Genomic DNA, 72,089 nt, shown 5'->3' with positions numbered 1-72,089 from the left:
TCTAAAAGTCAATAAAGGACTACAAGAAATCAAAAGTTTTCTTAGAAGTAAACTGAGTCTGATTCTTCTACATACCTTTGAATGTTAGCCCTAGTGGAAGGCACTGTGTGTGGTTAAGGGGCCACTAACACGGCCAGATATCAGTAAGACATGAAGGCAATTTAGCTGCAATGATTCTCACCTTAAACCACCAGTACTGATTTGAGTTCTGTTCCAATACCACTTCCTCTCTCACCAACATATCATTCCTTCAATAGTTGCAGCATTAAGGAATAGCCTTTGCCTTTCTTTCCTTGAGGATAAAATGGGAAAAGATTAACTGGGTAAAACTTGGGTGATTTACTCTTCTACTAGCAGCCACCATTTATGGACTGTCCACTATGCACCAATCCATTTTCAAAAATTTTACCCCAACTTAGAAGGCCAATTTATCACCCATTTGTTAGCTCAAATTCTTCTGTTCACAAATGACAAATCAGATTTAAATGGAAGAAGAAAACTTAATTATAAAGGTGTTGGGTTTCTTATAGAATCTGAAAGTCAAGTTTTGTCATCTTAAATACCATGTCCTAATGGCTTCTCCAAAGTTTCATGTATTTTTTACTACAGTGCTTTCATAGATTCACTATAAATTAAGCACAGTTTTAAAAATCAGTCATTACTTCTGAGTATTAAACTACATTGAGTTTTGGTATTGTTAACTTCTTACCCCATTTTTATTTTCTTTAAAACATAACATCCTTTTTGCTGACTTTTTTCCCTCAATTTTTGCATGTATTCAGTGAAAATAAATGTCAGATCAGTTTATAATCTAGCTAAAGAATTTACATAAACTTGCTACCTAGCTTGTTTTCATCCTAAAGGAGCATACAATAGTCAACTATAGCAAGTGCTATAGAGTTTCACAATTCATTTTTATTTCTGTCACTTTTCTGCAGTTCCTCAGCAAAACCCTGACATTGGTCCCTGGCATCCCTAACCCCTTTCCCACGTGGCTAAGGGCTAGTTTGTGCAGAGACTAGGGAAATGGCCACATTAGCAGGCTTGGCGGGACTGTAGCAACAGAGGCTACTATGCCTGTCCTCATAGTTTAAACTTATCTCTTTCTTGTTGATTGAGCAACTGTGACTATTCCTAACTGTTTCATTTTGCTTCCATCTCTGGAAGAGGTTTTTCACTCTTGCTTTGAAATTCGGCTCTAGTCTTCAACTCATACAGAGTTGCAAAACTTGATGGACAACATACATATGTAAACATATACCAATGGGATTAGAATAGTAGGTGATGGGTGTGGGAACAAAATGAGATAAGATGATTCAGGATATCTGGTTTCTCTTTACTCCTGAGGATGTCTTTATGGGTAGAAGGTCCATAATGGTGTGGTTAGATTGAAGTGGCTGTACATTTCTGTTTTGAAAGGCAGACCAGGAGAGAGAGAGAGGGAGAGAGAGAAGAGAAGAGAAGAGAGAAGAGAGAAGAGAGAAGAGAGAAAAGAGAGAAGAGAGAAGAGAGAAGAGAGAAGAGAGAAAGAGAGAGAGAGAGAAATCTTCCATCCACTGGGTCACTCCCCCAAATGGATACAACAGCCAGGGCTAGGCTAGTCTGAAGCTAAGAGCCAGGAACTCCATCTGAGTCTCACACATAGGTGGTAGGAGCCCAAACACTTGGGGAATCTTCTACTGCCTTCCCAGTTACATTAGCAGGAAGCTATACCAGGAGTGGGGTGGCTGGTATTCAAGCCAGCATGCTGATATGGTATGCTAGCATTGCAAGTGGCAGCTTACCCTGCTGCACCACAGTAGAATTTCCAGTTGTGTGTTTCATGCATAGCAAAGGCATACTTCAGATTATGCTCCTATGATCAGATAAACACAAGATCTTGGTGTATGATCCCATTGAGGAGTGTGCAACATTGACACGGACTCTGCATATAGCTTCTCTTTGGACACACTCCAAACATCCTTTATGTGCAAGGTACCTCTCTGACCTGTGCGCTGTCTCAGAACTGCTACTCCTTGAGTTTGCCTGACACTGGAGATGGATCATGCAAATCTTGTGTTCTGTTCAATGATCAGAAATGGATACATAAAATTTGGGCACAGTTATAAAATTTGTACAGGCAGAGGGAATTTAATCAAGCCTGAAAAAGAAATGATTATATGTTACTTTTTGGAAGGAATCATTTAGCATGCTACATTTCCAATGAGTTAATTTAGCTGTCTGGGGGGAAAATCCATAGTATATTCTGCTCATGTACACTCACCAAAGGACCAGTATTATTTTAATTTAGAATCTGCTACCTTCTTCATATTTAACCAGATGAACTGATTCTTTCACATTATGCTATTGCCTATTGAATGATAACATTATAACAGGCAGTTACCCTTTACATTTCCAATATTTTTTTTTCTTCTGATAGGGCTGAGTTCTAATGCCTTCTCTTTGTTCTTCGTTATGGTGTTGTTTTGGCCATTTTTGTCTATTTGTTTAATGCAAGAATCTCCAAGCACCAGAGCAAACTTCCCTGAAAGCAAATTGTCTCAGGGGATCATTGGAACTGAAAATATAGTTCTGGTTCAAGAGCACAGCTAGCACAGGGATGAAATGCCTTCTGCCCAGGAAAGGTCTGGCCTGAGCTATTTGGATGAACACATCCCAGCTCTAGTCACCTTCCCAGTCTAGGGGTGATAAGAACACACTTTATTCATGCAGCCAATTTAGTCTCACTGCGTTTTGCAGGGAAACGTAATGCATGGCTTCTGGAAACCTCTTAGACGTTTTATTGACTCTTGAAGCCGTATTTCATTTCCTGGACATTGTTTTTCTTAAAAACCTAATTCTTCTTGAAAGTTCAATGAAGTTGCTTTACGAGTAAATAAAGTAATGTTTAGAAATCTTGCAATTCAGGGCTTGGAATTTAGGAAGTACTGCATTAACAAGATAACAATTGTCATTATTTGCCTACATTTGTGTTTCATTGAAAATGTGTTAACTATTCCAGAATGACACACAGAGTTCACAGCATTGATGAACACATTTGACTACCGTGGTATCAGCATAGAGAATATTATAATCTTAAAATAGTACAGAAATTAAACATCCAATGTTGGCAATTCCTTTTGTTATCTGATGGAGAAATTAATAAATGACTGTGAACTTGATCATCTTTGTGACTCAAGTGTGTCAGGAGTTGGGTTCAGTGTTTGTGGAAACTAGGGTTCAGGGTTTCACCATCTGGAGACAGAAATTTAGACTCAATCCCAATTCTCCCATATAGTAGCCATATGCCTTGAAGTAAGTCACAGTTGCTACCCTGTCCAGATGCTCTAACTCTTCCTGGATCTCTTTTCTTTGACAAAAACCTGCAAAGCCATTTCAAAGCCAAAAGTAGAACAAAGGTTAGGAACATAAAATTTGGAATCAGGCAGAGCTGGTCAGGTCATTTTTTCAAGACTCACTTGTGACTTTAGACAAGCAATCCTCTAAAACTCAGTTCCTTTCTTTAGACACTAAAAATACAAATATTAATCCTAGAGTTGGTTGAGAAGATGAGTAATGGAAGAAATGTTCATAGTACAAGTTGAGTTTTCAAAAGTTATTAGTTCTAACCAATATTAAATTTATTATTTTGACTCAGCTTCATCATCTTTCAAATAAAAATATTTACATTATCTTTACCCATGCTGTAGGTTGTTCAAGTATCAAATCAGCAAATCTGTCCTATAAAACTATACACATAAAAAGAAAACATATAAATTATTTTGGGAGGCAGGAAAACAGTGTTAAATACTAAGGTTTAAAAATGTTTTTCCAGATGATGCATGAGTCTTAAGGTTCTGTTATGTTGATTACTATAGCAGTAAAAATGTAGAACAGGGCAATAGTTACTCTTACCAAACAATCACTATCAATGACAAGACTACATTGTCCTGTACCAATAGATTGATTTATTTTCATTGGTTAAATAGGTCATTACATATGAAGTTATCATTTCAGTTAAATTTTCCTTTTTCAGTTAGAAAAAGGGACATTATATTTTGCTGTGCTTCTTATTCTCCACATTGCAGAATATTATTACTCTCCACATTGTCTCTTTTGATATTCTCTCTTTATATATATATATATACACATACATAGATAGAGAGATAGATGTATATATCTATCTATATCTATATATACTATATACTATATATATATATATATATATGAATGACTATTAACCCAATGGTAAATGTTGCTGGAAATACATATATATCTGAATAGGCAGTTTTTGTATTCTTCATATTCCTCCAGGTAGAATCCCAGGTTTTCATTCTTGAGCTTGTCATCTTTCTTTTGTTTTTTTTTTTTTGTTTTTTTGTTTTTTATTTTATTTTATTTTTGACAGGCAGAGTGGGCAGTGAGAGAGAGAGACAGACAGAGAGAAAGGTCTTCCTTTGCCATTGGTTCACCCTCCAATGGCCGGCGCGGCCGGTGCACCGTGCTGACCGAAGGCAGGAGCCAGGTGCTTCTCCTGGTCTCCCATGGGGTGCAGGGCCCAAGCGCTTGGGCCATCCTCCACTGCACTCCCGGGCCACAGCAGAGAACTGGCCTGGAAGAGGGGCAACTGGGACAGAATCCGGCGCCCCGACCAGGACTAGAACCCAGTGTGCCGGCGCCGCTAGGTGGAGGATTAGCCTATTAGCCATGGCGCTGGCCAAGCTTGTCATCTTAACTTGTAAGTCCTGCGCAACTAAAGAACTGTGTGGTGCTGTATTAAATTTTTGAACAGTGTGTTGAGTTCTTTTGGATTTATTTTCACATAGTTACTATTCAGATGCTACTTTTACCTTCTCTTTTAAAAATGTAAAAACTCTTGATGCAAAATTAAGAATTGGTAATATTTTAATACATGTTCATGAAAATAACTTATTGAAATAGTCTTCCAGTTTAGGATTTTTTTCTATTAACTGTTCAATTGACTCCCATCAAGATTGGAAGAATCAAGCAAATAATAAAACACACTCAAAGAGAGATAAAAATAAATTAGATATAACCATCAGGATTAAATTTATAGTCCACTTGTCCCTTCCTTGCCCTCATCTGAGAATATTTTCTACGGATCTATTCCTAGCTCATTTCTCTTTTCAATAATACTGTCCGGCCGGCGCCACGGCTCACTAGGCTAATCCTCCGCCTTGCACCGCCGGCATGCCGGGTTCTAGTCTCGGTCGGGGCGCCGGATTCTGTCCCAGTTGCCCCTCTTCCAGGCCAGCTCCCTGCTGTGGCCCAGGAGGGCAGTGGAGGATGGCCCAAGTGCTTGGGCCCTGTACCCCATGGGAGACCAGGATAAGTACCTGGCTCCTGGCTTCGGATCAGCACGGTGCACCAGCCGCAGCGGCCATTGGAGGGTGAACCAATGGCAAAGGAAGACCTTTCTCTCTGTGTCTCTCTCACTGTCCACTCTGCCTGTCAAAAAAAAAAAAAATACTTTCCATAGGGGATTGCACCCAGTCATTGTGCTTTAAACTCCTACTCTTAGTGATTTTTTAACATTATTTGAGGTTCATATCTATATTTCCAAATGTCCACCAGAAAAGTTTACTGGTATGTCCTATATAACCATATTCAAACTATCCTCTGCACTATTTGACATATATCTTACCTTTAATTGTTTTCTAAATTATAATATGTCATATTAACTATCTAGTCATCAAAAAAAAGAAATCTAAGATACTTTATTAGCTTTCCTTTTTACCAGTTTCTAAGCAAGTTTTGATTCTATTTTGTCAACAAAATCACTGTCTTATTCCAGTTTCTTCCCGTCTCTATAGTAAATGCTCTACAGCATTTTGTTTGGTTTTACTCTCCCTCTCCTCCAATATAATGAACCTGTCAAAGTCAAGTTTCTAAAGCACATAGATGCTTATGCTACCTGCAGAAATTCCTTCTATGGGACCCTGTTGCCAATTAAAGTCAAACTCTGGTATGCGAAACAGAAATGTTAATTATCAAGCCTTGCTTATCTTTATAGACTTGAACTTACAATTGTCCCCATGTCCATTTATGTTCTATGAAATGTGTTTTATTATTCCCTTATCAATCTTTGTTTTAAAATGACAACTTCTTTTGGATTCTTTAAGATTCTGCCCTTATATTTTTGTGAACCTCACTTAGATATTTTTTGCCTCTGCTTCCCTCTAAGATTGTGCAATGCCATAGTCCTGTTTCTATGTATTTCTTCATTGCATGTATTTATAATTGTAATTGTTTCCTTATAGATTTGTGTCTGCTACTAAGCTGACTATAAGCTCTTTGCAGAATTTTGCCACTTATATCATTGAAGTCCTATACGTAAGTCAGCTACACATTGATTGGTCAGTATCTCTTTTGAGTGAATGAATTCGTTATAGAACAGGAGATGAATTAGGCCACACAATTGGACTAGAAGATGAATCCTCTTCCATGATTCAATATATTTACATGTTGCATGAAAACCTGGAAAACCTTTTGTTGTCCAGGTATGAAATCAAATCAAATCAAATTTTTTTTCTCAAATGAGTATTTCTCCACAAAGTGTTTCTCTATGTGGTCCTTGATTGTACTAAACACACTAGTCAAATGTGTTTTGATTCACACACTAGTCAAATGTGTTTTGATTCACACACCAGTCAAATGTGTTCAGATGTATTGTTTTTGTATTTAGCAAGAATGGAGTTTCAATCTACTTCTCAGGACAATGCTTTACTTTTCATCCAGAAATTATAATCTTTGGGAATAAAGTTTCTTACATCATTCAGGGGTGATTTTTGTAACATAACAAATGGGTGGGATTTATTTCCAAAGAATTCATGAAGAATGCTCAAAACTAGAGAGAACAAATGGTTCAGGTTATAAAATAAGTGAAGGATAAGGGATGATTGATGTGTGTGGTGTATGAGTTTGTATGTATTATGTATTGTTCATAGGTGAGGTGCATATAGTATGTGTGTTTATGTGAGTGGCATATGTGTGTATGTGTGAGGTGTATGCCCTTCTATATATATATATAATGTGCATTCATGTATGTTTGGAGTGTGTGTTCATGTGTAGGTTGTATGCACATGTTGGGAGTATGTGTTTCTGCATGTAGTATGTTTACATTCAGGTGCAGGGTGTGTGTGTAGTATTGTGTTCATATACGTATGCAATATTGTAGCTGTATGTATTATGCTGTGTTCATGCTAGGGTGTATATAATACGCTTGTGTTCATGTATATGTTTATATATAGTATCTTTATGCTGTGTATGGAAATACTACACGTGTGTGTAGCATCTGTGCGTATGTTGGTTTGCCTGTAGCATTGTGCACATGTCTGAGGTAAATTCATGTTATGTAGTGTTGTGTGTTAATGTTTGAAGTTGTATATGTAGGATGTATGTGTTCATGTATGAGTTGTGTGCATGTATGTAGCATTATGTGGTCTTGTCGGGGATTGTAGTATGTGTGTGTGTTTACGTGTGGACTGTCTGTGTAGTATGTGTGGTGTGTATTCTCGTGGTCTACTTCCCACATAATAGGGCACAAAGGAAGCATCTGGGAGAGGAACTCTTGTGTACTGAACAGTGTTTTATAACTTCTGCCTGAAAATTATAGAAAATTGTCTCTTTTGCTCATTAGTACAGGTTGTGATAAATTAGTTTTCATTGTTACAGTTACTTTTTGTCATTCTCGTCCCCCAAATTATTCAGTTCAGTCTCAGAATTATTGCTTCTGTTCTCAACTATAATATTTTGTACATATCACAAAGACAAAGAAATGTTACCCGCAAGGCTTTAAAAAATAGATTCTCAATTTTAACACTTGTCAGAAGTATTAGCACTTATCATATTGTACATCGCTATTTAAATAAGGCACTTATGTCTGTGTCCATATAATATAAATGTTACTTGACCCAGAAAACTGTTCTTCCTGGAATTATGTGCACTATCAGCCCACAAGTCACTTGCATCCTTATTTTCTCTTGGGCAAGATTTGAAACCAGAGCCATGAGCATTTATACTGGTCAATAATTTTCAGACACATTTTTGGATATTACAAAGGGAATGTACTAGCCCTCAGCTCAGCCCATTTCCATTTGGCTATTTTTCCTGTTCTTCCTGAAACTGCTCTGCATGCTGAGTGGCCTCTGGACTCCAGATATTTTGTCTCAGTCCACAGAATCATGGGTCTATGCATGATTAAAACAATGGTGCATCCTGCCAGAGTGCTTTGTTTTATTTTTCAATACATTCAATGCAGAAGCCATAAACTGGACTAACTAGTTAGAGGCAGAAGTTGTTATGCTGTAGGTGGGTCTAGTAAAATAGAACCCTGAATCTTTGGTATAATTCTATGCTATTCTTCTAATGGCTGTGATAACAGGAGTGGTTCAATTATAAATAACAGAAAATTTGTTTAGTGAATGAGAAAGAAGTGGGTTTATTTTTCTTGCATGATAAAATGTCCCAACAGACAGCACAGACTATCACAAAAGGGCTACACAATCTCTTTCCATTACATTATATGGCTTGAAAAGTATTTTAGCTTTTTTTTTTTTTTTTAATCTGAAATGGAGAGGGGGAGAGAGAGATCTTCTAATCACTAGTTCACTCCCCAAATGCCAGAAACAGCTGGGGCTGGGGCTGGGTCAAGCTGAAGCCTGGGGGTAGGAACGCAATCCAGATCTCCCACATGGGTGATAGGGACCCAACCACTTGAGTCATATCTGATGTTCCCCAGCAAAGAATGTGAATTAGATGGAAGCTGGAATCAGAAGCAGAGCTGTGACTGGAACCCAGGCACTCTGGTATAGAATGTGCATATCCCAAACAGCATCTGAATTGCTGCCGCCAAACAGCAACTATGCTACACTAAGGTTAACCACTATGTTAACCTTAATGCATCGTTTATTCTTGTGTTCTTTGGATCACAGTCATCTGATAACTGTTGCTTTTCCAGGCTTCCACTTCCCATGTTCCAGGAATGAACAAGAGGTAAGGGAAGATAAAACGTCTCTTGCATAACATTGTGCTCTTAATTAGAAAGAGACAATCCCAATCCCCACCCCCCACCCCAAGACCTCCACCCAATCTCCTTAGCCCATACTGTGGCACCCAGCCATCCCTAGCCCAAGGAAAGTGGAGAAATTCAGTGGCTTTTGTTGCCTACCCAAGATCTGTTCATGAGTAAAACTGTGAAATGTCCTTTGAATGGCACCAAGCAGTGCCTCCCACAGTTATATGTGCCGGAATCTTCTGTGTGCCCTTTCCAGTTGCTCTTCTTCCTTCTTCACTCTGCTGTCCCTTCCAGAGGCTGGTCTCTGTTTCTTTATTCACTCAGTTCCCAGGCTTTCTTAGGTCAGCTGTCTTAGAAACAGAGCCTAATGTGGGACTTCAATGGGTATGATGCACAAGAGGCCTTCAGACAATCCAAGAAAATGTGTGTTATGAAAATTCTAGGCATGATTTGAAGTTTTCCTTTTTACACTAAAGCAACTTCTGTTTTTTGAATTTCCATTTTCCCATGAATTTTGAGAAATATCCTTGTATTGAAAAGGAAGCTGATAAGACAAATGAGAGCATTAGGTAAGAAATGACAAGCAGATACAGAACTGGTTTCAGACAAAATCTACATTTGGCAGGATCCCAGGGGAAACTCTGGGTTGTGAATTGTGGCACCAGTTCTGTGCCAACTTTAGACAAGGCAGCAGGCTTTTTTAAGTATCTTCCTAGTAAATCTATGGCTAGTGGTCCCTGGCTGGGAAGAAGATGTGCAATTCTAAGGAACCTCAGGGTAAGGTGGCCTCAGTTACTCCAGGGTAAGTCTCTTGAGAAGGGTGCAGGTATAAACCTTTAGCAGAAGCACCTGCACCAACCAGGGAATGCACATACCAACCAAACCATTGAGAGGGATTGCAGGGTTCTGGTTTGTATGCCAGCAGCTTTCTTGTCTGCCTTTTGGATTCCATTGGCGTTGACCAATGGGGAGTTAGAGCAAGCAATCAGGAGGAAAGGAGAGAGTGAGGTCAGGGTATTTCCCCTGGCCGTCCTCCTGCTGATTTGACTCCTACAGACTCTCAGACCCAGAGAGAAATATCAGCTCAAATACCGTGATCTTCTCAGAGTTGTATCTGAAGTACATGAAATCTGTTCTCCTTATAGTAGTAAATATTAAAAAAAAAAGGACTGTTAAGATGGTTAGACTTAATTTTTAAAAAGATATGAGGCACAATAGAAGAATGAAGCTAAACAAGAAAAGGTCATCAAATGAAGTTTGAATAATGGGCTTTCATGTAAAATAAAACTTATTTTGAGCTTTTTCTATTCACAGTTACTGGATAGAAAAAACGGAGGAGCTCTAAGTTTGGTAATTTCACTTTAAAAAGATTGAGCTTTTTAAAATAAAATCTAGAATTTTTTTAACCACTGGTGGTAAGGAACAAAATAAGCAACAAAATTGACATGCTGTTAAAATATGAAGAAGAAAGAAGGATGTAAAAGTACTTGTGTGCTTGTGAGAAGACTCAAATACAAACAACCCCAAATAATTTCTATAGACACTCTTTTCTGGATAGTTATATTCATTTTTTTTTTTTTTGACAGGCAGAGTGGACAGTGAGAGAGAGAGACAGAGAGAAAGGTCTTCCTTTGCCGTTGGTTCACCCTCCAATGGCTGCCGCGGCTGGCGCGCTGCAGCCGGTGCACCGCGCCTATCCGAAGGCAGGAGCCAGGTGCTTCTCCTGGTCTCCCATGGGGTGCAGGGCCCAAGTACTTGGGCCATCCTCCACTGCACTCCCTGGCCACAGCAGAGAGCTGGCCTGGAAGAGGGGCAACCGGGACAGAATCCGGTGCCCCGACCGGGACTAGAACCCGGTGTGCCAGTGCCGCAAGGCAGAGGATTAGCCTAGTGAGCCGCTGCGCCGGCAGTTATACTCATTTTTAAAATACTTATCTTCATTTATTTGAAATGCAAAATTACAGAGAGAGAATGACAAACAGCAAGAGACATCTTCCATCTGTTGACTCATCCCAAAATGGCCACAACTGCCAGGGCTGGGCCAGGCTGAAGCCAGGAGCCAGGAGTTTCATCTGGGTCTCCCACGTGGGTACAGGGTCCCAAGCACTTGGGATAGCTTCTCCTGCTTTCCCAAGCACATTAGTAGGGAGCTGGATCAGAAGTGGGAGCATCCGGGACTTGAACCAATACCCACCTGGGATGCTGGCACTGCAGGTGGTAGCTTAATCTGATGCACCACAATGCCAGACCCTACTGGATATTTTAGACCAAAAAAAAGGCTGAATTAAAGAGAAATTGGGAAAAATAACAGCAATTGCATTTATAATGTTCTTAATAAAACTCAAGTATCCACAAATTGTTAATTTTTTCAACAATTAAAAGAGGTAAAATAAATTTTTAATTTTCTTATTTTAATTGATTTAGTGAGTAATTGCTCAAATTATATTGGAAACAATGGATTTGGTGATTATAACTTGTGGAAAAGTGAAATCCATGACAGCACTGTTATAGGGGACAGAAGAGAAGATTTTATTCTCCCCCATACTCATATTCAACCCCTAATCCCCAGTGCTACACCTAATCCTACCTGGAAGTGGTGTCTTTGGGAGGTAATTAGGGTTAGATTAAGTCGTGAGGGTGGCCCCTCTCTCCTTCCCTCCCTTTCCCTCCTTTTGCATGCCTTCAGGTTAGCCTATGTAGGGGCAGAGCAGGAAGTTGACCATTTGCGACTCAAAAGAGAGAGAGCCCTAACCAGGAGCCTAAGTGACACCTTGAACTTAGACTCCCTAGCTTCCAGAACACTGAGAAAAGCATTTCTGTTGCTTTGGCGCCAGGTCTATGGTATTTTGTTGCAATAGCCTGACACTGTTAGAAGATCCATCACTATTCATGAAGCAGGGTAGCATTTTTAGAAACTGGACTAAGAATAAATGTAAATGTATCTTGCAAAGTCTCGAATTTTTGGACAAACACTAACATTTTTTAAAGTGAAGCATTATTATGTTCAGAGAGAAAAGAAAGTGGAATCATACATGATGCTCAACTCAAACCAAAAGAGTTAGAAAAAGAGGAAGCTGCAAAACGAATTCAACACTGACTGCAGAAAGAGAAAATAGTAATAAATGTGGCAGATGTTAGCCCAACTATACCTGTATCCACTTTAAATGTGGATAGTCTAATATAGTCTAATTTTTTAAATGTTTAGCCCCTACTATATGGGAGAACATGCAGTATTTTTCTTTCTGTGTATGGTTTATTTTGCTCAACATGATGTCCTCCAGATGCACGCATTTTGCTGTAATTGGTAGAATTTCATTCTTTTTCATAGCTAAATAATATTCCACTGTATTTATATACTACATCTTCATCCATTTTTCTGATGATGGACACCTTGGTTGATTTCAAATTTTGTTTATTGTGGATGGTGCTGCTACAAAGAGTGTGGTACAACTATTTCTTTGATAGAACATGTTCAAGTCTTTCAGGTATATACCCAGCAGTGGGATTACTGGATTGTATAGCAAGTCTATTTCTTTTAAAGGAAATCTCCCTATCATTTTCCTCAGTGACTACACTAGTTTACTCTCACCAACACTGTGTAACAGTTTGTTCCCTTTTCTCCACATGCTCACCAGCATTCATTACTCTCTGTGTTTTGGATTTTAGCCATTCTGACATGGGTAAGGTGGTACTTCCATGTGATTTAGCTTTGCATTTCTTGATGGCGAACGATGCTGGGCATTTTTTTTCATATATTTACTGAGCATTTGTATTTCATCTTTTTTTAAACTTTTATTTAGAAAATATAAATTTCCAAAGTACAGTTTATGGATTACAATGGCTCCCCCCCATAACTTCCTTCCCACCCGCAACCCTCCCATCTCCTGCTCCCTCTCCCATTCCATTCACATCAAGATTCATTTTCAATTATCTTTATATACAGAAGATCGATATAGTATATATTAAGTAAAGATTTCATCACTTCACACCCACACAGAACATAAAGTGTAAAATACTGTTTCAGTACAAGTTATAGCATTAATTCACATTGAACAACACATTAATGACAGAGATGCTACATGAGGAGTAAGTACACAGTGACTCCTGTTGTTGACTTAACAATTTGACATTCTTGTTTATGGCGTCAGTAATCTCCCTAGGCTCTAGTCATGAGTTGCCAAGGCTATGGAAGCCTTTTCAGTTCGCCAACTCTGATCTTATTTAGAAAAGGTCATAGTGGAGGTTCTTTCCTCCCTTCATAGAAAGGTACCTCCTTCTTTGATGGCCCGTTCTTTCTACTGGGATCTCACTTGCAGAGATCTTTCACTTAGGTTGTGTTTTTTTGTTTGTTTGTTCGTTCGGTTTTTTTTTTCCAGGTTGTCTTGGCTTTCCATGCCTAAAATACTCTCATGAGCTCTTCAGCCAGATCCGAATGCCTTAAGGGCTGATTCTGAGGCCAGAGTGCTGTTTAGGACATCAGCCCTTCTATGAGTTTTATTACTTTATTGTCTGAAAAGATTAATGCTATGATCTTTAAATTTTCCAAGGTTGATTTGTGGCCTACTATACGATCTATCCTAGAACATTATTTTATGTGCTGATGAGAAGAATGTGCATTCTGTTGCTGCTGGGTGAAATGTTCTGTAAATATATGTTAGGTCCATTTAGTCAATAGTGTGGTTTAAATCTGGTTATCTCTATGGATTTTCTGACTAGATGATATATCCATTGATAATATTGGGCTGTTGAAGTCACTCATTTGTTAGAGTCTTTCTCTTTAGGTCTAATACTATTTTCTGCATATATCTGGGTGGTCTAGTGTTGGGTGCATATGTATTTATGATTTTTATGTTCTCTTGCTGAATTGAACCTTTTATAAAAATATCTCTTTTTACAATTTTTGGTTTAAAGTCCATTTTCTCTGATAACAGTATAGCTACTTCTGCTCATTTTTGATTGCCATTTGCTTGGTATTTCCTCTTCCAGCCCTTCACTTTTGGTCTTTATGTATCTCTGTGAAGTGAATTTCTTGTAGGTAGCATGTACTGGGGTCTTGGGTTTTGTCCATTCAACCAACCTAAGTCTTTTGGCTACAGAATTTAATACATTTGCATTCAAGGTTTGTATTGATAGACAAGAACTAAGACCTGTCATTTTATTAATTGGATACTGATTTTACATGCTCCATCAGTGTATTTTCATGATGTTTACTTCTAATGAAGTACCCTCTTCCGAATTTACTGTAAGGCTGGTCTGGTGGTATTGAATTCTCTCAGTTTTTGCTTATCTGGAAAATATCTTATTTCTCATCCACTTTTTTTGAACTTTTATTTAATGAATATAAATTTCCAAAGTACAGCTTATGGATTACAATGGCTTCACCCCCAATAGCGTCCCTCCCACCCACAACCCTCCCCTTTCCCACTCCCTCTCCCCTTCCATTCACATCAAGATTCATTTTCGATTCTCTTTATATACAGAAGATCAGTTTAGCATACATTAAGTAAAGATTTCAACAGTTTGCTCCCACACAGAAACATAAAGTGAAAAATACTGTTTGAGTACTAGTTATAGCATTAAATCTCAATGTACAGAACACTAAGGACAAAGATCCTACATGAGGAGTAAGTGCACAGTGACTCCTGTTGTTGACCTAACAAACTGACACTCTTGTTTATGGCATCAGTAATCACCCTAGGCTCTTGTCATGAGCTGCCAAGGCTATGGAATCCCCCTGAGTTCACCGATTCTGATCATATTTAGAGAAGGCCATGGTCAGAGTGGAAGCTCTCTACTCCCTTCAGAGAAAGGTACCTCCTTCTTTGATGACCCGTTCTATCCACTGGGATCTCACTCGCAGAGATCTTTCATTTATGGTTTTTTTTACCCCCAGAGTGTCTTGGCTTTCCATGCCTGAAATAGTCTCATGGGCTTTTCAGCCGGATCCGCATGCCTTAAGGGCTGATTCTGAGGCGAGAGTGCTGTTTAGGACAACTGGCATTCTATGGGTCTGCTGTGTATCTCACTTCCCATGTTGGATCGTTCTCTCCCTTTTTGATTCTATCAGCTAGTATTTGCAGACACTATTCTTGTTTATGTGATCCCTTTGGTTCTTAGTCCTATCATTATGATCAATTGTGAACAGAAATTGATCATTGGGACTAGTGAGATGGCATTGGTACATGCCAGCTTGATGGGATTGAATTGGAATCCCCTGGTATGTTTCTAACTCTACCATTTGAGGTAAGTCAGCTTGAGCATGTCCCAAATTGCACATCTCTTCCCTCTCTTATTCCCACTCTTATATTTAACAGTGATCACTTTTCAGTTAAGTTTCAGCACTTAAGAATAATTGTGTATTGATTACAGTATTCAACCAAAAGTATTAAGTAGAACAAACAAAAAAAAATACTAAGAGGGATAACATATCAAGTTGCTCATCAACAGTCAGGGTGAGGGCTGATCAAGTCACCATTTCTCCCAGTGTTCATTTCACTTTAACAGGTTTCCTTTTTGGTGCTCAGTCAGTTGTCACCTATCGGGGAGAACAAGTGGTATTTGTCCCCTTGGAATTGGCTTATTTCACTCAGCATAATGTTTTCCAAATTCCTAACAGGGATCACTTTTCAGTTAAAATTTAAACACCTAAGAATAATTGTGTGTTAATTACAGAGTTCAACTAATGGTACTAGAACAAAAAAAAAATACTAAAATGGATAAAGTATTACATTGTACATCAACCGTCATCCACTTTTAAAGGATAGATTTGCTAGATATAATATTCCTGCTTGAAAGTTTTTTTTTTCTTTTTACTTTTAAAACCTTGAATAGATCATCCCACTCTCTTCTGGCCTATAGTGTTTCTGCTGAGAAGTCTGATGTTAATCTAATTGGCTTTCTTTATATGTAACTGATGATTTTTCTCTTACTGTCTCTAGGATTCTCTCTGTGTCCTTAATTTTTGACAATTTGACTATAATACGGAGAAGACCTTTTTGGGTTGAGTCTGTTTTGTGTTCTTTGAGCTTCTTCTATCTGGAAGCCCAAGTGTCCTTCAAAATCTGGGAAATTTTCAGCAATTATTTTAATTACCAGGTTTCCCATGTTTATTTTTCCTTTTTACCTCCTTCTAGAATACTTATATTATGAATATTTGGCCATTTAGTGGTATATCAGAGTTTTCATAGACTTTCTTCATTCTTTTTAATTCTTTTCTCTTCATTTTTGTTTGATTGCAGTATTTCAAAAGTCTTATCCTTGAGGTCATAAATTATTTCCTCCACTTGATTTATTCTACTATTAAAACTCTTATTGTTTTCTTTTTATTTCACCAAATGAAGGTTTCATCTCCAAAATTTCTATCTGGTCCTACTTAATGAGTTCCATCTCCTTCTTAACATTTTCATTCATGTAATTCATTGTTTACTTCATGTTATTAATCTACCTATTTTCTGCATCTGTCATTTAGAAGATTTCCTTCAGTTCAGGATCTAGTTCTTGAGGATATTGTGTTCTTTTGGAGATGCCATGCTACCTTGCTTCTTCACGTCTCCTGTGTCCCTGTGTTGACATCTGTTCATATGTTGTAATAATTCCTTCTTCTTTATGGAGTAGTTTTATAGTTTATACTATAGGAAAAGGATTTATAGTTTAGCTGGAATTCAGGATACCACTTGGTACAGAGTGATTTCTTTTCTCTTAATCAGTTATGTCTGTGAGTGCCACAGTGGTCGAGTCAGCTGAGGTTCATAGGAAGAGAAGTTTGGCTTTGACATTTCCTAGGATGTGTATCTTTCACTACAGAGAGTTCAACGTCAATCTCCCCAGTGATTGGGATAGTCAGAGACTTGTCCTTGGTGCTGAAGGAAACAAATATGGCTGACTCCTTGTCCCACTGGCAAGCCTGAGTGATGTTAGAGCTTGTGGAAACCAACTGCTATGACTAGCACTTTGTGCTGTGGATGGACCCTTCTTCAGGTTCAGCTGGGAAAGTCCAACTGGTGCTGTGGCTCATAACAGTAAAGTCATAGTTCTGAAACCAGGAGATGTGAACCAAACCTTGGCCCATTCCTACAGGGTTACTACAAGGTTTACAGGAGATTTTGCTCAGGATGTATGAGTCCAGAGAGGTGGAATGCAGGTAGATTCTCCCTTAGTTCCACCGGGTAGATTCCAGTAGTATTGAGAATTTTAGAACTAATCATTAGTCATGATATTTCAGGGTATAGTGGAGTCATTACCCAGATCTCCCAGGATTGGTGCAGTTTTTTTAGGGATCTTTTCTGATAATAGTCCCTAGAAGCTAGGTGAATCCTCTTGGCTCACAGAGTGTGTAAACACAGCTCTGAAGCTAATGCTCAAAATCTCCCACAGTTTCAGGGTGCAGGAGCTTTGTCTTTTGTTCCACACTTTGCCCTGACTCTGAATCTAATTCTGGTGGGAGTAAAAGAAAGGCAAACTGGGTGACTTTTTGCTGCCAAAGTTTGTTACTCTGAGGTAGTAGAAGAGAGGAGGGAAGCACTGTCACTTTCCTACTATGAGCCTGGCAGTTGCTCAGACCACAGTCAGCTCCCCAGGCTGAAGTAAAAGTCAGGGGTGGCTATGGAATTCCCTCTCACTTAAAGCTGTGAGCAGAGGGGGCAAGTGGAAATTTCTTCCAACCTTGACATGGTAAGATGGCGACTCACAACCAGCAGCTGCCTACACTGCATGGCTGCTTCTTTCTTCTTATCTCACAGAGCCTTCAAAGTTTTTTTCATTTTTTTATTTCATTGCTCAAGATTTGTTCCAGTCAGACCCCTAGAAATGTGGTCCTCCCTTTGTTCATTTCACATCTCAGAGTAGCTGAAGATAGTATGGTTATACCCTAGTCAGTCATCCTGGATCTCTCTCAGTTCAAAATTTTAAAATCAGACCTTACTCTATGGATCTAGTTATTGCATTAAGATGAGGTGAAATTGCTACATAAATAATTATAACATATGATACATTAACAATATTTTCCAATAAGTTCTTTGGTGATAATTGTGTATGGCCCTATTACAATGATTATACATGATTTGTAAAATTGATGGTTAATTTCCAAATATTAGAAATGCTTTTAAAATGTCATAAAAATTCATGGTGCCTCTTGTCAGCAAAATGAAGTTTTCTCTGGATGGAAATTAATTAAAAGGAACCATCAAAGAGTGACAAGAATCCCAAGAAAGAAGAGTTCACTTGTCATTGATGTAACTACAATTCAAATTACCTGAAAATATTGATTATAACAACATAATTTGTGACTTCATTGAAATGAGAGTGAAAATAATTTTTAAAAATAATATAATACACTGTCAATTATGTATCTCTTTGTTCTACTATTTGAGCATAAAAAGCCCAAAGGGAATATTGAGATGGGCAAAATAGTAATTAAATTAAGCTTTCTTGATACTTGGTTAATTTATAGTCATATAGGAAAATATAAATTTATGCATGCATATGCATTTGTATATATATTGTTTTTCTTATTTTATTGATATAAAGAGAACACTTTCATATATTTAATAGGTACGGTGCTTTTTTTAAAAAAAGATTTATTTATTTGTTTTGAAAGTCAGAGTTGCAGAGAGAGCTATCTTCCATCCTCTAGTTTACTCCAGAAATAACCACAAAAGCTGGCACTAGGCCAAGCTGAATCCAGGAGCCAGGAGCTTCATCTGGGTCTTCCACATGGGTGTCAGAGGCTCCAACTCTTGGAGCATCTTCCGCTATTTTCTCAGGTCATTAGCAGGGACCTGGGACATGGACCAGTGTATGTATGGGATGCCAGCATTGCAAGTGGTGGTTTTACCAATACACCACAATGCCAGGCCCTCATAAGTACAATTCTAAGAAAATAACCATAGTTCCCTCCATTCCTCACTCAATCTACTTCTTTTTTTCTTTCTTTTTTTCCTTCAATTTTTGCAAAAACATAATGTAAATACACCCCATAATCACAGGCTTAATGCACCACTAATTATAAACAACAAATTCAACAAATAAAAAGTAGAAAGACTATAACTCCACAGGAATATAAACAGGAGCCAAAAACAATAATAAAATCACAAGATGTCTGTTTTCTCCTTATATATTGTTTTTTGGATTCTATATTAGCCACCACATATCAGAGAAAACATGGGATATTTGTCCTTTTGGGACTGGCTTATTTCACTTGCATAATGGTTTCCAGTTGTATTCATTTTGTTTTAAAAAGACAGAATTTCATTCTCTTTCACAGCTGACTAGTCTTCCATAGTATATGTATAGCACATTTTCTTTATCAATCATCATTTGATTAAAATCTGGGTTGATCGTATATCTTTACTGTAGTGAATTGAGCTGCAATAAACAAAGGGATACAGATAACTCTTCCATATGCTGATTTTATTTCCTTTTGGTAAATTCCCAGGAGGGGGGTGGCTGGATCATAAGGCATATCTATATTAAGCCTTCTGAGGTATTTCCATACCATCTTCCACAGTGGCTGCACCAGTTAATATTCCCACCAACAATAGGTTAGGGTAGCTTTTCTCCCACATCCTCCCTAGCACTTACTGTTTATTGATTTCTATATGTCAGCCATTCTAACTGGAGTGAGGTGAAACCTTGTTGTGCTTTGGATTTGCATTTCTCTGACGTCTAGTAATCTTGAGCATTTTTTCATGTGTCTTTTGGCCATTTGAATTTCTTCTCTTGAAAAATGTCTGTTCAAGTCCTCTGCCCGTTTCTTAACTGGATTGTTTGGTGGTTGTTGAGTTTCTTGAGCTTTTTTATTCATTTTTCATTTGAATAGTTTGCAAATATTTTCTACCATTCTGTTGTTGCTTCTTCATTTTATTGAGTGTTTCCCTTGCAGTATAGAAGCTTCTTAACTTGATGTAATAACCCCTTTTGTCTATTTTTGATTTTAATGCCTGTGCTTCTGGGGTCTTTTCCAACAAATCTTTGCATGTGTCAATGTCTTACAGAGTTTCTCCAATGTTTTTCTCTAGTAACTTGATGGTATCAGGTCATGGATTTAGATCCTTGATCCACTTTGAGTTGATTTTTATAAGGTGTAAGGTAGGGTTATGAGTCATATTTCTGCATACATATATTTAGTTTTCTCAACACCATTTATTGAAGAGACTGTCCTTTCTCCAGGGATTGATTTTAGCTCATTTGTCAAAGATTAGTTTGTTGTAGCTCCCTGGATTAATTTCTGGAGTCTCTATTTTGTTCCATTGGTCTACGCCTATTTTTTGTGCCAATGCCAGGCTGTTTTGAATATAATTGTGTGATTGCTTTGAATCTGTAAATTGTTTTGGGTAGAATAGACATTTGATGATATTAATTCTTCCAATTACAAACTTGGATGATTTTTTCGCTTTTTGTATTGTTGCATTTTGGTCTTTAATACTTTGTAATTTTCATCAGATAGTTTTCACATCTTTGGTTAAATTTTTTTTCAGGGTATTCAGATTTTTTGGTAGCTATTATGGATTGTACTGATCTTTCAAGTTCTTTCTTAGCCATGGCATTGTTTGCTTATTCAAAACCTATTGATTTTTGTGTGTTGATTTTATATACCGCAAATTTATCAAACTCTCTTTTGAGTTCTAATAGTCTCTGTGTGGAGTCTTTTCATTCCCCTTATACATCATGTCATTTGCAAACAGGGATAATTTGACTTCTTCCTTTCCAATTTGTATCTTTTTTATTTCTTTTTCTAGCCTAATGACTCTCACTAAAACTTCCAGAAGTATATTGACTAGCAATGGTGAAAGTGAGCATCCTTTTCTGGTTCCAGGTCTTGTCCTAGTAAGGTAAGTTTATCAGTACAGAAAAAATAGGACATGCTGTATAATTAAATTACTTACTTTGGTTATGAGCTTTAACTATTAGGCTTGAGTTAGATCATGCTCCATTCATTCTTTTGCTCCAAGTTCACAAGATCTCTCTCTCTCTCTCTCTCTCCTCTCCAATACAGGTTTTAAATAACCTGACTTCTATTAGCACTCTTTTTGATTTCCACAATTTCAATAAACTATGTTCAGTCTGCAGTGATTTAAGAATCTTTGATTTAAGACTTAGTTAACAAAGTAGTTAAGTTCTCTGTATTTCCAAAGTTTGAATAATTGATGTAATACAACATAGATGCTGAGAAAACTTTAAAACAAAATCTGGCTTAAAATCTGATTTCATAGTTCATGATCTAAGTAGATGTGGGCAAGCCAATTAACCTCGTTTGTTTTAAATTTTCAATTCTAGAATCAAGATATTTCATTACTTCATTGGATTGTTGTGAAGGTTAATAACTTTATCCCAGTAAGCAGTTATCATTTGGAAGTGGTTGTTATTGCCATTCAAAAAAGGGCTAGTGGCTAGATAGCACATGCACAAGACTTTTCCAGAATAGCATTATAGGATGGGAACCCAAATATCCATGATGCTTAGAAGACACAGATTTGAACCATCCAGGCTTCAGTCTCTGGAAGGAAGACTCATCTCTCAGGGGGTGGGGATCTTAAGTAGCAAAATTACTGAAGCGCTCATTAACCTCCTGGCTTCCCCAGTACGATTGTGGAGGAATCTTGACTTCGGCCTCACTCTGAAAGTTTGGTGTAGAGAGTGTCAGCTTTAGAGCTAGTGCAATCAGAGAACTGCTGTCCCAGGAACACAGTGGAGCTGGATGGCAAGCTGAAGTGGCATGCTTCAGGGACTGCTGTTTCAGCATTAATGTTTTAGGGAAGCACTCTCCTCTCCTCTCCTTTTCTCTCCTGTCTGTTGTGATGAGGAAGGTGATGGTCTCAGGCTTGGCCTAACTAAGCTCTGTTGTCTTAAGAACAGGTAAGTAGCACTTTTTCTAGGAATCCTATATGAAGTCAGCTCTTTCTTGGGACACACACTTGCTGGGAACCAATCTTGAACAAGTGACTTTTATTCTTCAAATATTATTTAGCGCATTTATATATCTATGTTAATCTAATGAAATTGGTTTACATTTTTATTGGCTCCCATTTCTACCCTAGACTGTTTCTAAGCTTGAGTAGTAATTCTCAATAGTGGAGATATAATCCTCTATGTAAGTTATAGGGGAAAGAGAGTTTGCATGATTGGTAAATACATTTTACTTTTAATTTTGAAGTGGGCCTTAAAAGCAAGCTCCACTTTATAAGTTCACTTTTAATTGCAAGAAGAAAGAGGACTTAAAAAATCACAATACAAATATCAGAGTAGGGATATGGTGATGGCAATATGTTCAGTTATTAGAACTTATGGCAAAATAGAGATTTATTTTGAAATGTTGTATTTTCATATAAACAATTGTTTTCATATAAACAATTCATATAAACTGATTATGGCTTTTGCTTTATTATTCTCTATGTGAGAACTCTGAACAATAGAATCATTATACACACAAACCCATATGAAATCACTTAAGTAGCTGGTCTTTTATGTGTCAAAATTCCACCCAGAATTTCACATTTAAACCATTGCCAACAAGAGTGTATTTTTTAAGACTCGGAGAGCCTGCTCATTATGGCAATTCTAGCACTCACCATCCAACCACTAGTAACATGGAAGGGAAATGAGAAAGAATCCACTTGGAATAACTTAATGATAGCACATTGCAAACCAATGTCAGGCATGTGCTGATCTCTTAGAGATATTAATAAAGTTGATTAAAAAATAAAGTTGGTTGAAAAACCTATGAGATTCCAAAAGAGAATCAACTGTTCTTGTTTTTCTTAAGCATGTGAAATTGTTAGTGAGTGTGCTTTTGCAAAGAAAGAAGCTATAGTTTTGTTGTAGGATACTCAGGTTTCTTCCTAATCCTACCCTCCACAAGATACTAACTTAATTTTCATGCTTTGAGGAATGTAAACTTAACCTTCAGTATTTTATTCTTTATGAAAACTGGATACATGGTCTCAGGGACTCTATTAGATCAGGGAAATTCTCTTAACTTTGCTACAATCCAATGCAATTCCTGGAGCAATATTCATACATTCTATCCTTGACAAAGGCAGAACAGATATGACAGTGTCTTTGAGATTCGATGTTATAAACCCAAGATAATTTTTTTGCTCCAAGATGTTGCTTGGGGGATTCTGCCAGTCTTGGATAGGTGAACATAAGCAGATTTCCCAGGGGCTAGAAATTAACACTGGCTTTTAATAATTTGTTGTGACCCAACATGCTCCCTCCTCATCTTTTATGCATTATCTTCTCACTGGCTCCTGCTTACTTTATCCTACACTGGCTAAGGAATGTTGACTTTCAGAGTATCTGGTCCTGGCCACTCCCTCTCTCCGTTTCCACCTCATGAGCCAAATTTTGCCTTCAAGCCCTATCATCAAGTCTTGGACTGACTGATCTCTCTGCTTGCTGGTACTGTCTATGCCCAGCTGTGGCGTGCAGACTGAACACTTCAAACAAAGGCTCTTGTTGCTTAGCATCCTCGAGTCTCTCATTAGGAGCCAATGTTTTTGTTAAGTTATAAAATGCTGATGAGACTTAGGTATACACACAAGTAGGGCTGGAATGAAACCCAGGATTTTTTCTTTTATCTTCATAACCCTCCTTACACTATCAGAAAATGAATAGGGTTATGACTCATAAAGCTATCTTACACATTGTAAACAATGATTGGTAGAGAAACCAAAGTTAGGAATTTCCATTTGAGTTACTGTTGAGTAGAGTACACTTGCTCTAAATCATTAGAAAACTCTTGTGGATATGAAGCCAACATTCAACTGCAGGAATATACTAGATGGCAAGAAACAGACTATCACTGAAACATGATACTTTCTCAGTAATCTTAACACTAACCTTAAGAATAATTCTACTCCAAAACAAACAAGTTGCTGTTAGGAAAAGAGGTGCAGATTGGTGCCTCCTCACACAGGACATCAAAATGTTAGGAAATGAGGCACAGAACAGAGGAGACAGAATATGAACTTGCAGCCAGACCAAATTTATTCAGAGAAAATAAATCTGCATAGGTTGACCAGCTGCCAGCATGCTCACAGAGTGAACAGGTGGCAGAGACCCTGACCCCAGCAGGCTCGGCCCTTTTATATCTTAGGTGTGCTAGGGGTAGGGTTGGGGGGCAGTAGGTGGGGATGAGCTTCTCCTTGCCGGTTCTTCAGATTGGGCCCACCAGCTTCCAGACCTGGGGAAGATGCAGAGTGTGGGGTGAACAATACAGAGTGTGAGACTGAAGTAGTCTCTTGAAAGAAGGCAGGGATAACAAGAACTTAAAATGGCTGAGGCTGAGGCTTATGCAATTTTATATCTGGAATGGGATTGACTGGGGGACAGAATGTGCTGTTTTGAGGCAGCAAGATCCAGATTCAAATCTTGACTTCAATGTGTTGGTTCTTACTCAATTTCTATTTTCTTATCTAAAATGAATATGGTGCAGGCATTTAGTCTGTTGATTAAGATACTGGTTAGGAACACAGTCTCTTATGTGAGAGTGCCTGGGTTCAGTTCCTGGCTTCTGCTCTGCTCCCAGCTTCCTGTATTATAGATCTAGGAGTCAGTGGTGGTGGCTCTAATAGTTGGATCCCAGCTCTCTACATGGGAGACCTGGATTGGGTTCCCCACTCCTGATTGTGATCTGGCTCATCCCCAGGTGCTGTGGGCATTTAGAGAGTGAAACAGTAGATGACAGCATTTTTTTTCTCTCTTTCTTTCTGCCTCTTAAATAAATTTTAAACCACATTTTTAGGGGCCAGCACCGTGGTGCAGTAGGTTAATCCTGCAGCACTGGCATCCCATATGGGCATCGATTCTAGTCCCGGCTGCTCCTCTTCCAAACCAGCTCTCTGCTGTGGCCTGGGAAAGCAGTAGAAGATGGCCCAAGTGCTTGGGCCCCTGCAGCTATATGGGAGACAGGAAGAAGCCCCTGGGCATTGGTTTCAGATCGGTGCAGCTTCATCCCTTGTGGTCATTTGGGGAATGAAGCAATGGACGGAAGACCTTCCCTCTGTCTCTCCCTCTCACTGTCTGTAACTATACCTCTCAAATAAATAAATAAAAATCCTAAAAAAAATTTTAAGTAGAGTGAGTATAATAATACATATTTTCAGGACTATTGTGAACAATGATTAACTAGTATATGTGTGCATAGTCAACATTTGATGAAACTTAATGATTATTATTCACACTAAGGACTTTTACTTACAATAATGTTGTATACAATGACATGAATTTTTCAGTTAGGAACTATTGTTCTTGTAGCCAGCCTTTTGCTAAACCACCTTATAATCTCTTAGGATCTAGAAATTCTTTTTTATTTCTTGGGAAATTAAGAAAATACTTAACAATGAAATTATTAAAAGAAAGAATAAGTAGATGGATTTAAAGCTACAGATTTCCTTGGTATATGAAAGATATTTCACTTACCATGCACATGAAATAAGGTGTTTCAAACATTCTTATACTGGCACCAAGGAAAAGGAACATTTGAAATGCAGGAGAGCTGACTTTTACTCCAGGCTAATCTCTTTAATTTTGTTTTTCCTTCTTCATTCTAAGGCCTCATACGTGCCTATGAACAAACAAAATTGCCTGCAATTAGCAAATGTTGTATCCTTGAATTGTTTTAAATTCAGAATCTTGATCATTACATTTTGTGCATAGGAGGACATTTAAGCATTATAGTCATGCCACAATACTCCTTATTTGAGTTTATTTTGGTCTCTTAGGTCTCCTTTTTTCCCAAAATAATAAATCAACTTTACTTTATTTATTATCTCTGATTAAAATTCTATGTAAGCAAGGCAAGCCTATGAGGGGCTCACAATAAAAAAATGTTCATTTTGAGCAAAGAAATGAGCTCTAATTGCTACTACGTGTCCTGGTTTATGAGTGTCATTGACAACAGTACAGATCAACATTATATAATTTGTATGTTTGTGCGCCCTCATTAAAATCATGAAAAGCATTAATCTGTATAAATGGTGGAGATTTTCAAAACTAAAATTACCCTAAATATTGAAATGTGGTCAAAATTGAGCAGACTGGGGCTATGGAGTATTCTTTTATGACTCTGGAGGCATAATTTATGAACATTGTTACAAGGTTTTTAATGAGTGAAAATGAAGTCAGATTAAACTTCTCCTTGATAACATTAATGCCCCAATCAAAACACATCAACTAATAAATGTTACTTTTTAAGTAATGAATGCCCCATCGATGCCATTTTAACTCAAATGGAAGTGTAATTGGGAATGTTTTGGACACTGAAGGAAATCACAGTATCCCAAAACTATATAGAACACACATTTGGCTCAACATCCAAATTTTGACCTCCTATTTTATGTAAGGTTCTGTATTCATCATTGGGAAATTGCAGAGAGGAAAAAGGCAAATTTCTTAAAATCAAGGGACTCACAAATGACTGAGATGCCATTAATTGCGGGACATACCATTATTTCATGTAACAGAAAGAGCAAAAACAAAACAAACCCTGCCAATCAATTATGAGGTATCACTTCATTGAATGTAAGATGCATGCTGATTGGAGCCAGTGTTGTGGTGCTGTGGGTTAAGCCATTGCCTGTAATGCCAACATCCCATATAGGTGCTGGTTAAGGACATGGCCGCTCTACTTCCTATCCAACTCCTTGCTAATGGCCTGGGAAAGCAGTGAAAAATGACCCAAATGCTTGGGCCCCTGCCATCCAGTTGGGAGACCTGGAAAGAGCTCCAGGCTCCTAGCTTTAGCATAGCCCAGCTTCAGCTGTTGCAGCTATTTTGAGAGTAAACCAGCAGATGGAAGATCTCTGTTTTTCTTTCTGTCTCCCCCCACTCCCGGTAACCCTGCTTTTCAAAAAAAAATAAAAAATAAATCTTAAATAAGTAAATAAAAAGATGATTACTAATTTAAAAGATGTTTTAGTGTGAAAAACTACTTAGCCTAGAATCCATGAAATATAATGATTGGGAACACTAATATAATCTATGCTGGATTGAGCGATGTATAAAGGTGTGTCATGCCTAAAGAACATAGAGGGAAATATTAATTTTGGCTTGAAAATCAGAGAAATCTTTACAAAGAAGTAGATATGTGAACCTTTGAAAGAAGATAAGGTGTTAGCCTTGAGCAGAAAGGGTAGATGGGAGAGCAGCATTCTCAAAACAATGAAAAGATGCTTAGAAGTTTGGAGAACAAGCAGCATCACAAAGCAACACATTGCATGAGAAATAATGAGAAGTAAGTGAGGCAGGTGATACATTCAAAATTTGACAGATATATTCATTTACAGTAGAGGTGCTGGACCATCTGAAAACTCCAAAGGGTTTCGTTGAAAAACAATTGCCTGACACTTAAATATCTCAGCACATCAAATTGCAAAAAGGTTGAACCAGGTGGAAATGAGATGAATATAGAGGAAAATCTCTTTGGAGATACATGTACCAGAGGACCTCTCTCTCCTCCATGATATCCCTCCATACCAAGTTTAGTGAGGGTCCCCATGGGACAACTCAGGTAGCAATTTGTGTCCCCTATCGCAGGGACATGACTCTGGCCCAGTGATCTCTGCAACAAAGTATCAGGTTCATCCAGGATGTAATCTCTGAGTACAGCCAGTCAGATGCGTTTACATTTGAAGAGCCAGCCCTGGAAACCAAGATAGTTGCAGTAAAAGGGATCCTGGCCAAGATGGTGACTCAACAAAACAATTAGTGGACTTACAGCTGCACCAGGCTTTGGTGCATCTCTGGGAGCTGAAAGAAATCTGGAGTAGTCAGTTGAGGAAAAGGCTCTGCTTCCACCAAGGGATTTCAGTTGAGAGGACAAAGCAGCTTTAGACATTGGCCAGAGTTGAGTTTATTTCAAGGAGGAGGGGAAATAAAAACCAACATGATTTTCTCAGACACCATAGAGGACTGGTTTGTGTCCCTGCTGCTCTACTTCTGATCAAACTTCCTGTTTATATGCCTGGGAAAGTAGCAGAAGACGGCCAAAGTGCATGGGCCCTGTCATCATATGGGACACTCAGATGAAGCTAATAGCTCCTGACTTTGGCTTGGCACAGCCCCAGCCATTGCATTCATTTGAGGAATTAACCAGGGTGGAAGATGTATATCTGTCCCTCTCTCGCTCTCTTTCTCACTCTTATTCTCACTCTCGCTCTGCCTTGAAAATAAATAAAATAAATATTTAAAAATGCCTGGGATGGCTGGATCATATGATAGGTCTGTATTCAGATTTCTAAGGTATCTGCATGCTGTCTTCCACAGTAGCTGCACCTGTTTACATTCCCATCAATAGTGGATTAGGATACCCCCCCCCCACCCCATTCTCACCAGCATTTGTTGTTTGTTGATTTCTGTATGAGAGTCATTTTAATTAGGGTGAAGTGAAACCTCACTGTGGCTTTGATTTGCATTTCCCTGAAGGGTAGTGATCCTGAGCCCTTTTTTATGTGTCTGTTGGCCATTTGAATTTCCTCTCTTGAAAAATGCATATTCAAGTTCTTTGCCCATTTCTTAACTGGATTGTTTGATTGTTGTTGAATTTCTTGAGCTATCCCACTCCTGGGAATTTACCCAAACAAAAAGAAATCAGCATATGAAAATGTTATCAGTACCCCCATGTTTATAGCAGTTCAGTTTGTAGTAGATAAGATATGGAATCAACCCTGATGCCCATCAACAATTGACTGGATAAAGAAATTATGGTAATATACACTATGGAGTACTACTTAGCCATAAAATAATGAAATCCTATCTTTTGAAATAAAATAGATTTGCATGGAAACCATATTTAGTGAAATAAACCAGTCCCAATAAGACAGATACTGTCGCTCCCCCATTCGCGGAGGAACGACACAGGACCCTGCGCTGTTCTTTTGTCTGCTCGGCCCTTCCCGGGTTTGCTGCTGGTCCCTCCCGGGTTGGCTACCGACCCCTCCACCTCCGTGGAGGGGCGGCTCCCCCTGCCACTTTCCCCACTTTCCCCACTTCCGCGGAGGAGCGGCACACCGCCGGCCGGCTCTCTCGGGGGCTGCTCAGGTGTTCCTTCAGATGTTTTCCTGGTGCATGTTGTCTCTCTCCTCCTTTATAGTCCTCTTCCACCAATCCCAACTCTGCTACCCACACGCTGAGTACGCTGCTCTCCTCCAATCAGGAGCAGGATCAGCTCCTGCAGCTTGTCAAACTGATGAGGCAGCTGCGTAGAGGTTGTTTGGTCTCTTTCTCTCAGCGCCATATTGTGGGAGAGCAGATGCATAGAATAAGTCTTAATTCCAGTAACTTAGTCTACTCCGAGTTGCTCCCCACAGATACGATATGCTTTCCCTGGTCAGGGGTAACTAATAGAGTACCTAAAATGTGATGTATTGCAGTAAAATGGACATTGTGAGATTTGATGTTTATTTATAGCCCTTGCCTCTATTGTTGAGGAACAGTGTTTGTTTTTCTTTTTCTTCATACTATTCATTGAACTTTTTATTTAGTGTAGGGTTAGCCTAATGAGTATAAAGTAAACTTAAAATGGATCTTTGTAAAAATTAAGAGTGGGAATAGGAGAGGAGGGAGGAGGAAGGGCTGGAGCATGGGCAGGAGGGAAGTTAAGGTGGGAAGTATCACATGTTCCTGAATCTGTATATATGAAGTACATGAAACTTGTATACCTTAAATAAAATTAAAAAAAAATCCCTGGATGTGGGGTGTCCAGACATTTGGTCAAATATTATTCTGGGTTTTTCTGTGAGGATATTTCTAGATGAGATTAATAATAATAACACACATGGCAAAGCGCTAGAATACAGGGAAGGGTGAAGCATCAGGGTCATTAATGCAAACTTCCCAGGCAGTTACCTAAATAAGTGCCATTGAAAAAAAATAAAGTAGAGCAAAAAATACTAAAAGGAATAAACTAGCAAGTTGTTCCTTGACAGCCAGGACAAGGGCTGATCAAGTCATTGTTTCTCATAGTGTCCATTTCACTTCAACAGCTTTCTTTTTAGGTGCAGTTAGTTGTCACTGATCAGGGAGATCATATGATATTTGTCCCTTTTGGACTGGATTATTTCACTCAGCATGATGTTTCCCAGATTCCTCCATTTTGTTATAAAAGGCCAGATTTCTTTTTTTTTTTACTGCTGTATAGTATTCTATAGAGTTATCCATAAATAAGAGTGTTGATTGTTAAATCAGCAACAGGAGTCACTGTGCACTTTCTCCCCATGTTGGATCTCTGTCCTTAATGTGTTGTACTATGTGAATTAATGGCATAACTAGTACTCAAACTGTACTTTATACTTTGTGTGTCTGTGTGGGTGCAAACTGTTGAATTATTTATTTAGTATGTACTAAATTGATCTTCTGTGTATAAAGATAGTTGAAAATGAATCTTGATGAAGAATGGGAAGGGAGAGGGAGTGGGACATGGGATGGTTGCAGGTGGGAGGGAGGTTATGGGGGGAAAAGCCGCTACAATCCAAAAGTTGTACTTTGAAAATTTATATTTATTAAATAAAAGTTAAAAAAAGAAAACAACCTGGAAGTAAATTGTGGTAATAGTTGTAAAACATTCTGAATTTAGAGGCATGGGTTTCACAAGAAAAATAGGTCAAATGGCAAATTTTGGGATATATTTTACCACAATAAAAATTGTAACAATAAAAAAAGAAAAAAGAAAGAAAAATGTGCTCAAAATGCAATACACACACACACACACACACAACTATCGGGATTGCCAACATTATTATTGCTAAACTTTATCTCCTTGAGATTGGCCAGGTGGCCTAAAGCCTTCTCACTGAACAGCTAGAAGAGGGTTATGAAGGAAGCTCTGTGTTCTTCAACAGGATCAGAACTACAGCAAGTCGTAGGCAGGTGAACGTGAAGCCCGTGGAATTCCTGCTATTCTCCCCTAGTCACTGTACCCGAGGATGTGGGCCCACAGGAACTCTGTGTGAAGCTTAGACCTCCTTCAAAACATGGCTTCGATGTTGTATTTGGGTCCCAGGAGGGGAGCTGGTGTCTGGTGCCTCTACCTGAGACTTTCTCTGAGGGGGTCTCTCCAAGGATATAAGGCACTGACCAGGATGAAGTGAGGGGAGGCAGCAGGAGGGGATGACTGTAGAAAATATCTCCTGGTCCCTGTGCCCGCCTCCCTCACCGTGCGTCAGAGGCTGCTGTGCTGTGTTTCAGTTTAGTTTTGTCTAATAGTTTACTTCCTTCATACCATCTGCCAGTATATTGTTGATTTATTTTTGTTGTTTTTATTTTCTCATTTTCTTGATTTCTACAACTTTATAATCTATTTAATTTGAACAAATTATAAAATATCTACTTTTTTATACATTGTTCATTTTTTAAACTTCCTTTTATGAATGGCATCACAGAAGCTAACTGCATCTAACTGCGACAACTGTATGAATGGTGCCCAAGGCCCGTTCCTCATGTCAGGACTCAGAGCAACTCCTGGTCACCTGTGATCTCTCTAACAGATGCACTTTGGTGTGCAACACACACACATGAAAGCTACAAACTGCAAAGTAGGCTGAAATGCTAGGGGTTTTTCTTCCTCATTCTATAATCTCCCTCAACCAACCAGCAGAAGATCTGAGAGTTCCTTGTTTCTCATGAGGGAAGGTAGGGACAAGAGGCTGTGCCACATTAGAGCCATCATCAGGGTAACAATAAGACAGCTTGTTCTCTCCTGCCAGTGCTGTGTTCTCTGCCTAAGGAGACAAGATCGGTCTCTGGCATAGACCATCTGGCACTGACTGTGCCTGCCATGGCTTATCCCTGGGATTCCAAAAAAGGCACATTACTCCCAGCCTCCAATCAAAAGAAATCTTGAAAGAAGGTAGGGACTGACAATGCACCCCACTGGGGGCCCAATTCTAGGTGCTTATTTGGAACACTTGGGATTGGAAGCAGGTCTTCTTACATTTGAATCTTCCATAATGTAGCTTATAAATGCTACTCCACCACTAACATTTTTAAAAAGGAAAGCAATCAAATAATAGTATAATGATCATGTAAAGAAAGATTAACATCCCAAAATGAAATCCTGGTTCTCTGACACTCACTAGATGGTCTTGAGTAAAATAGCTTTGGTTTGCCTCGGCTTCCTAGTCTACTTCATGATAATAATATTATCAACCCAACCAAATTGCAGTGAGGAAGAACTCTTGATAAATGTTTGTTTACTAAGGATTCTTGATGAAGTGTTCCATTTCAGACTGCCAGTTACCGTCCAAGATCCTCGCCTCTCACCAACCTTCCACATTGAATTTATCTACTGCCCACTGAACGTTTCTCATCACCTCCTCCCATCCTTTCCCACTTCCCCTCACCCTGTCTTTACTACACTTCTATAGTCATCCTGATTAAGTCCATCCATTTCTGCCTAAAATGCCAGTGTGTTCTTTGCATGCTATTTGGACAGAACCCAAAGCACTGGTAATGAACACAACAAGCCCTCAAAGCCTGAGTGGCTGAGCCTGACTGTGGTGCTTTCCTGTGCTCTCAGGAACAAGTTCTAACTCTTCAAGACAGATTATGATGTCATCTTAAAACCTGACCTTTGCTTAATTTTCTCATTTCACCTTTCACCTTTTTGAATAACTTCCTGCCCCCTAAACTCCTATTTTTCTTTCTTACCTATGGCCTTCATATGCTAGACCCTCCTTCTGGACTCCTTTCTCAGCTTCTCATTTGCCAAATCCTATCTCTTTTTTCATGTCATTCTCTTCCTAGGTACTGCCAGCAGAAAAAATTCAAATTCCCCAAATTTGGGTCGAGGATCTCTCCTATGTGTTACTTAGTTATTTATGTATAAGTTAGAATTGTAGAAAGAGAGGGAAAGATAGAGAGAAGGAGAGCTCTTCCATCTACAAGTTTACTCCTCAGATGACTGTAACAGCCAGGGGTGGGCCTGGCAGAAACCAGGAGTGTCATCGGGGTCTCCCATACGTGTGACAAGGATCTGAACAATTTTGCCATCCTCTGCTGCTTTCCCCAGGCCATTAGCAGGGAGCTGGATTGTAAATGAAGCAGCTAGGACATGAACCCGCACCCATATGGGATTCCATTGTTGCAGGCAGCAACTGTACCCACTATGCCACAATGTCAGCACCTCCCATGGGTTTTCAGCACACCTTATCTTTTTCCATTTCAGATATCATAATTTCTTATTGACAAACTACTATTCTCCACTCAATCTATTTTAATGTTGATTAAATGGAGGGGGAGTGATACCAGTTTCATTAAAATGTTGAATACACATTTAAAATCCATGACAATACAAGATAGCAGGGTTCTAGCATTGAATGGAATGAGAAATGGAAAGCCATCAAAAAACCAAGCCAATGGCTTGTTAGACACTGTACCCCCTCCCCTCCTTTCCCCCATTTCTCTCTTCATTATTTTTTTATTCATGAAGGCTAGCTTCTTTGGCTTTTATATTACATAGTGGAAAAAAGAAAAAAGGTAAAAGGAAAAAAAGAAAGAAAAGAAAAAGAAGGAAAAGAAAAGAATATAGCCCTCCCTTTATGCCTCTAGCTATTTGACTTCATGTAGAAACAGACTGGGGAAGTAATGACGGTTTGCCCAGATTGAGCAGGTATGTACAATCATTCAAAAGTCTCTGACCAGGAAGGCAAAGTCATGTATCATGAATTTCTTCTTCGTCTTCAATTTTCAGGTTGAAAAGCATCATCCTTATTGTTGGCCCAAACCATAGCTTTGTGTATTTTTAACAATAGCTACCTCTATTCCTCATAAAAGCTTGCTGAGTGCTATACATTTATTTTAAAAATATATTTGTATATATAATAATCACAAATGTAAATAGTATCCCCTAAATTTTCTACCTGCGCAAATGTATATACAAATCTGAGTTGGATTTACCTCGAACTGACTGAGAAGACAACCTCCAGTAGTGGTTTTTAGTACTTAGAGCAAAACATTTTATTATTGGCAACCAAACTTCTATTTTGAAAATTACTGCAGTGTTCATATTGCACAAAGAAATCAAAGGTTACTTATGAGATTGTAGTGAGAAAAATCTCTGGTTTTATTTATTGAAACATATTTGTTAGAAGGATTTCATGGTAGCCTCTTCTAAATATTCCTACGCTTTACATAGTTACCAAATTAGAGGATAATTTTTTTAACTTAATTTTTCATTCACTACAATACAGGATATTTTGAATTAGAAATATGTTATATTTAAATTTTATGAAATCAGATACAAACTCCAAATCACTCAGTGACTCAGCATCATATCTAACTCCAGTATATTGCTACCCTCTTTCTCCAAATTCCTAAATTACGGAGCTTCATTTCAATAATCACAAATGTTATGACTACCATATGTCCTGCTATGGTTCAATCTGAAGACAACTCGTTCCCCTTTGTTGGTAGGGGATTAAGAGGTAAATAAGTAACAGGACAAGTGTTGATATGCAGAAAAAAATTATGGAGTTGAGAAGCTGAGATATTTTATTGTTGACCAAAAGGGAGAAAGTAGATTTGTAATATGTTGGAAAGAATGTTGAATGATGGCTAAGTGAATGATCTGCAAGGGCTTACAGGATATTCCATGAACACAACTCATGTGATTACACTTGCTTTAAAGAAAACAGGAGCATACAAAATGCTAAGATGACTCTCAAGTATGACACAAAGAGACCTTAACGCTGATATGAAGAAGCAGTTCATGAAAACAAAGAAAGAGGAAAAGTGAATAATCAAAATAGGCTGGTGTGGAGACTGGTCAATTCTGGCTTGTTCATTTCTTATGCAGCACTTATGGTATAGACTCCTCTGGCTTGTTCATTTCTTATGCAGCACTTATGGTATAGACCAAGTTGCTGTTTGCAATACAGTGGCGTACTTGGCAATCTTTACAACATGCTCCTTCCAAGGACTTTACTTACAATAAGTGCTGTGACGTGCCTGAAATTTCCTCAAGCACTTTTCTGGCTGAGCTTCCACAATCTGACAGCGAGAGGGTTAAGTGTTGTGATCATAAACCATACAGTAATTGCTCTCAGACCTATTAGTAAAATGTCTTGCATAGAGTGTCATCCTGCCATTCCCCATGGGTCCTGTTCACTAACCCCTTGCATTTTGACAGTTATTATCATCCAAGCACAAAACATCACTGCTACAATACAGAGCTATCTGCATAGTAATGTATCAACATCACTTGATCTCCAAGAATAATCATTAAAATCCTGTTATTAATTGGGATGCTGGAAAAGAGGGCCAAGCTTCTATATTTAGTTTTAAAATATGCTAACAAAAATAAATTTAACTGCGATCACAAGATCACACTGCCCTGTCTGAGGCAGTGTTACTCCATTTACAGAAATAAGGAGTCTTCGGTGTCCTTCCTGAACACGCACCTTGAAAATACTACCTGAGAAGTTCTGGGAGAGTCACTGTTTTAGCACAAAGCATGTTTTTCCTTCCCCACTCTCTCTTTCACTGTGATGTGGGCATTACACAATGTTCCACTTGTCAGCACCGCTCCTCTCTCCTCCATTCCCATATTTCTTCATTTGCAGTCCTTAGATTTGTCAGATTGTTTTTCCACTCTGTAATTTTAGAACAGTGAGCACCTCCAATACACAAAAAGCTTTCTGGTTACTACTGTTGAATAGGCATCCCTTCATTCATTAAATAAGCATAAACTTTTGGAATAATTGACCAGAATTGACTTGTGTTTTTATTCATTCACTTACTGATTGAGTCTCCACAACACTGAGAATACAGGGGCACTCTCTTGGTTGCTGAATACTCAAAGAAAAAAATTCACTGTCTTTTCTCTTGAAAAGCTCACTTCCCGGCACCGGATTGTAGTTTGCGGTCATGTCAGAGTCAGAAATGAGACCCTATTCATGGTGGCCTCACGCGTTTACGTCTGCCATGCCCCCAGACCTGATCATAGATTATTTTCCCATCTTCGAGGTAAACAATACCCATGGGATATTAATTACAGGAAGTTTAAATTTACTAAAGTGATTTAATTCAACAACTTACAGTAATGCTTCTAACACATGAGCCTAAAACTCAGTGGCTTAAAACAATAAGCAGATTATTGTTATTCCCAAGGCTACAGGTGAGAAGGAATGCATTTGCAATTTCAGTTGGGCTCCCTATGTGCTGACAAGTAGTTGTGGGTTGGAAGGGCCTTTCTGTAATTTTGGGCTGAACTCCTTATGTGTTTGGGGACCAGAGACCGATGTCATGTAGAATAGCCCCAGCTTTTAAAAATAATTTATTAGAAAGTCAAAGAGAGGGAGGGAGAGAGGGAGAGAGGGAGAGGGGGAGAGAGAGAGAAATAGCTGAGCTTGAGGCTTGGTCAAGCACAAACCAAATAGAATGGATTTCTGTCATGTCAAACCACCAAGTTTGTGAAAACTTTGTTGTCCAGAAAACACAGGTCTGGGCCACTATGAAGTTTGCAATCTTATAGTAAACATAGCCAAATACATGCAATTCATTATGATAATTGATACAGATGCACAGAGAGCACCAAGAGACTGCATTTAAATGTATTTAATTCATATTGTGAGAGGCAATGCAAAAAAAAGGGGGTGGGGGAGCCCTTTGAAGTAGATGCTCCGTTGACTGGAACTTGCAGCACAGATAAGAAAAAAGGTAAAAGAAAAAAAAAATTAAAAAAAAGAAAAAAGGTCAAAGAAGAAGATTACTTTAGGAATGTGGGGAGCAACTGGGAGCAACTCGGACTAGACTAAGTTACTGGAATTAAGACTTATTCTATGCATCTGCTCTCCCACAATATGGCGCTGGGAGAGGAGGAAACAGCTTCTACACAGCTGCCTCCAGTTAAACCGATAAATAGCAGGACCTGCTCCTGATTGGAGGAGAGCAGCGTACTCGGCGTGTGGGTAGCAGAGTTGGGATTGGTGGAAGAGGACTATAAAGGAGGAGAGAGACAACATGCACCAGGAACATCTATCTGAAGGAACACCTGTGCAGCCCCCAAGAGAGCCGGCCGGCGGTGTGCTGCTCCCCCGCGGAAGTGGGGAAAGTGGCAGGGGGAACCGCCCTTCCACGGAGGTGGAAGGGATGGTAGCCAACCCGGGAAGAACCAGCAGCAAACCCGGGGAGGGCCGAGCAGACAAAAGAACAGCGCAGGGTCCTGTGTCGTTCCTCCACGAAGACGGGGAGCAACAAGGAAGAGGGTGTAATGTTCACTAATAATGCACAGAAGAAAGATACCCCATCTCTTACACTTGGAACAGCAAGTAACTCAGCATGACTTCAGTTTAGAGATCAGAGTGCTGGGATTGAGAGAGAAGGTGAAAGAGCTAGGGTAGGGTCGCATCATGAAGAGCTTAATATGCTGTATTGAGTAACTTAGACTAAAACAGTAGAAGTCATCGAGGATTTTTAAGCAAAGGAGTGATACTGTGTGGAATGTTCCGCTTGTTCTCTTGGCCAAGTAGAGAATGGTTTGGAGGAGTAAAGGGGACAGGATAGTGACACTGGAGGCTGTTGTCATAGTTCAAACAAAAACTCACGAAGGCCAAGTGTTGGGGCTTAATGGATTAATCCACCGCCTGGGATCCTGGCATCCAATATCAGTTCAGGTTCCAGCAGCTCCACTTTCGATCCAGTTTCTCGCTAATGCATCTTAGGAGGCAGCAGACTGTGGCTCAAATTCTTGGATCCCTGCCATGCACATGGGAGACTCAGGTGGAGTTTCAGGCTTTGGCTTGGCCTAGCCGCAGCTGTTGTGGGCATTTGGGGACTGAGGCAGCAGATGGAAGACTCTCTATCTCCCTTTCAAGTAAATGAAAGCTACTATTAAAAAAAAAAAAAACAACAGAATTTTTGAGAGTTTAACCAAGATAGTAGCAGCAGGGAAGGAGGGAATGGAGTCAGATTTAATACATTTCAAGCACCTAGAATCTTTAAGTCTCAGTAGTGGATTTGATTTAAGGAATACTGGACAAAAATTAGTTATTTCCAGGTTCTTCACAATTTATTATATATATGATGCATTTGTTTTGTATGAAATGCTGGGGGTCGTGTCAAACAGAGGGTTATCCTACAGCTTTAGAGATCAGAAAAGAAGTTGGCTTGACTATCTCTTTCAATAACCTCATGCTCCACCCACCAGCAAAAGCCCAACCTTGTGTCAATCACCAATTTACCAAATGAAATAATTCTTATAGCAATGCTGGCACGCAGTGCTGAGAAAATTATGTGACTCAGTGACACAGTTAATCGAAGGTCTCAACCTCTGCTGGCTTCCAGTATCACATAACCAAGCCATTTGTTTGAAACTCCACTGCTCTTCCTCTCATCAAGCATTTTAAACATTCACCATTATACTTTAGTAGGCTGCCAGATGCCAATCCCCTGGTCTTAGCAGTTAAGCTCTCTTATTTTAGATGAAAACAAAATAAAGCAATCAAAACCCAAGAACACTGGGAGGGAGAAGTCCTTGGACTTTATTCTACTACTCTGCTCTCTTATGCTTGCTTGCTCACAGTAAAATCCATCTCTCCATTTTCCTTCTTGGGACTATTGTTTTCTCAGATCATAAGCATGCTCTAGTTTCTCCCAGTTTGAAAATATTTCCTTGATACTGAGTGTTCTTTTTTATTTCTCAAGGTTACAAAATTTATGAGTGAGAGAGGGAGAGAAAGAGAGAGAGCGAGCGAGCGCAAGCCCTGCAACTGGTTCACTTTTCAAATATCCACAAGGGCCGGGGGAACAGCTAGGAATTCAAACTAGCTGTTGCACATGAGCAGCAGGAACCCACTACTTGAGTCATCCTCGCTGCTTTCAAGGGGCAGATTAGCAGGACGATGAGAGTCAAACCCAGGCAACAGGATATGGGACACGGTAACTAAACCACTAGGTGAAGCAACCTCCCCCAAGTGTTCTTTTACTTCATACCATGATGCTGAGCTTCCCACCTGCTCCTTGAATTTCATCCATCTTGCCTTTTCATGAACTTCACACTGTTGCTTATCCCATCCTTATTATATATTCAGCTTTTCTCTCTTGCTCCTTTCTTTGAGTTTTTAGTTATGCTCAAGTTACACACCAATTTCAACTTGCAAATAATTCAGCAAAATGTAATATTCTTTGTACTTAATATACAACTTCACTGAAATTATTTCATTTTTTTAAAAAAAGCATTCTTTTCTCAAAACTCCACATAGATCTTAACAATCAGTATCCCTTAAGAGTGTCCTGAGTTCAAAGACAAATATACAAAGACAAATCTACATACAGTATGGTCACCGTATGGGATAGTTGAGAGATACTTCTTTTAATTTTAATCTTCAGAAACAAAATTCTCGTAACTATTGAGTGTTAACTTTGTGCTAGTCACTAGCCAGCTGTTACCTCTAATCCTTGGCTACTGGAATCACACCACGCAGTGCAGCTGGGATCGGAGGCCCTGGCTGGCTGGCTCCGGCACTCATCCCCTTCCTCTGCAGTCTTCTGCCTCTCTCTCCAGGAGCATGGCTTCCAGATGTCCCGGTCTCCTGTGGGTAATCCAAGTTGTTTTCATTTCCGCCAATGCTTCCCAGGTCAGTATAATACATAACAAAATTTCCCAGTGACACAGTACTATCTTTGAGTTGTTTTTTTTCTTCCAAGAATGCCTGAAGTGGGATGTATTTTGATAGAGAACTGAGGAAGAATACTAGCACTTTGTGTTTTTAGGAGAACTAAAGCCAAGGCACAGGTAGAGGGCTGGTAATTAGAAGAACTGGAGGAATATTGAGGAGAATCTTCACGAGAATAGGATCTTTCTACTTAAGACAGTATCTAGTACATAATAGGCACTTAATAAATGAATTTTGAATGCATAAGAGTAGATTGGAAACAAGAAGATTCTAAAGATAAAATTTGGCCTATTCTACCATTTTGCCTGAAGCTAATCTGAATTCTAGCCAATATGTGTAGGTAAGATTGGAAGATGCTGTAAGTGCTAATAATCCAGTTATGCTGGCTAACTACTCCTTAAGTAGTGCTGGTTTCAGCAGGAAGTATTAAAAATATTTTCCCCAGGATGTCTATTAATCCTAACGTAAATCTTTCTGATGCTGCATAATGAATGCTAATCATGGATAAAAGATGGATGATGACTGTTCATGTGCATTATAATTTGATTTGGCATATCCAAAATATTTTTGTCCCCTGATAAAGCTCTTACAATAAATGTCTAAGTGTTCCTGCCAGAAGATATCAACATGACAAATACAGCAAAACTGTCCAATGCAGGTCAAAAACAACTTCCAAATGTGGTACAATTCCCAAGTGTCTGTGGATAATACAGGAGTGAAAACAAGAAGGTGGCCCCAGTGATCAGTATTCTCATGTCCAGTTGTTGATGGCAAAAGAAAATAACACCACACAAACCAAGCCCCAGAATTCCCATCAGTCTTTATGGATGGAGCCCAGCTGTAAGTCTGCCCAGAATCGAGAGGGAATTAATTCTTTCTAGACACCATGTGTCAACCTAATTTGTGGATTCCTCCCCTTCTGAGTTATTGGCAGAGGAAAATATAGTGTCAGTTGCATTGTTTTCTTACCTGAGCCATGGTTAATTCATGCTAGAGTTAATACGAACAATGACAAACATAGATATGAACAAGTGGTGATTAAAGTAAATTCACAATTTCATAATTTCTGATATCCTTTATTTAAAGATTTTACTAATGTATAATATGTTATTTATTTGAGAAAACATAAATATCTTATTTATGAAATTCTATTGCTCTATCATTAACTATTTTATCTTTTTCTGGCACCTTGTAGGTCAATGTCGGAATGTCTGTCCTTATTTTAATCCTCTAATTAAAGTGGTTCCCATTCATTTTACATATGGTCACAGATAGATTGACTAACTCTAATGTGTTTTTTACTTTGATTAGGGACCACCACTCACTCAATAACCTAAACTGGAAACTTGGGAGTTGAGGTGGGCAGTTGGCACAGTGGTTCAGGAACCTCCTTGGGATGCCCTCATTCTATACCGAAGTGCTTGGGTTCAGCTATTGTGTCTACTCCAGAGGCCAGCTTCCTGCTCATGCACACTCTGGGAATCAGCAGGTGACTTCTTACACAGTTGGGTTCCTACTACCCACATTGGAGACCCAGGCTGAGTTTCCAGCTCCTGAGCCAGTGTCAGCTGTTGCAGACTTTCATGAGATTATCTCACCCTCTATCTCACTATCTCTCTCTCGGTCTCACCTATCTATCTCTATTTCTCTCTTCCCTTTCAAATAAGTTAATAAGAACTATGATTCATTCTTAGCCTTTTCCTTCCCTCACCTCTCCCCAACTCCACCCTTACTTCTTCCCAATTCCACCCCCTCTTATCTCAAATCCTATTAATTTAAATTTCTAAATCTATGTTTGAAGTAGAATTTTCTCTTGGTTTTTAATTTTTTTTTGTTTTATTTATTTGAAGGATACACACACTCAGAGAAAAGTGACAGAGAGATGGAAAGAGATCTTTTTTTTAATTTTTTTTATTTTTGACAGGCAGAGTAGACAGTGAGAGAGAGAGAGACAGACAGAGAGAAAGGTCTTCCTTTTCCGTTGGTTCACCCTCCAATGGCCGCTGGGGCAGGCGCACTGCAGCCGGCGCAACACACTGATCCGAAGCCGGAAGCCAGGTGCTTCTCCTGGTCTCCCATGTGGGTGCAGGGCCCAAGCACTTGCGCCATCCTCCACTGCACTCCCGGGCCACAGCAGAGAGCTGGCCTGGAAGAGGGGCAACCGGGACAGAATCTGGTGCCCTGACCGGGACTAGAACCTGGTGTGCCAGTGCCGCAAGGCGGAGGATTAGCCTAGTGAGCCGTGGCGCCGGCCGGAAAGAGATCTTCCATTCACTGATTCACTCCCAAAATGCCTGCAACAGCTTGGACTGGGATGGCTGAAGCTCAGAGCTAGGAAATCAGGATTTCCCATACAAATGACAAGGGCCCAAGTCCTTGAGCTACCATTAACAGGAAGTTGGAATTGAGAGCTGAATGTGGACTCAAACTCAGATACCCTGATACAGTATGTGAGTGTCCCAAGTAGTAGCTTAACTGTTGCATCAAATGCTCATCCCTGCAAAGTATTTTGAAAATTCATCACTTCTGCCCAGTGTCATTGCCATTATCCATCTTATACCATCTTAGATTTTCTCAGATTATTTTAAGCTTCCTAACAGTGGCAGGCAGTCGGCCGAGCATTTAAGACACCAACTGAGACAACTGCTTCCCATATTGGAGCACCTGAGATGGAGGCCCAGCTCTGCGTTGGTTTCCAGCTTCCTGCTAATGCAGAGTCTGAGAGGCAGCAGGTGATGACTCAGGTACCTGGATCCCTGACATCCATGTGGGAGACCTGAGCTGTGTTTCTGGCTCCCTGTTTTGGCCTAGTCTAGCCCAGGCTGTTGTGGGCATCTGAAGACTGAGTTGGAAGATGGAATCTGTGTCTGACTCTCTAATTCTCAGTGTTTTTCAAAAACCTCCAAAGTTTCTTTCTTTGTCTAGTTTTAGTACCATCAGATCTGTCTTTTGTATAATGGCAAGAAAGTCTTTAACTCCTATTAAAAAATCCCCAAATTATCTACCACCATTCCTGTATAAAGAGGTATAACTCAACTATCTCGTTCAATCTCCCCCTGCCCCCAGAACGTTGACTGATACAAAGTGAGTATTCAGCAATGATTTGTTGAAGGCATGAATGAGTGATGTGAACCAGAAGAGGACAATGAGCCCAGCTGGGGTGTTGTAGGCTGCACATACCAGTCCTCCAGAGTCACTTATGGCTTCCTGACCTGGAGAATGGATTCTGCTTCTCCTAGCGTTGCCTGCCAGGGCCCTCCTCACTTGGCTGCTGCCTTACAATCCCAGCACAAGCTCCTGAGATGCCTGAAATTCTGTACACCTGAATGATGATAATTACTTACAGCACTGACTCCCTGCTCAAATTTCATGCCCTGTTTCTGTGAAACATATTTTATCTCCTTTTTGTCTTTTGCTAGGAATTACTCCATGATGAGCCCCTTCCTGCTTAGTAACCACAAACACACACACTTTTCAGACTAGGAAACTCAGAATGCTCTATACATTAAACTATTGTTGCCTTTGTTACCTTGTTCTGTAACCATCTGTTACAGCATCCGTAGGGTGTGATGCTTGAGGATTGGACACCATGATTCACCCTTGTATTCCTAGTACAAGCACACAGCTTGGTGCACTCAATACCAGCTTGTTGAGTGAAAAAATGATGCTCACATTAGAGAAAAATTAGTAAAAGTAGGGATTATGCTGTACTTGTGCTTCTATTGTGTTTGTGTTTTAAAATACAGTTGTTCTTGGCAGGTGCCGCGGCTCACTAGGCTAATCCTCCGCCTTGCAGCGCCGGCACACCGGGTTCTAGTCCCGGTCGGGGCGCCGGATTCTGTCCCGGTTGCCCCTCTTCCAGGCCAGCTCTCTGCCGTGGCCCGGGAGTGCAGTGGAGGATGGCCCAAGTGCTTGGGCCCTGCACCCCATGGGAGACCAGGATAACTACCTGGCTCCTGCCATCGGATCAGCACGGTGCGCCAGCCGCAGCACACTGGCCGCGCCGGCCATTGGAGGGTGAACCAATGGCAAAGGAAGACCTTTCTCTCTGTCTCTCTCTCTCTCTCTCACTGTCCACTCTGCCTGTCAAAAAAAAAATACAGTTGTTCTTGGTTGAACATTTTGTTTTGGTGAGGAGTCATGAAAAGCATTTTACATTTCAGCAGTCAGATCACATTTTAGCATTGTATGTTTGAATTTCTCCAAAGAAACCTAGGCTTTTCTTTTTTTTTAAGATTTATTTATTTATTTGAAAGACAGAGTTACAGAGATGCAGAGGCAGAGGCAAAGAGAGGTCTTCTATCTGCTGGTTCACTCCCCAAATGGACATAATGGCCTGAGCTGTGCTTAGCTGAAGCCAGGAGCCAGGAGCTTCTTCTGGGTCTCCCATGTGGGTGCAGGGACCCAAGCACTTGGGCCATCTTCTACTGCTTTCCCAGGCCATAGCAGAGAGCTCGATTGGAAGAGAAGCAGCTGGAACTTGAACTGGCACCCACATGAGGTGTCGGCACTGTAGGCAGTGGCCTCACCCACTACGCCAAAGCACAGTCCCCAGGAACCCAGGGTTTTCTAACACTGCCTTGCTGGCATCCATAACCAGGATGATGACTCTCACCCATCACATATTACCAGCTATAATGGAAATGTAAGATCGTTGTTTAAGTAGGTGGCTTCACCTTTCTTTGCTAAGTGTTCTATCTGTAATGAACAAAGTCCACATTAGCTTGCTTGACTACGTTGCTGACACCACATGGAGATGAAATGAAAAGACTTTTGTGAAGAGCTGCTTTTTGTGTGGCTCTGAAGTTAGTCCTTTAATTAGCATTCATATCTGTTGTTTGCAAAGAATGGTGTTGAATCCAATTTCTATATTGGAGAAAGAAAAAAAAAGAGCATATTTCTTGCACAAAGAGACAGTGACAGTAAAATGTATGTTTGGATTTTTCAATCAAGGGAATATGAACCACTTAGGCGTGATAGCCATTGTCCCTATAGGGAGTTTGGATGGGTATAAGACCAGGGAAAGTAGAGCTTGGGAGACAAGCACTGGGACTGAGACCGAGTACCATGCTGGATGTGGGTTGTCTTTGTGAAACATGGATGCTGTTTTTGTTTGAGGTAATTGGTAGTCAGTAGGGACTGGTTTTGTCACTTCTGCTCTTTTGAACTGAGCCTGATGTGCCTCTAGTTATCCATGAGATGCCACCTCTAGCCCCACAACACTTTCCAGTTCATTATTCCATTTAGACAAGTGATTGAGTCCCCCTGTAATACCTTTAATGGAAGCTATGCTGTTAAACCCAGGAAGCTTGGGATGGAAGAGACAGGTATTTATTTTTAATGGGGTCACCCTCTATCAGGTGAAATTCTCTGCTTATGGGTCAAATGCAAGTGTCACACTGAGTAGATGTTTCTGTGAGATGAGCAGAGAGTGGAGCTGGTTCAGTCTACAGTTCCCTAGCCACCTGTCTTAGAAAGTATGCACTGCTAACCAGCTTTTAAGCATCCTTGTTGACAACTGGTATCATGGAGTAATAAGACTCAGACAGAGTTGGTCATTTTATTCAATTTACATGTAAATATTTTGCATTCTAAATACTTCTAACATTGAATATTCTAGTGACTTAAACTACTGACTTTGTCCACCAAGAGGGGAAGCCCTGGTAAAATTTAAGATTGCTCATTGCCGTTCTAAATAGGATTGGATTAGTTTCTAAGATAAAGAATCCTTGTATTGTAAAATTTATATCTTGGAATTACCTTATCCTTCCTTGAAATATCTTTGGTACTTTTATGAGATTATGAGCCTATGTTCTTTGGGAAGCCAGAATATTTGTTGCGTTATGTATAAAGTAACATAATATAATCTCTACAATGTGTCTATGTAGTATTGAATCTATTTATTTCTGTGAAATTTGAAACTGCTTTATCTGACTTCTTAGGAGTTTTTTTTTTTTTCAGTAAAAGTAAAACAAGGAAATGAGGAAGATCTTAGAAAGTAGCCAGGTGATAAGCATCAGTAAAAGACTATTACAAAACACTTTCCTTGGGTGTCAGAGTGTTGCCCATTCTAAGTATGCAACATATGAACCAAGTAAGATGTGTGGCTCTAAACATCTATTTAAGCCACACAAAACATATACCAACCACATTAATATCTAATAGTGAGAGAATTTGTTTTCCTTTTAAAAAGATTTTCTTTAAAACTGATTGGCTTGAGTGGCACAGCAAATTAAACTGCTGCCTAAAGTGCTGTCATCACATACAGCTGCCAGTTTGAGTCCTGGCTGCTCCACTTCTGATACAGCTCCCTACTAATGTGCCTGGGAAAGCAGTGGAGGATGGCCCAAGTCCTTGGGACCCTGTACATATGTGGGAGACCCATGTGAAGCTCCTAGCTTCCGCCTGGCCCAACCCTGGCTGAGGCAGCCATGCAGGGTGTGAATCAGTGGATGGACTATTTCTCTCTGTCTGTCTCTGCCTCTCTGTGTAACTCTAACTTTTGAATGAAATAAAATTAATCTTAAAAAATAAAAGATTGTCTTGAGGTGGACAGTGTGGCACAGAGACTTAAGTGGCCATTTAGGCCATACTCATTCCTTATTGGAGGGCAGGTACATGTCCCAGTTGCTCTACTTCCTATCCTGCATTCTGTTAATACCCCTGGGAAGACAGTGGAAAATGGCCCATGTCTTGTCACCCATGTGAGAAACCCAGATGGAATTCCTGACTCTTGTTCTGCCTGGTTGTAGCCGTTTGTAGAATGAACCAGCAGATGGAAGATGTATCTATGTGTGTGTGTGTGTGTGTGTGTGTGTGTGTGGTATTTTGCCCTTCAAATAAATCTTTCTTAAAAAAAACAAAGAAAGATTGGATTGATGACCAAAGATATGAATAGGATATCCCAAAAGTAGTAGGTTTATTCAGTTCAGATTGATCAATGACTTTTCAGCCCTTGTCCTGACTATCGAGGAACAGCTTACTACTTTATTCCTTTTAGTATTTTTTTGTTCTACTTAGTACCATTGGTTGAACTCTTTAATTAACACACAATTATTCTTAGGTGTTTAAATTTAACTGAAAAGTGATCCCTGTTAAATATAAGAGTGGGAATAAGAGAGGGAGGAGATGTACAGTTCAGCACATGCTCCATCGGACTTACCCCTAATCGTAGAGTTAGAAACGTGCCAGGGAATTCCAATTCAATCCCATCAAGGTGGCAGGGACAATCAAGCTGTTTTAAGTAATTACTTAATGCAAAGCTGTTGTCTCATTATTTGGGATATTAAAAGGTATTATTAGTTAATCTGCTATGAGGAGATTATAATCTATTTGATGAATAAAGTAACCTAAAAAAAGTGTATAAAATGCAGTATATATGATGTAGATATAATATATGAGTTTATTTTCCATATTATCTATACAATATGCTATATAGTAAGCTCCATGTGAACTTTACAAATAGAATGGTCACAGAATGTCATATAAATGAAACCATACATAGCTTCCTTCACCTAACACAAAGCATTTAAGTTGAGATTCATGTATGTGGTTGCACGGGTCCATGTATATTGGGTATTTTTGGATATTCCATTAAATAACTACACTACAGTTAGCCATTCATTTGTTTAAAGTACATTTGAATTTTTCCAGTTGTTGAAGAATATAACTAAAGTTGCTCTATACATGCACGTTTTGATTTTCTTGTGAATATATGTTTTCGTTTTTAAAAGTGGAATTGTTTGGCCATGTAGTAAGCATATGTTTACTTTTATAAGAAACCATTAAATCATTTCTAAAGGGATTGTACCATTTTGCATAACCACTAGAAATAGACAATTTTTCCAGTCCCTCTGAGTCTTCATCAATAAGTAGTATTATCACTTTTTTTTGCTTTTTCAACTATTCTAATATATATTTCATAGATTTAACAGTATTTTCTTGATAATCATGTTGCAAATCTTTTCTTATGTGTATTTTCCATCAAGATATCTTATTTGAAAAAATATGGATTCAAATCTTCTATTCAATTTTTAAATTGTGTTTGTTTTCTTGTAGTCCAGTTTAAAAGTGGTTTTTATACAAGTCCTTTGTTGGATAACTGATTCACAAATATTTTATCTTAGGCTGACTCTTTCTTTTCATTCCCCTTATAGTGTCTTGGGCAAAGCATATATTTTAATTTTTGTGAGTTTTTAAAAACTATTTTCTTATAATGATAATTTTTTTGCTTTTTTTCATTTAAAATGCTTTTTAAAATATTTGTAACCTTAGAATGCATGTAGTTTTTATTTTCTATTTTTTAAAGTTTAATTATTTCTAGTTTTTGGAAATTAGAGCACAATAGAGGAAGAGAGAGAGAGAGAGAGCATTCAATCCTCTGATTCACTCCTCAAATGCCCAAAGCAGTCGAGGCTGGGTAACCAGGAATTCCATCTGGGTCAGCACATGGGTGGCAGAGACCCAAAGATTGAGCCATCTGCTACCTCCCAGAGCGCACATTAGCAGGAAGTTGGATAGGAAACAGAGGTGGGACTTGATCCCAGGCACTCTGATATAGAATGTAGGTATCCTAAGTAGTGGCTCAACCCCATGTATGAAAAACCCCACCCCTCTCTAGCTTTATTAAATGTTATATCAAGAGCACCCTTTGGTGTTATTATATATGTTCCACCATCGTTGTAGAAAAATTATACTTTTCCAAAGAGGATAATAATAATTAATGTATTCATTCCATATAAGTTGATCAAATGCCTGTGATATGCAAAGCATTACATGGATGCTGGTAATTTTATACAATATTTCATAATCGTTTAACTCTTACTGAATATTTAGATTTCTTCTGTGTTTTTCTATTGTAAGTAATTAAGTGAACAATATGCTTTCCTTGTTTTCACCAACAGAGGATAACAACAAAGATGAATATTAATAAACTGGTAGAAAGATTCACATGTATGAATATATGCACCCCATGAAAACTAAGGTCGTTCAGACAAAGCCTTCAGCAGCCAATGACAGTAATATCTAGATTAGTAGACAGTGGGTATTATAGTCTTATCTTTGCATGTACCCAACTTCAGTCTACATCAATAGAAATAAGATAGCTATTCCTTTATATGATAACTTCAGGTGAAAACTGTGAGTTAAATATATATTGCTTCCCTGGGAATGTCTTAATGAATTTCCAAAGACTAGAGCTATGCGGGAAGAAGAATAAAATACCCTGCAGGCTATCTACAATTGGAAAAGAGAGAAAAATTTCTCATCCAAGTAAAAGATATTCTTTTTTTTTTTTTTTAACAAAAGTGGTAGTAGTCTGGCTGTACTATTTAGAATTCTGTTTGCCATCCTCTATACACACTTTTAGGAGGGTTGTCAAAATGTACATGACCATTGCGATCAGATCCACACCCCCTTCTTTCATTGACCTTAGCTCTGCTCAGGCTTTTCCAGGTGAGGACATGGATGACCTAGCTTATTATAGGCCTCTTGAATTCCGAAACTTGATACATGGCTTGAAAGAATACATCTACATAGGATAAAGGAAATTTATTTAAGTAGATATTACCTCTTGATTCACACAAATATGCATGTTGAATCTTTCCAGATAAAAACTGAACAATTTTCAGAACTTGAGGATTAGGGCCGGCGCCGTGACTCACTTGGCTAATCCTCTGCCTGCGGCGCTGGCATCCCATATGGGCACTGGGTTCTAGTCCCGGCTGCTCCTCTTCAAGTCCAGCTCTCTGCTGTGGCCCCAGGAAAGCAGTGGAGGACAGCCCAAGTGCTTGGGCCCCTGCACCTGCATGGGAGACCAGGAGAAAGCACCTGGCTCCTGGCTTCGGATTGGCGTAGCTCTGGCTGTAGCGGCCCTTTGGGGGGTGAACCAATGGAAGGAAGACCTTTCTCTCTGTCTCTCTCTCTCACTGTCTAACTCTACCTGTCAAATAAATAAAAAAAAAAAAATAACTTGAGGATTAGTGGGATACAATATTCAAATTAGTGATGGGTGCATCCAGCACCAGTATCTGCTCATATTCACTACAAACTTTGAAAAATTGAAAAAGTGAACAGTGGTAGGATTAAGTATAGAAAATGCATTTTAAAACTACATGTCAATACCTGATTGTATATAGTAATTACTACATACTACACATCATAATTAGTATATCTTATATTTCATATTACAATTAATACATCTTCCTCCATCCTGGTTATTTATGATACAACTTCTTAGATGATTACTTTTATCTAGTTCTAAAACTTTATTGAATTAAACACTTTGGAAATCCTAAGATTTCTAGGCCTTCATTTGTGAATTTTAGCTCTTTTACCCATTTTTTAGGACTAAAGACCCAGATCATTTATCTAAGAAACTCCTGGTAGTTTTTAAAAATATAAAAGCAATTCAACTCACCAGAAGGGAAGGGAGCAAGAAACACATCTTTACTATATAATGGGTGCAAACAATTTTCAGTAGTTCTTCTTGGCTGACTTTTAAAATCATCTTTCAAAGTTGACAAAAGCGGTTTAAGAATGCTAAGGACTAAGGCAGAGTAACCTCAGAGTGAAGCTAACTTTGAAACCTTACACCATCCATGCTAATAGAAAAAGTGCTTTCTGTTGATGGAGTGTAATCAGATGATCTCATGAATAGGGTATTAATTGATATCAGGAAAAAACAATATGAACATGCCAAAAGCTACAGTACTATTTGTCAATCTTTAGAAGACACCACAATGATGAACATAATAGTAGATATGTTTGTAAGATGAATGGGTCTGAATGGATGCCTATAACTTACATCTTAAATATTATCTCCCTATTAATGTATTTATCCATACATTTAATCTGTTAATCTCTCTCTCTCCTCCTTCTCTCTCTCTCTCTCTCTCTCTCCACATTTACCAAGTAAATATTGTAAGAGACGTGCCTTAATCCACACTGTTACTTCCTGAAACCCAACAGGACTTTTCCACTCCTGATTTACAAATGAGGAAACAATGGCTCCGAGATGCAACGATGATTTCAGCAGTCAGTGGCAGAGCCAGGAATTCATCTAGAGCAACTGAAATCAAAATGCACGCACTGCCTCTGAACAATGACTTATCTAGATGGTGAACAAACTGCTCAATCTGCAGCGTGTATTTTGCTTCCCACCTTAAATTTTTGCATTTCATCTCAAATGGACATCCTGGCAATTCCACCTGAAGCATACTTCTCTTTTCTTATCCTTGGCACATCGTTTCTCCTCTCCAGGTTGGGATCTGATAAAATCTCCCAGTTTTACTTTAATTGGCATCGGCAACATGTGGTCTCTGATAAAAAGCATATTTTCTTTTGAGATCGCAGTCATCAGTTGGGCTCATTTTTCTTGGCCCCTCCATCAAGCTGAACTTCATTGGAAAAAGAAACAGCAGCTTGTGGGTTACTGAGTGCCAGAGAGCTGAACTTAAAAAAAGAGAGAGAAAAAGTCACATAGGAAAACAATTTAAAAATACACTTAGAAAGCCTGCGTATATGTGTGTGTGTGTGTGCATGCACAGACTTGAATCAGTTACTCCATTCACCTATGATACATATGCAGAACTCGTCTGTGTATGCAAAACTCTTAAAGGGCATGATTTTTACCCATAGCCTATTTATTCCAAACATAGCTAAATGAGGAGGCCAAATATAGAAAGTGATGCTCCAGGGGCCCCACGGCCTATATAGAATTTAAACTCAAATGATTTGCAAAATCACTACTAAGACAGCTTGCTCATACTGTCAGCGTGCCAGCACCAGAAGCTTGTCGTGTATTTTTGTCTTGGCAGATGCACATTCTGTTATAAAGGTCTGTTCAGCTGATGCTTCCCTTGTTTCCAGGTAATGCTCAGCGTCTTCTTGCAGAGGGAGGTGTGGTGTGAGCTGGGGTTGCGTCTCTGCCTCCCAGAGGACTTCTGCAAGCCTCTCTGACCCTGGGCTGTTGTCCCCACTTCCCCGCACTGGGTTCATCTCTGCTCTCCCAAACCACAGGTCAAGAGGGTTCTTTCTTCCTTTTTATATTATTCCATTTTATTTCTAACATTCGCATAACAGAGGGAAACCAAAGTGTGTAGGCGATGTCAACAATGATTATACTTCCTTACAAATCACCTTAAGTTTGAGAGAGGATTTTTTTAACGATTATTTAAAAAAAATTAAAACATGGTTTCCCAAACTGATTAGCATAGTTTTTAAGCCACTCTGAAGTGTTTGTTAGGCTTCCCATGCTGGTCTCCATATGCCTCTTTTCAATTCCATGTGCCGCCACAAGTATGGCTAAACGAAACGCTTCTTTAAAAACAGAAAGCAAACTGTTAGGCTTTGTGCAGTGTAACCAGTGAGTGTGCGACATCTCAAACTGCCCTGATTTCATCACCAGACTGCTAACTGTGCTGTCGGCAGAAATAGCCATTACAGTGTATGCCAAACCGAGATACTCTGGGGAGAACAGAAGGACAGGTGGGGGAATGGGAAGAGATCAAAGCAACATTAAGAGTTCTTGTCCTGGAGGCTCGCTGTGTAGAGCACTTTTGTTTTTGATGGTGGCCAGATATGACAATAATTCTTTCTCTTTCTTATAGAACACCTCTTTTTTTCTTTTCTTTCTTTTTTTTTTTTGACAGGCAGAGTGGACAGTGAGAGAGAGAGAGAGACAGAGAGAAAGGTCTTCCTTCTGTTGGTTTACCCCCAAATGGTTGCTACGGCTGGCGCACCCCGCCGATCCGAAGCCAGGAGCCAGGTGCTTCTCCTGGTCTCCCATGTGGGTGCAGGGCCCAAGGACTTGGGCCATCCTCCACTGCACTCCTGGGCCACAGCAGAGAGCTGGCCTGGAAGAGGAGCAACCAGGACAGAATCCGGTGCCCCAACTGGGACTAGAACCCGGGGTGTCGGTGCCGCAGGTGGAGGATTAGCCTAGTGAGCCACGGCGCCAGCCTATAGAACACTTCTTATGTGCTTGGCATGATTTGAAAATTTTCAAGTAATGTCAATTGATGAACTTAATTAATTCATCATCTCAGCAATTGTATAAGGCAAGGAATAATTTTTAATTATTTAAAATTTATATGTAAAATTTAATTTTACGTATGAGAAAGGTGCAGCAGAGAGTAATTCTCCTGAGCATGAGCAGGAAGGTGGTGCAGCTGATTTCCAGACCAGGTAGTGAGGCTGCAGGGTGTATCGTATTTTAAGATGATTTGGAGAAACGTGGGACATCGTTCTATTAGAAAGCCCTTTGAATGTCCATGCTATACTACATTGTAAACCATGGAGTCCCTGCCATCTATCCAAGTCTCTGCAAGTTTGTGGAATGCATGAATAAATGAATGTGATACCTTACTTTCTGGGAAATGCCAGCAGTAAACCAGTTAAAGTGCAAAACAAGACATCAGTTGGACAAAACAACCCAACAAGTGAAAACCAGCTATTCAGCTTCCCATGTACTCGTCTGCCGCAGAGTGAGGCATTGTGCTTCGAGATGAATGCACCCACGTGCCTCTGAGAGTCCTTCAAGCCCTACTCGTGGCTTCAGGGCAGTCACGAACTCACCATTTGATTCTGTTTAGTTACTTGAATTTGGGCTTGTTTCTCTCTGTGTTTTATAAGGGCATTTATTTAGAAAGCAAGCTCTCTGATTTGTTATATCCTACAATACTCACATTTTCAAATAAGCATTTATTTAAGAGACAGAGAGAGTTCCCATTAGCTGGTTCCCTCTCCAAATCATTGCAACAGCCAGCAAAGTAAGGTATCACTTATTCCGGGTGGAAGCCAGGAGCCTGAAACTTCCTCTGGGTTTCCCACAGGAGCGTCGGGGACCCGAGTATCTGAGCAGTCATCTACTGCCTCCCAGGGACCACATTAGCAGGAAGCCAGACTGGAGCTCAGAGCTGAGACTCGAACCCATTCTGGGATGCAAGAGTGCTAAGCAGCATCTTAACTGCTAGGCCAAATGTCCACCCCAGAACTCACTGTTTTTAAAGGATGGTAGTTGCTGTGTTTTCCTTGAAATGAGTATACTTTATCTATGAGAAGTATGGAAAATACTACTTTCAATAATGCTATGAAAGATAGACGATCTCTAGGACAGAAGGAAGAATATTTTGTGTTTGTATTTAAGTGAAGTAAGTTGCTTGGAGAATACTCGAAGTTGGTGGTTTTCATAATGCTTAGTACATACTAGAAGATGCACAAAAATCGCTATGCAAAAGTTATTAATTTTCCAAAATACCATGTAATGCTTTGGAATTCACCATCAAACTAATTTCTTTTTTTTTTATTCAGTGGTTATGCTTCTGAAAATACATATACTTAAATAATTATCAAGTGAATGATATTTTGAACATACTAGAGACATTCATTACCATTAAGTAAAAAAATAGAGCTAAATTTGATCAAAACTTCAAAGATTCATTTAAGTAAATTCTTACTTAACAAATAAAGCTGAGGTCCCAAATAAAACAAAATTCTCAGGTTCCATGTCTGCAGAAACCACAGTGGGCCAAAGATGGTTTTATTCACTTATGGTAAAAGGATTTTGAGTTACAGGTGTACCTGTGCCACAGGAAAGCCAGACACATGCAAAACCAGATTTATACATATGATAAATTATTTTAAGGGTTCTCTGAACACCAACGCCATCATCCATCAACATGAAGCTGCCTCTACAAATGTGCACACATTTCCTGAAAGGATTTATAATCCAGCCAATACGGTACATTTTGAATGTGTTACAGAAAGGACAGATTTACAGGAGACAATCTGCCTTCATGACGATTGCATATTGTGGCATTTCTAGTCCATATGGATCAGTAAGACTTGGATAGCAGGCATTTGACCTTCAAAATCATGCAAATGTGAAACCAGACTTCTACTCTTGCAGCTGGGAACGTCAATAGGACTTCTTCTGCTGATTTTGAAGGCATGGATTAAAACACGATTTGACTTCTGAAACTTATTGATATTTTATTTTAATGCTTCTTTCACCCCGTGAAGAGTGATTCAGTCTTCTGCTCCCCTCATTCTCATTCCCTCTGGCTAACCTTCACTCATTAGCACCCGGAACTCTAATACTTATCGTTGAAGAGAGAACTTGCTAATGCACAGCCACGGGCTAACTACAAACAAGACTTCCAACCTTTTTGTTCATGCCATAGTTAATCTCAAGTAATAACTTCTGAAAACCTTTGAAAAGGTCTGGGAGTGTCTTTCTGTCAGAGGCCTTAGGAAATTGCACATTTTCTCACTGAGAAACCTTGATCATGCCAGATAAAATCAGACTGTTTCTCTGGCAGTGTTAATTTTCTGGGTTTACAGTATCACAATTTGCCAAGATTATTGGAACAAAATCACAAGAAGTTGTATTTGCTAATCGGCCAATTTTTTTTTTTTTTTTGCTTTTAAAAATTCAGTGCAAAATGGTATCTAGAGTGCTGAGGAGACTATGCTTGAATGAATGCATTTTGCCACAGCAAAAGTAACAAAAAAAATCTTGAGATTAAGAGAAACAATTTCAACAGTTTCCCTCTTTGTGATTTAAGGCTTAGAGAGCCCTGCAGGGAGGCAGACTGGAAGAAGGCATTCTTGTGACCACATTTTGCCAAGCTGAAGACAACAAGCAAGACTGATCATAAAAGAAAAAAAAATTGGTTAAAATCTCTGCTTCTAAAGAAGTAAAATGGGATTTTCCATCTCATCTCAGCACCTCCAACCATTTCAGCCACTCCAGAATCTTCTTTAGGTGTGGCTTATAAGGTTCCCGTCAAGATAGGCTTGGGGCTTTGGGTTATAGGCAGTAAATAATTTTTATTTATTTTCTAGTAAGTCCTTTTAACATTATAAACTCTTTATTGATAAAGAATAATTCTTATATCACTTGAATCTTGTTTCATAACTCAATTTAAGAATTTCTCAAATGGAAATTTTTTTTCTGTCCATCTTTAATCAGCTATGAATTTGGGCCGAATGCAAGGTTTAGTGTTTCCAATTGCTTACCGTTAGGGCCATGTTTTCCAATTCCCTTTCTGGACAATGTAAATTGTTTAGTATACTTGGATTCCAAAGTACCTATGAATGCTTGCTGGCATTTATTTATGTGCCACTAACTTCTTTCCATGGTTCATTTAACTACCATATGGAGCAGGTGCTCTGATTGTGCTCATTTTGCAGATAAAGAAAATGAGGCCTGACAAAGTTAGGCAAGCACCAACAGTCCCTCTTCAGTCATGTTTGACTCTTAAAAACAGGAGTGTGAACCCAAGCCATCCTTTTCAAGACCTGGCAATCTGTGTTATGTACTTGTGCAAAGAGACAAAGGACAGCACATTGATGGATATTTATTTTCATTGTTTATGGACTTGTCTGATTGCTATCTTCAATCAAAAAGTTCAGTAGAAAATTGAAAATAATCATCCATTATAAATTCACCCTATTACTGCTAAAAAGATAACCAGGCACTTTGTTTTTCAAGTATAGATATGAAAATGGTAAGAGAGTAAATAGAAGTGACCCATGGTTGCCAAGTAATATTCCCTCCTGAAGTCTGCATGCCCCCTAATGTAACAGGAACAGTTGCAATGGGTAAGGTCTGAGGTTCCTCCCAGAGCTGTCATCCCATGATCTTATGATGAATCTTCAGTTGTAGAGATCATAGTCATGTTTTAGAATGTCATTCACAAAACTTAGCATATAGAATCATCATTCAGAAAAAGAAAGATATAAGCTGTTTATTATGTATTCATTGTGTGTATTTTTTTCCTAGGAAAAGTAGCCATTTCTGGGAAGCTTCACTTCTGGCATAGGAAAACCACCACATAATTTAATATAGAAACCAAGACGGGTATAATTTCTATTCTTGAAGAACCACTATGGCATTTTTAGAAGAGCCATGGGAGGGAAATAGAGGAATCATTTTTGGAAGAAATTTTTCTTCCTGTAATATATGTCTACACTTACATTTGTGTTTGTGTACTCTATAAACCCAAAAATGATCTTATCTACCACACACATACACTTTGCATCTCTTGGGGGAATGTCCAGGACATTATCTCTGTGTACTTTTTGAGTTTTAAAATGTTCCTTAAGAGGGTCCAGTTCTGTGGTACAGTAGGTTAAAGCCCTGCTCTGCAGTGCCAAAATCCCATATGGGCACTGGTTTGAGTCCTGGCTGTTCCACTTCAAACCCAGCTCTCTGCTGTGGCCTGGGAAAGCAGTAGAAGAGGGTCCAAGTACATGGGCCCCTGAACCCATGTGAGAGACCTGGAAGAAGCTCCTGGCTTTGGATTTGCGTAGCTTTGATCGTTGCATCCATCTGGGGTTCGAACCAGCAATGGAAGACCTTCCTCCCTCTCTCTCTGCCTCTACCTCTCTGTAACTCTGCCTTTCAAATAAATAAATAAATCTTAAAAAAATGCCCTTTAAGGAAAACACACATGAACACATACACACACTATTTAACATACAATCTCCCTCTGTCCCAAGACCCAGCTTGAAATCCTACGGTCCTTGAAAGAGTTATTAAGGAGTTCAGCCGAGAGGCAGCCATGAAAAGAACAGGATTTTCCCATCCCAGATAATACAACACCTCTAGGCTCAATTAGACACATCAGATCTGCCAGGCTTAAGGCTTTGCCTTGAAATCATATCCAAGACTTTTTCAGCATGCATATTTAAAAAGCGGCCATCATATTCTCAAAGAGCTCTCTGTACAAAAGAAAAGAGGCTTGGTTCATAATGAAAACAGAAAGCTGCTGAGCAGCCAGGATCCAGAAGGGGACTGCTGGCTACTGGTAAAGCTCTTTGCTCTAGGTAACCATGTCACCTCTTACCCTTATGTCAACTGTCCCTGAATTTCTCCTCCCCCAGATGTTCTGGCCTAACTTCTATTCAAAATAAATGCACTTTGGATGGGAACATTCCAGGGCATAGAAAATTAAGATCTATTTCTATCTGTAGGAAGGAAACTAAGCAGATTAAAAAAAAAAAAACAAAACAAAACACCAGAATTCTGTGTTAGGTGAACCCTTTCAAGGATGAGATAACAGCTGATTGCTTATTTGCTCTCAAATTCACCTGTCTTCCTCTATTCTGCATTTCAGGAATGTATGTTTTCCAGATTTTAGTTTACTTTTTAAAATAATTATTTATTCAAAAGGCAGAGTTAGAGAGAGAAAGAGAGAGAGAGAGAGGCAGAGGCAGAGGGAGAGGGAGAGTCAGAGGGAGAGAGAGAAAGATATTCTTCCATATGCTGGTTCACTCCTCAGATGGCCACAATGGCCCAGAGCTGGGCCAGGCCAAAGCCAGTAGCTAGAATCCTCATCGGGTTCTCCACATGGGCACAGAAGCCCATGGACTTGGGAAGTCTTCCGCTGTCCTTCTAGGCACACTTGCAGGTAGCTGGATTAGAAGTGGAGCAGCCAGAACTCGAACTGGTGTCCAAATGCCTTTGCAAGTGGCAGCTTAACCTGTTAGGCCACAATCCCGGCCCCATGTTTTCCAGGCTTTAGTTCCTGATAGAAGGTCGGACAGTGAAAGGGAAGTGAAAACATTCCCCAGCCTTGTCTCAGCGTCTACCGGACAGTGCTTTTCATGCCTCCAGCTCCCAGTGGTCAACTCCCCACAAGGTTCAAGTTCCCTGGGATGGTGCTGGCTTCTGAGTTCTGAAAACAACATTTCCTTTGTTCCAGCAGTTCTGAGGTGATGCCTTCTGTCTCATCATCTCTTGTGTGGCTTTCAGCTCTTCCATAACCTGTGTGACACTGAATTAAACTAAAATCCTTTCTTTCAGAAGTCTACAGTGGTTTCTGTTTCTCTGGTTAAACTCTGCTTGTCACCAGTGAACTGGTTGTAAATGTGCTATTATAGGAGAGATGAGGAAGGCAGGCAAGCATTCTAGAAGCAAATATACCTGGAATATTACCTGGAATTTTGTGTTATATGATTTCTGATAAAAGGCATGAATGGGACCATTTTAGAAAAATTTAGGGCTTCTCTGCCACTCATTTTCATTGAAACAGGTCAAATACCTGATATCTTTGGTTGTTGTTCTCACTTTCAAACTGTTCTCTGTGACTTTTACGCTACAGACTCTACAGGTCCCTCTATGTCAAGTCATAAAACCCCAGAATAATTCTAAAACATGAATTATCTGGGCCTGAGTAAAATTCCTTTTAACTGCTTGGAAGTGCAGGGACCATGACATGAGTGCAAGAATCACTTTATAAATGCACAGTTTCAGCCAAAGAAAATATGTAGATAAATAGATCTGCAGATTTTCTACAGTTTCCTCTGTGAGGTTCAGTGGGTAAGCAACAGCCTGGAACTCAAAAGCCTTTGAAATATCCTCCACCATGTCCCTCATGTTCAGTGACCTTGAATAAGTCACCTAAATCAGAGGCAACTCTTGTTCTGGAGGGATGATCTAGTGTCTGGGACAGCAATCTGTGTTGCAGATAAATCAGCCTGCACAGCTAGGAAACACTCAACAAATAAAAATAACATTCGGATGAGTACATGGGCTTGAAGTCTTTCTAGAGCTTTCTTTATTTAATATAGTCTGTTGTGTTTAGTTATCTCTGTTTATGTTGACACATGGGAATTTATAATTGTAGTATCCATTTCTACAAACCCTGTTGGACCCCTGGGAAGACATTTATTTTGCAAATTAAACAATTGCTTGATTTCTATTTGAATTAAATCTCCTATTATTTCCCTTTGCAAGAAATGTCAGCTGGTTAATGCAGAAAACCCTGAGACCCTGAGGTTAAAAGTATTTACAAGCATGCGATTAAGAGTTGACGGAAACAGTTGTCTACTTTTGTGTTTGATTAAAGCATCAACTGGCATCTCCAGCATTGCGTACTGATTTCCTTACAAAATGTTGCATTCACGGCTAAGGGAGCCTCCACCAGGAAACATGACCTTGTCCTGCAGAAAGCTGAGCTGTGTACACCTCCTTCTGGAGCCTGATCCCAGGACAATCTGACTCCACTTCCCAGAGTTTTCTGTCTCCACTCCTGCAAACATGTATACCCTGCTTTCTATGCCTATTGTCTCTTCTTTGAGGATGGTAATTATGCCTTTGGCATTTTATCATACCTGTCTAATCCATTGCCCTAGGATCTCACCTCTAAGCTTTCCATTTCATGATATATCAGACTGCTTGGAACAGGATTAGCTCTCTGAGACATCATCAGCCTAAGTAACCTCTCTGGTCACCACGTGCTGTTACATGTTCACTTTTGCTCTGCTAAGACTTTCATAAGCTCTAAGCCATTCATAGAATAAAATGAAAACTCCTGAATGTGACTTTCAGAGCCCTCCCAATCAGATTCCTGCCCATCCTTTAACCCCATCTCATGAATCTCTTTCAGTCACACTATGATAATTCAGAATTACTTATTTTCTCCAGAACATTCCTGATAAGTCTGGTCAACACAATCAAGCAAAAGGTGTAAAATTAGCTACTCTGAGCAATAAACTGTTGGTGAAGGAAAAATATTAAGTGGCAATAATGATTACTCTTAATGTAAGATTAGTTACTTTAGAGGAACTCCTAATGAAGTGAATTCTGTTCATCTTAGGTAAATAAAATAATCATAGTAAGGCCTGAACAATTCTTTCACATTTAGAATGGAGAGAAAAATTTAATTTTCTCAAAACTACTATTAAGTAAATTCAACAAAAAGGACAGCAAGTGAATTATATTTTTATATTCAAAGATATACCTCAAAATTCTGAATTTGTCATATTACTGATAATCAGTTGTTAAAAATACTTCTCAGTGTACTCAAAATACTAGTTATTACAACATGAAAACTAAAAAGTTCTTATTTAACCCACATATATCTTTGTATAAGCAACTGTCTACATCAATATGAGATATAAAAATGGAAACTGGCTCAATTACTTAGAAAGGAGCAAAGTAACAAAGGAAATAACTACCGAAATGAGTAATGAGCTGTGTTTGAGCTGTAAGTCCATCACATCCTGCTTAACCAAACATGAGAACTGCAATATAGAAGAATTATTAGAAACTATTTACAAAAGTTTATCACTGATGGTAATTTTTAAATGTTCTTTAACTCAGTGGAATCTAAGATATTTCTTAATTGCTTGTAAAATATTCCTTGATAAAACACAAGTATCAGAAACCAATTTTCCAGAAGAGCAATTCAAGCAAAATGAAGTGGTTGTAGTTAGTATCAAAGAGCTCAGGAAAGGACTTTGCTTACTGGGGCCCCACGATAAGGATAAGGCAAAGTTATTCAAAATTGTAGTATTTTTAGTAAAAACCTATTCCGAGAGGGTGACACTTCGTGGGCCACGTTCCCTGTCCCTCTGGCTAGAGCTTCCTAAGTATTTTAATAACTCAAGTAAACTGCCGGGACAAACAAGGCAGCCATGTCTGTGTCTGGAGAGCCTGCATCTGCCTTCCTTAATCAACTTCCTTTCCTGAATATGAATTGCAATAATGAGTCAATTAACGTCCTCAAATGCCAATGAGATGCAAAAGAGATCGGTAGAGGGAGCGGTGGCAGCGAGTTCCAGAGCTGTTCCAATGTCTGCATTTTAACAAGAATCACAGACTGAACTGGTTATTTATCTCCTGCCAACGTGACTGGCTGGCACTTTCCCTGCAGCCTTCCCCACGGATCCCCCCCAAAAGTGGGGAAGACAAACCACATCTCGTTATCAAGGAACTCTCTTTGGTTTGGAGCTTAACGTCGAAGCTGCTTCGTCAGATGGAACGACAAACTTCTGTTCTGTTCATTGATATTTTACACGTCTGAAATTATGACTTCTTTCAGTGCAAGCTAATAAGCAAACACTATCTGCTTTCGCATCGCAGCCCCTCGCTGCTATGCCTTTAAGATTCCTTTAACTAGTTAATTGTAATTTGTTGTCTTCTAGCTGCAGGTTCTTTGGATTTTACTCTAAATAAAACACATTTTTTTCAAGTGAAGTATTATTATCATTCTCATTTTACAGATACCAAAGCTAAGATTCACCCACTGAATAGCAGCAATGAATTTTAAAGGCCAGTTAGCCTTGTACCCAACCTTTCCTTACAGTGCCAATGTTTCCCAAGCTTTGGGGGGGTCCAGATTGCTTACCCGTTTATAGGGAATTTAAGAAAACATTTAGTGAAACTACAAATTTCTGACAGCATATTTTATTAAATACTCTTCAGGTTTAATGCCTATGAAACATTTCTAGTTCAATTTCCATCTCAGATATTTCAGTTTCCTCATTTTAAAAGCCTGGACAGCTGGCTGACCACTTGGCAAATGCAAGACCCCCAAAGTAAAATGAGAACTCCAGCCGCATGGCCACTTTTCCCTGACAGATTGGAACTCCTCACTGGCCATATTTTAATGTAAAAACTGAACTGCTGAAATTTAGTCATATGCTTTCTTCCCAGGGAGTCGAGAAGTTTCTTACTGAAGACCACGTAGGCATCCATAATAAAATCTGCCATGCCAGAGTGACCGATTCCAAGCTTGTTCACCCCAAAATTCAGCTTTCCTAGCAGTAAACAAAGTAGAGAAAGACACAATTTAGTGAATTTCCATAAAAGCCAAGTTATTCCCAAGTTAAGTGGAGTTTTAAAAAACTATGCAAAGATCGCCAGTGACTTTGTTGTCACCAGTTACTAACATTGTTTAAGCAATGTTTTGTGTGGACTGGAGACACTTTCAGCTCCTGTTCAATGATTATATCTGAAGTATGGAAAAGTTTTTATATTTTGAAATGAGAATTCTTTTATCCATGTAGCACTTTTTTTTCAAATGCTGATGCTTTTCTATTTAGCAGCAGTTTTAAATGATTCATTAAGATGGGTCCAGTAAGGAGAAAAGGCATTAGAAATGGTCAGTTGATCTATGTGTCATTATCTATTCTGGTTTTACAGGTTTGATCAGGAAAAAGGGTAGAACAGGATGATGACCTTTCTTTCATTAAGCGTGTTCTTTACCAAAGAAGGATTGACATAAGCAAAAGTTGTGGAGCAGCCACTTTTCCTTACCAAACACAGAAGCATGTGTTGACAAATGTGCAGGGACCATTAACCCCACTGCTTTGAGGCTAAAGACATCATTTTATTTTTTAATGTTGGTATCCTCAAAAACAAAATACCTAATGAGATTCTAGAGTAAATGATTTAAGAAATGATTTTGCAGGCAGAGTGGCTGGCTATACTTACTTTAATTTTGTAAAAAACCTACAGAGGAATTCCAAAACAAGATTACACACTTGCAGTTCTTAGGAAGAAAATGTCATTAAGCCTTGAGATTGCAGTGTGAAATTAAACAACCTATCTGTTACCAGGTCTTGCAAAATGATGCATACACAGGAAAGTAAACCTACTAAGGGATTCCTCAGCAGGTCATTGCTGCAAGCAAATCATATTTGTACTTGCCTCAGTTCCTTTCAAAATCATACTTTAAATTACAGAACACAAGCAAAGGGAACTGAAAAACTCTCCTCTGGTCTTTCAGTGATGTGGCCTGGAGGTGGTAGCTGAGTAAGCTCTTCATACGTGATACGGAATCATCTATACGGTGGAATAATTAAAAGCAACAATCCCAGTTTACTCATGAAAAGTTCTTCCAGAGTCCCCTTCAGAGTAGTTACAGATGTTCCTCTGCTTCCAATCTAAATGAGATTCAATAAAGTGTATTTTACAGCCCTCCTTGGTGCATTTAGGCTCCTAATGAATCTCAAAAAATTTCCCTTCCTTCAACCCCATTTAAACAAATTGAAGACTAAGTTCTTCACCTTTCCCAGAAATAATCCGATGATTTCATTTAAGTAAAACTTTAGATGAAAACTCCAGCTTAATTCCCTGCAGCCCTTAAAATTTGGCTCTGTAGGATATGACTTTGAACACGGTTCTTTATTTAGGAGCCCACATAAGAATCAGCACTTAGGGAACCTGAGAGGTGGGGTCAGGCTGAACAGCATAACAGAGTCACAGCACTTCATCATTTTAATCAAACACCTATGGGCCACTTTTCATGATCAAATCCTGGATTTCGGACCTTTGAATTTCTTTGGAATTTTTAAGAAAACTTAAATGAAAAAACTCACTAAACCTACAAAGGGGTTTATAAAATCTCACTGAAATTATGACCAGTACAACCATTAGTTTAACTATTTGAACCAAGTTCAGGCAGTTAACTACCCAGCCATCTCACCTGCATGCTCAAAAAAGTTCAATATGGGACCTTTTGATAATGCATTCAGTAGAATCTCACATTCTTCAAACTGGCTCCTTCCCAAATTCTGCCATCTGATCTGTTTTCTGCTGGTGCCTTTCCTCCTCTCATAAGGCAGGTGGTCAGGATGGAGCAGACATGTAGTCACCCATGGTCCAAAAGACATTGTGTTATGACAGGTTGGCCGATGACTCCTAAGTGTCTTCCATTGCTCCTGGAGCACAAAAAAAGTATGCTAATTTGGCAATTAAAATAATCATTTATTTATTAATGAAATGTAAATACATCAATTCCAGTAAGAAAATAATCAGAGGAAAACAGATTTTTCAAAAAGAATATTGCAATGCTCCATTCTGTGTGGAATCTTCATTTCCTCAACCAGGAAACATCTAATACATAGCACTTTTGAAAGGGTCCTGGTATTTCAATGACCAAGCACTGAGGCAATTTAATAACAAGAAGTGATCATGTCTGTGAACTTATCATTCGTAGCACTTTCTTTATACAAAGATAAAAAGCTTCATTAGCAATTAGAAAGATGAAAAATCAGTCGTGAATAGTCAGTTGAAAAAAATATTTCATACAATGTTTCCCAAGTCATATGAGGAATTGATCATTGAATCAACTAAGATGTGGAGAGTTGGAATATATGTCTCAAACCAAATGAATAGACTATGAACTGCCTCAACTATTAGCCTGACTGGACTGTTTGGAAAGTGTTCAACATGAACTTTTTTCTTTTTTTTTTTAGATTTATTTATTTAAAAGGCAGAGCTACAGAGAGGCAGAGGCAGAGAGAGAGGTCTTCCATCCACCGATGAACTTTTTTCTTGATGGCACCATAATTTCTTTGCCACATCCAACTGAAGCAAAGCTCTGTTCACAACATATACAATCATTTAAAATTATTGTCTAAAGTTCTAAAGTGCTTAAATTACACCCATATATACGACTGCTGTAATTACTTGCCAGTGAAGTGTCAGACTGCGACTTTGGCTGACCAGTGCTTCATTGCTAGTTCTAACTTCACGATGCTAGAGTGAGGAAGACAAGGCTTGGCTGGAGCAAAGATTTCCTGAAATGTCTTCACCTTTTACATTAGCACTATCCATCCTTGCATTTCATAGACCAATAACTAACTACTCATTTTAAAGCTTGAGTATCTAAAATAGCAGATCTTTGAATTCCCCTCTCCTACACTCTGTTGCAATCACTTCTGTCTTCAGGCTGTGGTTTGGACACAGCAACCACACTACTGTCTCAGGCCTTGTGCACCTGCAGATTTCTCCACTTAATATGCTCTTCCCACTGATATCAGCAGTAGGCTTCACTCCCTCACTTCTTTCAGCTTTCTAATTAAATGTCTCTTCATCAAAGCGACATCCCTGACTACATGCTATAAGATATCAACTGCCTCTCTTACAAAGCCCAGCACCCTCTAGCCCTTTACCCTGGTTTATTTTTCCTCCTGGCCCTTGGTACTGTGTTTTATGCCATACTTTGACTGATATATTGGTTTTCTGCTTCTCTCACTAAAATTTAAGCTCCACAAGAGCAAGAACTTTGCTTATTTTGTACATTAGCATAAAAAGCACCTATAACTATGCGTGGTATATAGTGCTCAAAAAATATTTGTTAAAGAAGTGAAGTCAACATCAGATACTCGAAGAGGCTATTATGATTCCCCCGTATGATTCACATGGCAGAGGATTGTTATGTATTATTAATTTTTAAAATGAATTTGAGATTGTTATTTTTTCTTTTTTAATTAGTTTACTATTTCAAAGGCAGAGCTACAGACACACACATGGGGCCAGCGCCATGGCTCACTTGGCTAATCCTCTGCCTACAGTGCTGGCATCCCATATGGATGCCGGGGTTCTACTCCCGGTTGCTCCTCTTCCAGTCCAGCTCTCTGCTGTGGCCTGGGAGGGCAGTGGAGTATGACCCACATGCTTAGGCCCCTGCCCCTGCATGGGAGACCAGGAGAAAGCACCTGGCTCCTGGCTTCGGATTGGCGCAGCACCAGCCATAGCGGCCATTAGGGGAGTGAACCAACAGAAGGAAGACCTTTCTCTCTGTCTCTCTCTCTCTCACTGTCTATAACTCTACCTGTCAAATAATAATAATAATAAAAGAGATACAGACACAGAAAGAGATCCTGAATCCATTAATTCACTTCCCAAATGCTTGCAACAGCCAGGGCTGGGCCAGGCTAATTCCAGGATAGCAGAATTCAGTTTAGGGCTCCCACGCAAGAGGCAGGGACACAAGTTCTTGAGCCATCATCAGTTCGAGAACCATCGTCATGGTGTGTTTTAGCAGAAAGCTGCAATTCAAACCAGGTATTCTAATAAAGGACACTCTAATGAGTGTCTCAATTGGTGAGTTAACCACTGCACCACATACCACACTGAATATATTAATTTTTATTTAGGTTTACTTTGGGATTTTATTTATTTATTTTTCAAAAATATTTTATCATACTTTTGAAAAAATATTTAAATTTTTCATTAACATCCTTAGGTGGTTTAGACATTTTAATACACTTATACAATGTGTATTGATCAAATCAATGTAATTAACAGTTCCATTCTTCGTCAATTTTTATAATTGGAGACTTGGAATTCTTGTTTTCTATTTGCTAAAAAAATATATAATAGATTATTGTGAATTTATAGTCACCCTACTGTGCTGTGGTATCGTTAGGAAATTATTGCTCCTATGTAACTGCGATTTGGTATACATTATGCAATCTCTCACTATCCCCCCACCTCTCCCAACCTCTAATAGTTATTACTTTATGTTCAGTTTGACATTTTTAAGCTTTCACGTATGAGGGAAAATGTGCAGTATTTCTCTGTCTCTCTGTGTTTGGCTTATGTCACTTAACATTATGTCCCCTACTTCCACCCATCTGGCTGCAAATGACAAAATTTCATTCTTTTTTATAACTGAATAATATTCCATTATGTATATATACCACATTTTCTCTATACCCTAGTTGATTCCATACCTTGGGTATTGTGAATAGTATTGAAATAATCATGGTGAGGCAGATTTCTCTTTGATATATAATAAGTTCATTTCTTTTGGATATATACCCCATAGTGGGATTATTGAATCCCATGATACTTCTCTTTCTAGATTTTAAAGAATATCCATAATGTTTTACATGTTAACTGTACTAACTTACATTCTCTTCAGTGTGTATAAGAGTTTTCCTTTCTCTACATCCTTATCAGTATTTGATACTTTTTGTGTTTTTGCTGATAGCAATTCTAACTGCGATGATGTGATATCTCTCTGCTGTTTGGATTTGTATTTGGCTGAAGGTTAGTAATATTAAGCATTCTTTCATTTATTTGTTGGCCATTTGTATTTCTTCTATTGAGAACTATCTATTTGGGTCCTTTGCTTATTTTTAACCGATTGGTTATATTTCTATTGTTGAATTTTTGTAATTCCTTATATATATTCTGTATTGTAATCCTTTTTTGAATAAATGACTTGCAAATAGCTTTTCTCCCTTTTTGTCTGTTGACTCTTTACTTTGTTAACTGTTTCCTTTGCTCTTCAGAAGAGTCTTCATATCTTAACACAATTCCAATTGTCTAGTTTTACATTTTTGTCTTGCTTTACTGTTTTCTCCTTGTGCTTTTGGAGGCTTGATTAAAAAAAAAAAAAAAAAAAAAAAAAACTTGGTCAGCACCAGTATCTTAAAGTGTTTCCCTTATGTTATCTTCTTGCAGTTTTGTAATTTAAGGCCTTTGATCCATCATGAGTTGACCTCTGTATATGGTGAGAAGTAGGAATCTAGCACATCCAGTTTTGCCAGCACCATGGTAGAAAAGAGCCTATCCTCCCTCCAATGTAGGTTTTTGGCACTATTCTTGGAAACCAGTTTCGGTATGCATGTGGATTAATTAATAGTCTACTACACTGATCTGTGTTTCAGATTTTATGTCAGTACCATGCTATTTTATTATTATAGCTTTGTAGTGTTCTTATTTTGTTATAAAAATTATTTGTTTATTTGAAAGGCAGAGTTATATAGAGAAAGGGAAAGACAGAGAGATGTTCCATCTGCTGATTCACTCCCCAAATGGCTAAATAAAAAAAATAAATAGACCAGTAAGAGCTAGGCCAGATCAATGCCAGAGGCCAGGAACTCATCTGGCACTTGGGCCTTTTTGCGCTGATTCCCAGGCACATTAGTAGGGAGCTGGATTGGAACTAGAACAGCCGGGACATCAACCGGTACCCATATGGGATACTGGCATCAAGGACGGCAGCTTAACCCACTATGCCACAATGCTGGTCCTGTAGTGTTCTTTAAATTCAAGTATTGATCTCCAGCTTTATTTTTTTGCTCAGGACCACTTTAACTGCTTTGGCTCTTTTGTGGTTTCACACGAATTTTAGGAGAGTTTTTGTTTTGAAGGTGAGCTCATTTTGTATAGCTAAATAGAGGGCTATGTTCTTCTAAAATATAATATTATTGCTCCCATAGAGTCATTCGTATGATCTTGTAATGCTGGGACATTAATCACATTATCAATGCCTCACTTATTATATCGGGCAATTTGAACTCCTACTATCAAGAATAAAATATTTTATATTCTATCATTGCCTTACTTTCTCTTTTAAAAATATTTTATTTATTTATTTGAGAGGCAGAGTTACAGATAGAGAGAGGGAGAGACAAAGAGAAAGGTCTTCTATCCACTGATTCACTCCCTAAATGGCCACAATGCCAAGAGCTGACCCAATCCAAAGCCAGCAGCCAGGAGTCCCCTGTATTGCTGGGGGCCTGAGAACTTAAATCATCTTGCATGGCCGGCACCATGGCTCACTAGGCTAATCCTCTGCCTGTGGGGCTGGCACCCCGGGTTCTAGTCCCGGTTGGGGCTGGTTCTGTCCCGGTTGCTCTTCTTCCAGTCCAGCTCTCTGTTGTGGCCCAGGAGTAAAGTGGAGGATGGCCCAAGTGTTTGGGCCCTGCACCCGCATGGGAGACCAGGAGAAGCACCTGGCTCCTGGCTTCAGATCGGTGGCCACTTGTGGGGGTGAACCAACGGAAAAGGAAGACCTTTCTCTCTGTCTCTCTCTCTCTCACTGTCTAACTCTGCCTGTCAAAAAAAAAATCATCTTCCACTGCTTTCCTAGGCCATAGTAGAGAGCTGGATCAGAAGAAGAGCAGCTGGGACAGGAGCCGGTGCCCATATGGAATGCCGGCATTGCAGGCTGGAACTTAGCCTACTATGCCACAGTGACGGCCCCCCATTTCTTTACTTTCTACATATAGGCCCTAGACTTACTGAGAGATACAAAGAAAAGCCATAGTGACAGGGGTGGCTCAACATTTTCAGCATTGTTCTATACGTGTTATATATTTCTATTTAATTTAGGGGGGTTAGGCAGCTTCTGAGTAATTTTTTGTAGGGGTATAGAAAAAAGGCCACATTTAAAATTAAAATGTTGGATGGATGAATCAGTGCTTCTCTGCTGTGATGTGATCTGGTATATCTTGCTATTGTTGCTTCTTCCTCTTTTCTGTCTCACACTCACACCATCTCACAGGAGAACCTCTGAGCTTACTATGTCTGGTGGAACTCAAGCTCGGCACTCATCACAATATAGTGAACTCTTTGGTCCCTTATTTAAAACAGCAGATTCCATCATTACTATGGAATTTGACATATTACAGTTTAGTTCAAACTTGTCTTTGACTATCACCACTGTGAGTTACCAGATGTATGATTTTAAGTTTCTTACTTTCTCTGTAAAGTGGATACAATGACTCTCACAAACTATGAGAATTTAATCAGAGAATATCTTAAAAATTCAGAATAATAGGTAACTTACAAACAAGTACTTTTTGGACACAGAAGGAGCCTTTAAAAGTTTGTGAAAAATGTGTATTATGAAAAAGACGACTCAGGAATATCAAAATAGTTTTGCAACAAAATAAACTTATCTTTTCGTTTCACTTTTCCACAAACTTTTAAAGTATCTTCATATATTAACTATTTGCACTTTCCTTTAAACAAAAATTGTTTGGCAGTCATTCTCCCCAAATCATTCTTTTAATGATAGTTACAAAATTGAGAATAGCACTTTTTATTTTATTTTATCTATTTATTTTTTGACAGGCAGAGTGGACAGTGAGAGAGAGAGACAGAGAGAAAGCTCACCGCGCTGATCTGAAGGCAGGAGCCAGGTGCTTCTCCTGGTCTCCCATGGGGTGCAGGGCCCAAGCACTTGGGCCATCCTCCACTGCCTTCCTGGGCCACAGCAGAGAGCTGGCCTGGAAGAGGGGCAACCGGGAAAGAATCCAGTGCCCCGACCGGGACTAGAACCCGGTGTGCTAGGTGGAGGATTAGCCTATTGAGCCGCGGCGCCGGCCACACTTTTTATTTTTAAATATGACATTAGCTAATATTAATTATCTTGGACAAGATACTATACTAAATAAAATATGTACTTCCATTAAACCTCCCAAAGACAGCACAATGTAGGCATCATTTTACTATCCTTTTTTCAAAGCAAAGAAAATTGAAATTTATAAAATCCAAATAATTGATCCAAGCTAGGACTTAAATGAGAGTAATCTGAGTTCAGGTGTATTAAGTCACATCATGGAAAACCATGATACCACATTATCTACTTTGTAAAAGGCTTCAAGATACATAATGATTATATGTATATATATAATATATAGATTTAGTATATTATTATGTAAGCATACAAATTCAATTTCATTTAATTAGCAAGAATATTTAGCAATTACTATATGTGGGTTTTTGTTAAATGCTGCCATATATACAAGTAAGAGTGTAGCATAATCCTTGATTTCAGGGAGCAGTTCATGTGTGTGTGAAAATATATTCTTTAGTACCTATCAGTAGGGCACTAAGTATTTGAACTGAGATTTAAAAACATTTTAGCAAATTATGACATTCCAAATTAGTGGAAAAGTATTCCTAAAAGTTATACTAGATCCATCCAAAATGTTATTATTTATGAAGCAGAAGGTAAGTGTGCATATAAACATGTCCTAAAGATATGGAAGGGATACTAAGGACAAAATAATATTTGTGAATATAATGAACTTCCTGAATAGACCCTGACTTCTAGAATATTAGAGTTAAAATGGAGGTGCACAACATATGCCAATTTGTCGTACTTTGACAAGGGTAGGAATTTGATTTAAAAAGATACAAGGAAATGTCTGTCCCAATTTTTCATTTAATAAATAATGTAAAGGAGAACTCAAAGCATGAAAAATGTGTTTGTGTTCACACATGAAGTTACAACCAGAATATAACATCATTATTTTCCATGCTGTGATTTTCCCACTGTATATATATTTTTCCACATACAGACAAGAGAATTAATATCTGGCTACATCCATAAACTTTTGCAAGGGATAAACTGGTCATTGTTCACACAGCACTACGCAAATCTGTCTCAGATCTGTGGCTTTCAAGCTGTGCTCTGGAGACCTAAGGTTTGCAAGGATCAGTTTGAAAACAGGCAGAACTCTAGGACCTTCAACATGTTCCTATTTATATGTTGCGTCTGCATGAAAGACTGTCTTTGAATGAAAAATTCAGTTCCTATGATAAACACATGAATGAATGAATGAATGAATGACCTTGTCATGTCAGTAATTTCATGAAACCCCCACATGAATTGTGCGTATCTCACTATGCTAAGGAGTGGGAAGGCCAGCTTTCTTAGACAAGATGGACAATAGTCATTTAATGGCAAACATTAAAACCTGTGTGTTTGTAATCTGCCCAGGTTGGTAAATTCAATCTTCACTCCATGAATTCAACTTTTACTCACAGGAGAAAACAGGGCACAGTGCACCTGCTTCTTGTGTAAGCCCCTACTCAAAAGACTTTGTGCCACTTTTAGATCCATGTTCTTATCAGTTCAGGCCATGAGTGAAAGGAAGTTTTATTATTGTTTTTGTTTTTAATTTTTTTCTTTTTTTTTTTTTCTCATAGCCAGACAGAATTTATTCAGAGAAAACAAATCCGCAGAGGTGGGTGACCAACTGCCAGCATGAACACTGACTGAACACATTGCAGAGGGCCCGGACCCCAGTAGGAATGGGGGAGGGGAGCAGTAGGCGGAGGTGAGCTTCCCCATACTGGTTCTTCAAGGTTGGCCCACTGGCTTCCAAACCTGGGGGCGATGCAGGGGCAGGGGTGG

The sequence above is a fragment of the Oryctolagus cuniculus genome, chromosome 8 (assembly GCF_964237555.1).
Source record: "Oryctolagus cuniculus chromosome 8, mOryCun1.1, whole genome shotgun sequence".
Classification (NCBI taxonomy): Eukaryota; Metazoa; Chordata; class Mammalia; order Lagomorpha; family Leporidae; genus Oryctolagus; species Oryctolagus cuniculus.
This window is presented reverse-complemented; position numbering follows the sequence as displayed.